The following is a 72089-nucleotide window of genomic DNA, read 5'->3' as shown; positions in this document are numbered from 1 at the left end:
GAGTGGAGAGGTTGGTTGGGGGTCACCGTGATTTAGACAGCTAGCCAGGCCATCGGTAGCAAGCTAGCATAGGATGGAGGTCTGTTGTTAGCCACCTCTTGCGTTCCGTCAGTAGATTAGTGGGGTTCCGAGTGGTAGAGGGGATTAATCCAAATCACACAACAACAACAAAAATAAAAACAATAGATATAGTTATAGAGGCCCAAGAAAAAAACATAATAATAATAAAAATAAATAAATTGTCCGATTGTCTATTCAGATAGCAGCCGGTAAGACAGCTAACGGTTAGCAGGCCGCAGATGGGCGTTCAGGTAACGTCGCGACGGAGGAGCCAGCCGGATAACTCCTTCGGGTAGATAACGTCGGCAGTCCAGTTGTGAAGGCCCGGTGGGGCTCCGCGTAGGCAGTAAAACGGGTCCGGATAGGTGACTGCAGCCCAGGAGTGATTGATGGAACTCAGGAGTGATTGACGGAGCTGGCTAGCTCCGGAATAATTGATGTTTGCTCCGGAATCCACGAAGGCCGATAGTCACACGGATAGCAGCTAGCTAGCTTTGAGATCCGGGTATGAATGTCCAGAGAGCAGTCGAAATCCAGGGACATGGAGAGAAAAATTGGTCCGGTATGTTCCGTTCCGAGCCGCGCTGCGCCAAACAGAACTGGCGATAGATTTTCGAGCTAAAGGATAGCTGATGACCACAAACCGTGGTTAGCTGAATACTAACGATTTGCCAGTAAAGAAGCTAACTAGCTTCTGAACTAGCTTCTGATTAGCTTCTGGATTAGCTTCTGGCTAGCTTCTGGCTAGTTTCAGGCTAGCTTCTTGGAGTTTCTGGCTAGCTTCTTGGAGGATTACAGATTTGAGGTAAATAATTCTTTTTTTAAATATAAATTGGTGAGGCGGGTTGCAGGAGAGTGTTTTGAAGATGAGTTGATGGAAAATAAAAATAAAATGTATGTGAAAAATGTTGTAAATATATATATATATACAGGACACGACAAGACGAGGACAAAAGACGTCTGAACTGCTATGCCACCTTGGTGGAGAGTGGTAGCTTGTTTGGATAATAAATTACTATCTAGACATTTTACGACTTTAGGTGTGTTCATAAAATCAATCTGGAGTGCCAGAGTGCGCTCAGAGAGTGCTTTGGAAGTTAGTATATTCAGAGCGTTGTCCAATTGTCCATTCAGAAATTCTGAGTATTTTGCTCTTGGAGTGTTAGAGCGCACAGTGGATGCTCTGGCCAAGGAGTAGGGTTGGTCCAAGCGCAGAACGTCAGTCAAGCACCCAAGCTAACTGTCTAACGTTGGCTAGCTTGCCAGCCACTTCCAGACACAAATGAGAAAACACCTCTCTCTGACCGTTTTACTCGCCCTAGCATAGCTGTTTAGATAGTTTTCATGTTATCCAGAGCCGTGTTGACTAACTGTGCTGCTGGCAACAATTTAATTACGCTTTTTTACCGATGTTTACTGACACCAGCCAAATTCAACGGGTGTTGAGCATTCGTAAATTCATCAGATGTTCTGAGCTCTCAAACACTCAGACAAGAGTCCTCTGAAATCGGAGTAGATAGCCAGAGCGAATTTACGAACGCACCCAGTGTCCACTGCTTGTGTACTTCATATTTTGGCATATGTAGTTCAACATCCGGGAACTTTTGGTATACTAACTAAACTCAGCAAAAAAAGAAACGGCCCTTTTACAGGACCCTGTCTTTCAAAGATAATTCGTATAAATCCAAATATCTTCACAGATATATATCTTCACACTGTTTCCCATGCTTGTTCAATGAACCATAAACAATTAATGAACACGCACCTGTGGAACGGTCGTTATGACACCAACAGCTTCCAGATTATAGGCAATTAAGGTCACAATTATGAAAACTTAGGACACTAAAGAGGCCTTTCTACTGACTCGAAAAACACAAAAAGAAAGATGCCCAGGGTCACTGCTCATCTGCGTGAACGTGCCTTAGGCGTGCTGCAAGGAGGCATGAGGACTGCAGATGTGGCCAGGGCAATACATTGCAATGTCCGTACTGTGAGACACCTAAAGACAGCGTTACAGGGAGACAGGATGGACAGCTGATCGTTCTCGCAGTGGCAGACCAGTCGCTGGACCAGATAGGACTGGCAAAAAGTGCTCTTCACTAACGAGTCACGGTTTTCGTCTCACCAGGGGCGATGGTCGGATTCACATTTATCATTGAAGGAATGAGCATTACACCAAGGCCTGTACTCTGGAGCTGGATCGATTTGGAGGTGGAGGGTCCATCATGGTCTGGGGCGGTGTGTCACAGCATCATCGGACTGAGCTTGTTGTCATTTCTGACAGGGAAGACATCCTCCCTTCCTGCAGGCTAGTCCTGACATGTAGGCTCATCCTGACATGACCCTCCAGCATGACAATGCCACCAGCCATACTGTTCATTCTGTGCATGATTTCCGGCAAGACAGGAATGTCAGTGTTCCGCCATGGCCAGCGAAGAGCCATTCTCCCAGAATGCAGGTGCCTTGGTGGAAGAGTGAGTGAGGTAACATCTCACAGCTAGAACTGGCATATCTGGTTCAGTCCATGAGGAGGAGATGTACTGCAGTATTTAATGCAGCTGGTGGCCACACCAGGTACTGACTGTTACTTTTGATTTTGACCCCCACTTTGTTCAGGGACACATTATTCCATTTCTGTTAGTCACATGTCTGTGGAACCTGTTCAGTTTATGTCTCAGTTGTTGAATCTTGTTATGTTCATAGAAATATTTACACCTGTTAAGTTTGCTGAAAATAAACGCAGTTGACAGTGAGAGGACGTTTCTTTTTTTGCTGAGTTTATATTCATACTATGACCAATAACCATATTACATACTCAAATTACATCACAAATAGTACGGTTAATCTGAGTATTTGAACACAGCTATTGTTTTTACCAGACATTCTGGGAGTGGGACAACTGGAAGCATCAGCATCGTGTAGTTTCACGCATTCCTCCTATTCCACTGAATGTTTCTGTCTCAGGTGCTGGAAGAGGTTAGTTGTGCTGCCACATTTCGTAGCAATTGTCTTTTGACACACTTTGCACTTGATATTGGTTTGTTGAACATCTGACCTCTCAACCCTGAACCACTTCCATATGACAGAACAAACATTGCTATCCTTTTTGGGAATGATTTCATTCAGCTGAGCTGGCTTCCTCATTATCCATTTGGGTAGAATGCCTGCCGCTACACTTCATGGGCGTGGTTACAACTTGGGAAAGGCAGTCCATGATTGTGATAAGTAGATCACTTTGTGCATGTGCTGTGACGCCATTGGGGCATAGTTCGGTTCACTATGGGCTGACAGAGAGCGAGGTGCCAACATTATAACGTAAACCCTCGTAAAAACAAAAAAACCTTGATTATTGCGATACAGTACTAGATGAGTGTACCTAATAACTTAAATATACACTCCCGGGACAGTTTATGCAATTTCCTTATTTGAGATATATTGGTTTAATATTGTCTGTGGGGTTTATTTAGTGGGTAGATAACAGTACAAAGTCATTTTGATATTGTTTGGAATGATTTTACCCCATTTTCTTATAACAGGAAATCTGGATGGCAGACATGACAGGCATCCCAGACTGCTGCTAATCTTTACAATGTTCCCGAAGGTATGTTTTTGCTGTATTTTATTAGGATCCCCATTAGCTGTTGCGAAAGCAGCAGCTACTCTTCCTAGGGTCCACACAAAACATGAAACATTACATTATACAGAACATTAATAGACAATTAATAAACAAGAACAGCTCAAGGACAGAACTACATATCAATACATCAATACACAAATTACCTAGGTCAAAAAGGGGAGAGGCGTTGTACTGTGAGGTGTTGCTTTCTGTTTTTTGAAAACAGGATTGCTGTTCATTTGAGCAATATGAGATGGAAGGGAGTTCTATATAATACTGTATGCTTTCTTTAATTTGTTCTGGATTTGGGGACAGTGAAAAGACCCCTGGTGGCATGTCTAGTGGGGTAAGTGTATCAGAGCTGTGTCTAAGTTAACTATGCAAACCATTTGGAATTTTCAACACGTTTCTTAAGTACTCGGTATCTGGTATTAGTGTACCAAGTTGATACTTGTATCATGAAATGGAACAATTAATTCAACTATCCGCTGGCCTACTTTGAGACTGCTTAATCCTGCTTAATTGTAATTGAATACTGTATCTAAAATACCAGTGACTTCAATTTAGTATTTTAATTAGTTGTTAATTTATTTACTTACTTATGTATGTTATTGAGTTGCACATTTTTTACATCACCATTACAATTTAGCCTTCAATGTATGCTATCAATTTGTTATCTCATGAAACCACACTGATCCTTTGTTTAAGGTAAACAATATATGCTTTTGCTCATTGGTGTGGGGAGGTGTGCCCCTTTTCGTACAATGACGGCATTTCTGGGCAATTTTTCAGTTAATTTTTCCATGAAGGTGGATGGCGTATGGCACCACGTACTCTGGCAGCAGCAAGAACAGGTTCTCTACAAGAAGAACACACACGAGCACACACACACACAAATCATGAGGACCATGCCACACAGCGCTATGGCACACTGCTGACTACAGTGTGGGGCAGGCAATCAACAATTACGATGTTTGATCCATCCCTAGGGTCAAGAGTTATTCCTGATAACATAACGAGTCCAGGAAAACCCATAGGCCCTAGTTAGAGCCATTTAAAGAAATTGTTAGAATTTGTTGTTGTATACAATGCTTCCGGAAAGTATTCAGACCCCTTGACTTTTTCCAAATTTTGCTACATTACAGCCTTAGTCCCCCCCCCTCATCATTCTACACACATTACTCCATAACGACAAAGCAAAAGCTTTTTTAGAATCTTTTCAAATGTATATAAAAAATGGAAATATCACATTTACATTAATATTCAGACCCTTTACTCAGTACTTTGTTGAAGCCCCTTTGTCAGCGTTTACAGCCTTGAGTCTTCTTGGTATAACGTTACACACTTGGCACACCTGTATTTGGGGAGTTTCTCCCTTTCCTTTCTGCAGATCCACTCAGGCTTTGTCAGGTTGGATGGCGAGGTCAGGTTGGATATATTCAGTCTCTCCAGAGATGTTCGGGTTCAAGTCCGGGCTCTGGCTGGGCAACTCAAGGACATTAAGAGACTTGTTCTGAAGCCACTCCTGCATTGTCCTATTGTAAGGTGAACCTTCACCCCAGTCTGAGGTCCTGAGCGCTCTGGAGCAGGTTTTCATCAAGGATCTCTCTGTACTATGCTCTGTTCATCTTTGCCTTGATCCTGACTAGTCTACCAGTCCCTGCCCCTGAAAAACATCCCCACAGCATTATGCTGCCACCATGCTTCACTGTAGGGATGGTGCCAGGTTTTCTCCAGATGTGACGCTTGGCATTCAAGCCAAAGAGCTCAATCTTGGTTTCATGAGACCAGAGAATCTTGTTTCTCATGGTCTGAGAGTCTTTAGATGCCTTTTGGCAAGCTTCGAGACGGTCGGTCATGTGTCTTTAACTGAGTAGTGGTTTCCGTCTGGAAGCTTTACCGAAAAGATCTGATAGGTGGAGTGCTGCAGAGATCATTGTCAATCTGGAAGGTCCTCTAGGTGTATTTTCACAATGGAACTCTAGAGCTCTGTCAGTGACCATTGGGTTCTTGGTCACCTCCCTGACCAAGGCCCTTCTCCCCCGATTGCTCAGTTTGGCCAGGCGGCCAGCTGTAGGAAGAGTCTTGGTGGTTCCAAACTTCTTCCATTTAAGAATGATGGAGGCCACTGTGATCCTGGGGACCTTCAATGCGGCAGACATTTTTTGGTACCCTTCCTCAGATCTGTGCCTCAACACAATCCTGTCTCGGAGCCCTACGGACATTACTTTCGACCTCATGGCTTGGTTTTTGCTCTGACATGCACTGTCAACTGTGGGACCTTATATAGACAAGTGTGTGCCTATCCAAATCATGTCCAATCAATTGAATTTACTACAGGTGGACTCCAATGAAGTTGTAGAAAGTCTCAAAGCAAAGGGTCTAAATACTTAGGTAAATCAGATATCTGTTTTGTGTGTAGATTGCTGAGGATTTTATTTATTTATCCCATTTTAGAATAAGGCTGTAACATGACAAAATGTGTAAAAAGTCAAGGGGTCTGAATACTTCCGGAAGGCACTAGGTATTAGCTTATTTTCAATTTACCTAGGCTGTTCTCGTTTCTTTTCAACAGCTTTTAAGTTTTATATAGCAATTACCAGAATCTCCTGGTGAGCATTTTTCGAGTATGTAACAATGATTGTGAAAATGTAATACGGTGCATTCATATTCCTACAAACAAATAATCTTATATTTAAAAACTGTGAACTGTCACTTTAAAACTCCAGGCCCTAAACTGCCATTTCTCCTGACCATGTCTTACCACTGATGGCGGCGTGCTGTTTCAGGTACTTCCTCCTGAGTTGATGTTTTTGACCAGTCACTGACGTGCATGCGCCCGCCGCTCCTTCATGGGGTCCTTGGCGCACAGAGCGAACACAGGCAGGTACTCCAGCGGCAGGGGCAGACGACATAGACCCCTATGGAGCTTCTGGGCAAAGGCCTGCCGCACCTGATAACGCTCGTCCTGAAGGAAGAAAAAGACACGAAAACAGGATCATGTTCAGTATGTGCAAAACAGGATGAAAATGGTCCAAAACAGTTTGACAGGAAGGTTTTAACTAAACTTTGAAAAGAAGCAATGGTTTTCTGTTGCAAAACCTTTTGCCACAGTATGCCCTAACGAACACAACCCAGATAAAGCATAATCAACTGGTCCAACTTAAAAGAGACAAGAGCTGCAAGCACGAAAATATACATTTATATTGTCAATTAAATTAAGAACTAGGTGTAACGATGTGTGCTGAGAGCCGGGAAGCAAGTTCAGGGAGCGAGGTTTTTAATGAAAAAAAACGCATCATAAAACACGAACAACACACAGACGTAAAACAGAAACAATGACACCTGGGAAAAGAACCAAGGGGAGTGACATATATAGGGCAGGTAATCAAGGAGGTGACGGAGTCCGTGTGTTAGGAATTTTATGAATAATGACTAAACAATAGCTACATTTAAATAGAACTATAACGAATTAAACTCTACCCTGTTTTACAATATCTGATTAATAATGTTAGTTCCTAAGAAAGAGGATATGTAGCATGGATAAGGGGTAATTGGAAATGATAACCATTGTGTAGGAAGGAATGTGTGTGTGTGTGTCTTAAGTAAGCAAAGAGGTTCATTAACCTATGTTTGAACCGACTCATTTATAACTCTGTGGCGATCAAATAAGACAGCGAGAGCCTCTCCAGGTTTTCCGTATCTGGAACTGTCTGCTAAGTAGTGATAAATCATGGTGAGACTTATAGTGGACTATATAGTTTGTGTCATGAGTGTGCGCTAGTAAGTTGGAATGAACTTTTGAACCTGCTTTGTCCTGGTCGAGAGGAGGAGATTCATTTTATAACCTATGACGTCATATTTGATATATAAACAGTTGTACAAGGTTCTATGCGCGCTCTGAGAATACATGCTATTGGATAATTTTGATAAGACTGTCTGTCTATTTTATGCAAATAAGGATCTTACAAATTCTTAGAAACAGACAGAGTGATTTTAATTGAATTGGTTAATGAACACATATAGGAATTGTAAGATTCCATTGACAATTTGGTCCTTCGAGCGGATTTCCAAAAATCTGTCCCTGTCGTCAGAAGAATTGACCCGTAAATTAAAGACCTGGCCCCTGGATTGGGTTTCAAAGAACAGGCTGATATAATATCTAAGGCCGACAGAGTGTTGTGGAATAATCAGAATTGGTTGGTAACATAGGTAAGATGTTTCATATTCATCATATGTTTGTAAGTTACTTCTCATCAGAATGGTATTTTTGTATAATACTGTGGCGAGGTTGCAGTTATCTGTTCTATGTCAAGACTAAGTTGCATGGGCCGCAGAGAGGGGAGAGGTCAAGGGGTCATCATGTGTAAATATATCTTTTGCTCCACTGTGTCTGTGCCAGTCACTCCCTACTTTTCCCATCGGGGAAAGGAGGATGGCAGTGTCTGGAATCATTCTATCCTCTCCGTGAGTTTGTCCAGGATTGGTTGTATTTAGAATTGGTTGTATCTAAATGACAATTTGATATATGCCTGTTGATATGGAGGGTTGGTTTATGGTTTCGGGGTTTGAGTAAGGAGACAAAGCTGAACGATTTATTATGTCTATGCTGTCTGACTATGTGTGTTCTTTGCTATTAAAGGATCGCAGTTGCAATGCAGAGGGGGCTCTCAGAGAATTCATTTATAGACACTGAATTGCCTGAGAGTCACAGGGTTGTGATAAAGCTCATATGATTAAAGATGGACTTTGATAACTAACTCTGACTTGTGTTGTGGTTTGCTCCCATGATTTGGTAAATAGAGGAAATTTCCACGACAAGAGACGGTGACGGAATTTCACGAACATTGCTTTTCCCAGTCTACAAGACGACGGTAAATAGTCTTTATTCTCGAATTTGGGGAGAATGATGTAAGTTATCTTTGATTTGATGTTCTAAAAATGTTATAATTTATCAATAATAGGAGCTTCGCTATTCCAAACAGATTTGGTGGGTTACCTGTATGACCAATATACAAGGGTTTGTGTGTGGCTGGTCCGAAATGACCTGAGGTAAGGTGCGCTACCATAAATAAAATATCTTAATAGATCCGGGCCTTGCAAGCCATGAGGGTTATTAGGGGTGGGATATAGTAAGTGTTGTTAGATAGGACCGTCGTTTTGTACAAATAGGACAGCCATTCATTCAAAAGACATACCTAAATAAAGTCCTAACCTAAGTAGTAAAACAGGTGAGGATATAAACTAGGCTTGGTGAGAAGGAAAGGTAATTCTATGCGAATGGGATAAACTGCACCTATTCAATACTGAAATAAATAATATCCAAAAAAGGAGGAGAGGGTGAACTTAATGTAGCGGAGTGAGATTGGATAACACAACCCGAGGTTAACTAGGGATGTATGGCCCCTGGGTAATAATTTATAGTTGTGCAAGTGAGATCTAATGTCCGATCGACAGCAATGCTATAGATAAAGTTTCCAGGGAAGAGAATCATATAAAATCCATACAAATAGATTGTAACTAGGTAACGGTAAACAGAACATACATAGATCATATAAATACATACACATTGATAGTGATAAATACCATAGCTACTACTAATGGAAAGGATTTATCAAACATGGGTAGTAAATCCTCAAAGGAGGTCCCAGGATTAACGGTAAGGATGTGAAGAAGCAGAATAAACAGGGGTTGTACACAGCTAGAGTCTGGCTTTCGGAAGCCAGGAAAAGAGTAGAAGGCGGAAAAAAAGGCAAAGAGAGCCAAGATACGCTGCCCTCCGCTACCGCAGCTGAAAAAGTTAGACAATTGGGCGGGGGTGAGAGTAAAATCTATATCCTTCTCTAGTATACCAAGCATACAGAGGTGATCCTGTTGATGAAATAGTAGTGGTGTTGAGGATACGGCTGCAGGAGCCTGCTGGAGCCGAGGGAGGGATCATAGAGGTAGAGGAAGGAAAAAAGTAGAGAAAAGTGGATAGGGTGAGTCAAAAGAAAAAGAGAGGGTGTTTCAATTGCAATAAGACAGGACATCTCTCCAAGGAGTGTAATGCTCCCTGCAAAAAATGTGACAGAGTAGGACATAATCACCGAGATTGTAATTTAACTAAGGGGAAGGTCAGGCGCGACAATCGGGAGAAAAAGAGAGAGTCAGAAACAACAAAAGCGAGATTAATGAGAATCCTCGCTGAGGAAAAGCTTGGACCTTTAATTTAGGGCTATTTTTGTTGTCTCGGTGCCGGAGTTACGAATACAGACAATTGTAAAGAGGGTTTATTTGCGGAGAGTCTTAATCATTCACATGTCTTTGGTGGTTCAGTGGTAGAATTCTCACCTGCCATGCGTAAGGCCCGGGTTCTGTTCCCAGCCAATGCTGGGACTAAATTTGGAGTTTTTGATTGTAATTCAACTATTTGTATGTTTTGCCTGAACAGATACGGTCGCTAGTGATTGTATAAGATATAAACTGAACGTTTTAATAGCTTGTTTGCTTTAAATTGATAGAAGGGGTAAATTGAACTTTTTAATGGATTGTTTGGGTTAAATTGAAAGACCAATCCATTCTAAATAAGAGTGGGGCGATGTCGTTGGAATACGCTGTCTTGCCTAAATAGCATACTCGAATAACGTATTGAGTCGAATTTAAATTACTGAATCATAGAAGAGACAGTTATGATAGAGTTGTGCCCATTGAAATGTTCTTATAAATTTAGCGAAGTACATGCTACGTTTAAATTTTGGAGTAGTGAAAGTTTGATTTTACGATAGAATTAAAGCAAAACTCAATCCAAATAGGGGATACATATTTGCCAAGAGGTAGGTTGAATTGTTTTGTGATAACGTAAAACTGCGTCATTACGTTGAATACACAATAATGTTACTCAAATTGATTTGACCGTTGTTCAGGTACACTCTTTTCTGTACGTCTGGCAGTACAATTTTGATTGAGAGATGTTGATTGATGTTGTAAGTTCTATTCAAGATCCAACATTTGTGATAAATTGGGTTTGGTTTATCGAACCCGTACTACTGCTGCTGCAGTTAGCCAACAATGATTTGCAATTCCTTTGAAAGTCGCTGCAGCTTGGGCACGGGTTGAGCGCCTGTTACTGACATCACTCACAATGCACTCTTGCCGCCAGGCAATGATGTTGTGACTGAGGGTGACAGAGAAAATTGTGTGTGTCATTTAGAGGGAAAATGTGTGCATTATAGCTTTGTCACTTTTCAGAAGTTGTTAAAAGTTCCAAATACATTTTTAAAAGTAGCTGAATATCGTCAGGGTAGTCTGAAAAGATGCTAAAACTAGCAACACAATTGCTCGGTGGCCATCATGGATTGGTGGTCGTGTTCACTGGGCTATATTTGGCTATAAGAGAGGGAGGTCTGAATAGTTGAATCGTAAAAAGTTGTGGTAGTTCCCGGTTATTGATTTTTGGTTTGATTGTTTAGGTAACACCAGTGAATTTGAACAAGAAGTTAACGTATTCTAAACATTATCTGTTCTCATTACGGGGAACAATGAAAGGTCCGCAAAGTGGATTGCAGGCTGAGTTTGTTTTATTTTAAAATGGGACAGTGCACATTTATTACAGTTGTGTGGGTCTAATGGCAGGGTGTTCCTATCAAGCATTTTGGGGGAGACTATTTGGAGAAAGACTGAATGAGTTACATGAAACATTGAGGAAATTTAAAACGAATGATTTGAGGGAGTACAATAGGATTATTATAATTATTAGGTTTTGTTTGTAGTAAACGTTTGGGTTTAAGGGGATTTACATGTTTCCCAGAGACAAGAAATCTTAAAGGGGTACACTCACATATGGAATGTTAGGAGTTTTATTTTCAGAGTTTTAATTGTGGCAGGACAAATTATGGGGAGCGGGGGAATAAACTCTAGTGAGGAAGAGGAAGAGGTTCAGGATTCTGTTTTTAAACATTGGCTAAACACGTCTTTCAAGCTGTCAGGCATTCCCTTGGCAGCAAGAGCCTCTTGGTGGATGCTGCAGTGTACCCAAGTGGTGTCGGGAGCAACTGCTTGCACGCGCGTTACCACTCCACTATGTCTCCCTGTCGTGGCTTTTGCGCCATCAGTACAGATACCAAAGTCCATTTGATGTCACAAAGCTGTCCAGTACTTAAGAAATATCTTCTACTGTTGTCCTGGTTTCCAGAAGAGGATGTCTTCCTTAATTGACCCCCCCATAAACGTTACGGACATATACCAGGAGCTGTGCCAAGCCTACCACGTCTGTTGAGTCATCCAGCTGTAACGCATAGAATTCACTGGCTTGTATGCGAAGCAATAATTGATTCAAAACATCTCCTGTCATGCCACTGATGCCTTGTGAAACAGTGTTGTTTGAGGAAGTTTTTTTGGACTTTTCCCAGCATTGTCCCAGCCAAATCCACGGCAGCAGGAAGAATGAAGTACTCTACAATAGTATGGGGCTTGCCTGTCCTAGCCACTCGGTAACTCGCCATATAAGACGCTTCGAGCACCTTCCTAGTAATGGTATCTGTTGCTTTGATACATGTCTTACTACTCAAAGTTTTTGCTCAAAAAACTCCTGTGGCTTATTTTTCAAATTGGCATGTTTTGTTTCTAAATGTCTGCGTAAGAGTGGAGGTCTCATCGAGATAGTACTTTTTGCACATATAACACACTGGCTGAGGAAAGGCACTACTCCCAATATAAGTGAACCCCAAATCAATGTAGTTCTCATCATATTTGCGCCTCTTCGATGGTCCTACGTCCCTGTCTGTTGTTCGGTGCTTTCCCGGGTAAGGGGGCAGTTGCTCTTCAGCTGCATCAGATTCACAACTGTCAGTGCCCATAATAGCTGGGCTAACAACAAATGTAAAATTACTGATGCTAGCATTGGATGTGCTCGGGAAGCAGAACGACTTGTGTTGTCATCAGGTGCAGGTGTAGCACTGCTGGTAGTTGTAATACTACCAGTAGAGCTGGTTTGTGTCTCGATCCAGCAAACGGAATGAGCAGCAGCTACGTTTGGCTACATAAGGACCGTTAGTGGAATTCCAGCAAGGGAGTAACGGTTAATGTGATTGGATGTTCATTATTTGACAGGCTACTTGTATTTGGCATTGTGTTGTTATTTCGCTGAACACTAGATTATTTTTGCCAGTGAGACTGGGGCTACTTAGGCGAGAAAAACTCACCCAAATGTATAGCCCCGTTGGAAAATATAAATGGACAGTTTGAAAATGTGAAGAAGTAAATTTAAACCCCCCAAAATGTAAGCGTTTTTTAATTTAAAAAAGTGGACCACATTTTTATTTGGCATACCCCCGACAGCATTGCACGTATCCCTGGGGGGAGTGGAGTTGCCCGATTTACTCTGGTTGTTCTTCACTCCGAGAAGCCACCGCACCAGCAAATTGATGCCCTGGATCTGCATGGACACATAGGCAGACAAAGAGAGACACGCAGACAGTAAGGTTTTGTTACGTGTTGAGGGATGGTTGTTCAACATAGTACAGTCTAGGTATGGCTTACTATATCTACAGTAAACCATACTATGAATCCTCATTAATCTACCCACAATACCCCATAATGACAAGGCAAAAAACAGGTTTAGAAATGTTTGCAAATATAAGAAAACAACTAAAAATACCTTATTTACATAAGTATTCAGATCCTTTGCTATGAGACTCGAAATTGAGTTCAGGTGCACCCTGTCTCCATTAATCATCCTTCATGTTTCTACAACCAAACTGGAGTCCACCTGTGGTAAATTCAGTTGATTGGACATGATTTGGAAAGGCACAGACCTGTCTATATAAGGTCCCACAGTTGACAATGCATGTCAGAGCAAAAAACAAGCCAAGACATCCTAGAGCTGGTCTGCCCGGCCAAACTGAGCAATCAGGGGAGAAGGGCCTTGGCCAGGGAGGTGACAAAGAACCCGATGGTCAGTCTGAATGAGCTCCAGAGTTCCTCTGTGGAGATGGCAGAACCACCCAGAAGGTCAACCATCTCTGTAGCACTCAACCAATCAGGTCTTTATGGTAGAGTGGCCAGACGGAAGCCACTACTCAGTAAAATACACATGACAGCCCGCTTGAAGTTTGCCAAATGGCATCTAAAAGGACTCAGACCATGAGAAACAAGATTCTCTGGTCTGATGAAACCAAGATTTAACTCTGTGGCCTCAATGTAAAGTGTGTCGTCTGGAGGAAACCTGGCACCATCCTTACGTTGAAGCATGGTGGTGGCAGCATCATGCTGTGGGGATGTTTTTCAGAGGCAGGGACTGGGAGACTATTCAGGATTGAGGCAAAGATGAACGGAGCAAAGGACAGAGATACTTGATGAAAACCTGTTCCAGAGCACTCAGGACCTCAAACTGGGGTGAAGGTTTACCTTTAAACAGACAACGACCCTAGGCACTGTCATGACGCTGCCCTGTTGGGTGAGGTTTATGACCCCCCCCCCCACACCATAAATACCTTTTCCCCTTTTCTCTTCACTATACAGAATGGACTCTTGGAAAGCCCTTTGTTAACACAGAGATGAACTGTAACATCAAAAGGTTGGGGAATGGAACAATATTTCCCTTTCTCAACCAGTTGAAAGTGTCCATTGGTACATAAAGAATATGATGTTAGATCAGTTGGTGTCTGGTACATTATATCTGATGATAGGATGACATAAATTGGACATTGGAATGTCTACACATTCTAGTGATCAGATTCACATGGAATTGTTGTGCAATTTAAATGTTTAAATATTAAACTATTTGTGAAAAGACTACATTTAATTTTAGCTTCTAAATGAGAGAATTGTTTCCATAAGTAAACTATGCTCACTCAGTGGCCACGCCCAAGTGAACAGACATTGGTTGAGAACTATGTAACACGCCCTTCTCTCCCACAGTACGGAAGTCAACCTCAGTTCCCGATGACATAAGGACTGGTGTCCATACATTTAAAAGGGCTCATTTCAACGTGGAGGTGACGTTCACCACGCTGGAAGGATGAATTTCGACTAGACCTGCTAGAATACAGCACGAGCTGAGTATGGCAACTTGGTATGAACTTTGAAATCTTATTCACTAAAGAAGAAGATACATCCTAGACGTTGAGTTATCAGCTGCAGCTGTAAACGTACGTGACCTAGGAAAGGACAGACAATCTCCTGAGAATGACAGGGAATTCAACGTATCCACTCTACAACACTATGACCAGATTGAAGACTCTAAGGACAATGGTGATCTCTGCTGGGTAAACCAGTCTTCCATCTTCGACCCATTTATCGAAGCACAGCTCAGTGTAAATTGTAAAAGTGTAAGTTGCATTTTCCTTTTCAGAATGGCCGGTTATTAGAATGCATAAGATTCTATATTTCATTTAGGTGACACCCAAAAGTGCTTCACGTGGTTACTTATGATAACCAGCCAATCACAATTGATTGGATATCGATATCTCATTCAATTGAACTAATAAGTCAAATTGCCAGACTTACAGTGCCTTGCGAAAGTATTCGGCCCCCTTGAACTTTGCAACCTTTTGCCACATTTCAGGCTTCAAACATAAAGATATAAAACTGTATTTTTTTGTGAAGAATCAACAACAAGTGGGACACAATCATGAAGTGGAACGACATTTATTGGATATTTAAAACTTTTTTAACAAATCAAAAACTGAAAAATTGGGCGTGCAAAATTATTCAGCCCCCTTAAGTTAATACTTTGTAGCGCCACCTTTTGCTGCAATTACAGCTGTAAGTCGCTTGGGGTATGTCTCTATCAGTTTTGCACATCGAGAGACTGAAATTTTTTCCCATTCCTCCTTGCAAAACAGCTCGAGCTCAGTGAGGTTGGATGGAGAGCATTTGTGAACAGCAGTTTTCAGTTCTTTCCACAGATTCTCGATTGGATTCAGGTCTGGACTTTGACTTGGCCATTCTAACACCTGGATATGTTTATTTTTGAACCATTCCATTGTAGATTTTGCTTTATGTTTTGGATCATTGTCTTGTTGGAAGACAAATCTCTGTCCCAGTCTCAGGTCTTTTGCAGACTCCATCAGGTTTTCTTCCAGAATGGTCCTGTATTTGGCTCCATCCATATTCCCATCAATTTTAACCATCTTCCCTGTCTGTGCTGAAGAAAAGCAGGCCCAAACCATGATGCTGCCACCACCATGTTTGACAGTGGGGATGGTGTGTTCACGGTGATGAGCTGTGTTGCTTTTACGCCAAACATAACGTTTTGCATTGTTGCCAAAAAGTTCAATTTTGGTTTCATCTGACCAGAGCACCTTCTTCCACATGTTTGGTGTGTCTCCCAGGTGGCTTGTGGCAAACTTTAAACAACACTTTTTATATCTTTAAGAAATGGCTTTCTTCTTGCCACTCTTCCATAAAGGCAAGATTTGTGCAATATACGACTGATTGTTGTCCTATGGACAGAGTCTCCCACCTCAGCTGTAGATCTCTGCAGTTCATCCAGAGTGATCATGGGCCACTTGGCTGCATCTCTGATCAGTCTTCTCCTTGTATGAGCTGAAAGTTTAGAGGGATGGCCAGGTCTTGGTAGATTTGCAGTGGTCTGATACTTCTTCCATTTCAACATTATCGCTTGCACAGTGCTCCTTGGGATGTTGAAAGCTTGGGAAATCTTTTTGTTTCCAAATTCGGATTTAAACTTCTTCAGAACAGTATCTCGGACCTGCCTGGTGTGTTCCTTGTTCTTCATGATGCTCTCTGCGCTTTTAACGGACCTCTGAGACTATCACAGTGCAGGTGCATTTATACGGAGACTTGATTACACACAGGTGGATTGTATTTATCATCATTAGTCATTTAGGTCAACATTGGATCATTCAGAGATCCTCACTGAACTTCTGGATAGTTTGCTGCACTGAAAGTAAAGGGGCTGAATAATTTTGCACGCCCAATTTTTCAGTTTTTGATTTGTTAAAAAAGTTTGAAATATCCAATAAATGTCGTTCCACTTCATGATTGTGTCATGATATCTTTATGTTTGAAGCCTGAAATGTGGCAAAAGGTCGCAAAGTTCAAGGGGGCCGGATACTTTCGCAAGGCACTGTACCTTTTCAGATCGATCTTTTAAATAATATCTAAATTGATTGGTTTTCTGCAATGAGACAATTTAAACTTTTCCACATTAACCTAGAGCAACAAGGCTCTCAGATTAATTAAAGTTTAATTCCCAAATAACCTATACAGGTTTGATGTATCATTTGTAGTAAAACGTCAAATGGATCTCCCTCCTGGTCCTCTTCCCCTGTCTTACCCACCAAGGGTAGAGACAGAGATGACCTCGCCTACTGAAATACTGGATTGGGCAAAGCCACCAGAAGACGACTCAAGCCAACCAACTACTGAACCTGACTGGTGTCAGAAAGAATCACCCTCTGCCTCAAGTGACACCTCTGAATGGGAACAGCTGTTAGACTCATTGCTGATAGAGTAAGGGCAGTGTCATAAACAGAGGCCCATATGCGCACTGTAAGAATAGTATTTCCTCATTGTTGCTAGAGTAATAGGCTCTGTCATAACCAGAGGCCCATATATGCACTGTAAGAAAAGTATTTCCTGTTGTAAGATATGTCATCACCCTTTCTGCTCTGAGGGAATGGGAGATGCAGCGGATCGGGTGCGGAGAATCAAAAGGTATATAAAGAGACATTTGCCATTACTTTGGCGCTGACTTCTTGAATTCTGAATTCATTTCGACAACCATTTGACTTTGGGTAATTGCCACCTGACTCAAATTACTTAAAGATTCTAACTTGTTGGATCTGAGAAGGGTCTCTCCGATATACCGTTTAACTATTGAACAGCTGTTCTCTCGCCTGTGGCCTTGGTGCTTGTATACTGATGCAAATTATATCCAGAGCCAGTCTTTGAAACTGCAACTCTCGATTGAGCTCAGTACCTCGCCCTAGTTGCATGGCACGGATGCTGCGGTAGTTCAACGGGACTGAGAGTCACTCTAGTCCTTAAGTTGATCTCCTGTTAATACCTACGGTTATCTGAATTGACCCTGTCGCCCACGGCCTTGGTGCTTGTATACTGATGCAAATTACACCCAGAGACAGTCTTTGAAACTGAACCTCTCGGTTGAGCTCAGTACCTCGCCCTAGTTGTGTGGCACAGACTCTTCGATATTCCAGTAGGGCAGGGAATCACCAGCGGGTTCTCTCATCCAGTCCAAACTTGAATCTCTCAATTTAGTAAAGCACCGACTTCAAGTCAACCTCTCAGCCAGTAGAAGGGAGTCGCTACTAACTAAATTCAAAAAGAACTCTGACTGATTGAAACTCTGCTCCTGATCTCGTGGGTCTCCTCGTCATCTCTCAAAGGTAATTAAATAACTATTATAAGTATTTAATATAGAGATAAGTGTTATCATTGTACCAGGCATTTTATAGAGCATTTAAGGCATTTGCATGTTTTTGATTAACGCTGTGTGTGACCCAGTAACAAATTGTGTATTTTGAAGTGTGTTTGATTGTAAAAGACAAAAAACAAAGTGTTTTCAAAAATAAACGGTAGTCTTATTTTGTCTCGAGTAAAAGGTTCTCTCAAAGACAGTTAACGGCACGGGAGATAACAACTCTGACACTCCCCGCTACCGGGACACTGGAAACGGGGATCAATGCTCTATGACAGAATGAGTTACCATTAAAAGACAAGGAGGAAGGTGTGTCCAGTAGTGATTCATTTAATTGTCTTATCGATCTTTCTAATGTTTTATTTTCCAAGCGATACATAGCCGACGGGCAGAGTAGTGAGACTAAGTTGACTAAAGGTCTTCACACTTTAAACTAGATACATCACAGAGGGGAAATACTCAACCACAGGGAAATCATATAGAGACTGGTAGGACTAGTGCTTAATAACAACTCAAGGACCAATTAGTGGTGAAGCAAAGAGTCTAGAGGATAAAGGTGGGGTTCACACATCCCAGCTAGAGCTAGACCGTTGAGAGTGACAAGGCAAAAGACCTCTCTACGCGGACAACGTATCGATACAGAAAGAGAGGCAGGGCTACGCGAGCGGTCCTGGTTATACCGAGATAACCTGAAGTATCTATAGTGCCCTGTCCAATCCAGGGAACGGGACGCTAACCACCTCTAGCACCCCGCTGCCGGCCAAGGGGCGGGGCTGAAGGTTTCGTATCGCGACAATTAACATTGATTAAATCTGTCAAATTTGCAAATGCAAAGTTCATTCAGGACTACCCAGTACTGAATGAAGTCCTGCCTCCAGCGGGAATCCCATGTGGCTTCGGCCTTAGGGACATGTGAACCTGGTGATGAATGTACCCTAACATTTAAACTACTGTTTACACTTATGATAATCCAGACAATCTCAATTGATTGGATATCATCGTCTCATTCAATTTAATTGGTTACATTTTAAACGTTCCCATATTAACCTATATGAACCAACTTCTCAGTTTTATTAAAGTTTAATTGCCAGATAGCCTAACCAGGTATGATTAATCATTATCATTGATTAATCAATTTGCTTTTGCTAAATTCATTCACATCCAACTCCCATATTACTGATAAAGTACTGATGGTTCATTAACATCTATAAATAGATTAAAATCATCTTTGCAGCTTCCAATGAATTCCCAACCCAAATTTGGAAAAAAAGCTTAATTTTTCCTCTAAATATTATTGTGCAAGCTATCAGAGGTGGTCACCACTCCTCCTCTAATTAGTGAACCTCCTCCCATAAAAGGATTGATATGACATCATCAGCGATACCGACCCTAACTATGCCATTAGCGGAAAAACAGCAGAAATTGCGAAACGCTCTCCACTTTAGCCCTTATGTATTGCCATCAAAGATTGGCATCGGTCCAATACCACAGTGCACAGCTGAAGCATGTGCAAGACATGACTGACATGACAGGTGGAGAGAACCGAGCAACTATTGACAAAAGCAGGAAATTAAAACATTCTGCTAGCCAAGGAACTGTGTTTGAAATCTAAACAATTAAAAATAAATGGCAAATACTTATGATGATGAACGAGCACAAACTCTTCAACAAAATCGTTGTCTCCAGGAAGAACTCGATTTAGCCAAAACTAAATACGATGTAGTCCACTCCAAACTAAATAAATCTGTCGAGTTATCTACAAACAGGAGCACGCAATTTGATAACATGCATGCAGTTTGGTTGAACGTTAATCAAAGTAACAATGTTCTACTCCAAATGCTGCAGACCAAAGACGATCAGATAATGAACACAATGACTAAGTTGGACGACAAATCAGCAGAACTCATTGTAGTCGCTGACCAAATTAATGATGAGAGAACTCAGGTGATGAAGATGGAAATATTGATTTCTAAGCATGCGGAGTAAATCTCATCACTGAATCTCTCGCTCTGTACTCAGGAGCTCTATCTGCAAACAATGACAGATAAGTTTGAGACCGAAAGGAGCAAGTGCGACACTCATGTGTCCAAAATCAGTACTCTAAGCGCTCAAGTGGACTCTGCAATGGAGCAGAATACCACCCTTAGGTACAATCTGGTGGAATTCCAGAACGGTCACGAGCTACAGCGCGACTACCCAACCAAGCAACTGGAGTCCGGTACTCAAAGAAGTGGAGATGATAGGAGGTTTCAGACTTGGCCTCCCTCATGTGTCCCTCAGTCTTCTCTTGGCCATTCGTAACTGAGTAATATGGTGCCTCTTCGCCAACACAGCCAAAGCTTTGTTTCTCCTCTTGGCGCCAATTTCCTCACAGGATGAAGCCAACCCTCCCCTCTCCGCCAGCAGTCACGGAACGCCTTGACAAACTCGTCAAGAATTTCCCCACTTTAGACCCCATTCCAGGTCAGCCAAACGATACTGAGACGTTCCTAGCTGACATAGAGGACGCATTGGATGGGTTCCTGAATGCTACGGGTTCTGACAGGCTTTATCTTGTTGAAGCAAATGTCAAATAGACTTGACGAGGTTCATTCGTCTAAAACAGCACCACGTGCTAAACGACTACGCTAAACTTGCCACAGCTTTGAAATTAGAATTCAGTGGTTCTGTGACTCGCAAACACGATAGATCACTGGCTAACAATGTCAAACATGCTCAGATCATAGGCTTCGTTCAGTTTACTTTGGCCTACTCACTGAAACAGGAATGGAAGAGCTGTTACCATTCAAACAAATGTTTCTGTCGAACATGTATCCCACTTTCATTACCTTCTTGGGCCCTACAGCCCACGTTGGCTTGCCTATCTTATAACTCAGGGAGCTTGCAAGCACAGCAATTGAAGCATCAAAAGCTCGCAACGCTAAGAGCCCTGACCACTCGGCTTGAAGTTTGACCAGGAGCACTCACTCCAGTTAGGAGGGTGCATTATCAGGTATTGGAGCATTGAGAGATGAAACCAATAACCACAATAACCATCGAAATAACTGTAAAGTACATCGCCATCGAAATGACTACCACTACAATCGACCTGTTCTCTACGTTCCTGCACCCAACCCACGCAAAGTGTCAGAGCACAAGGGTAACAAAGGGTTAAAGGATGATCAAAACGTAGACCAATGTTCTCTAGAAGTTCCACTATATGAAGAACTAAAGCGAGAAAAATTTGAGAAAGGGGTAAAAGATAGGACTAGACGGGGAATTGCCGGATACCAGGTCTGCAGGAATTAACACCCTTACAAGGACATTCAAAATCTAATTTCTCCCGCTCTCACTCAAGACCCTATCCAGGGCCTGCTTGATCAAGAAACAAGCCCACAGACTTTGCCTATAGACTCTGATACAAAGATTGCGAAGAAAAAGGTCAAAAGCTTTGTTAAAACTTCTTGTGACTCCCCATCCCGGGTCCGGAGCGTAATCATCGCCTGACACTAATTAGCAAAATGCAACGGACATAAATCGTCCGAGAAAATCTTCCTATTCATGAAAATCAGAAGTGAAATATATTGGAACACAGCTTAGCCTTTTGTTAATCACCCTGTCATCTCAGATTTTCAAAATATGCTTTACAGCCAAAGCTAGACAAGCATTTGTGTAAGTTTATCAAAGACTAGCATAGCATTATGCCTTGCTAGCAGCAGGCAATCTTGTCACGAAAATCAGAAAAGCAATCAAATGAAATAGTTTAACCTTGATGAACTTCGGATGTTTTCACTCACGAGACTCCCAGGTAGATAGCCAAAGTTCATTTTTCCCAAAATATTATTTTTGTAGGCGAAATAGCTCCGTTTGTTCTGCACGTTTGGCTGAGAAATTGCCCGGAAATTGCAGTCACGAAAACGGCGAAAAATATTCCAAATTAGTTCCATAATATCGACAAAAACATGGCAAACGTTGTTTATAATCAATCATCAAGGTGTTTTTCTATATTATCTATCTATCTACTCACTGTTCCTAAGCAGTCATTGAAAATAAGAATTTGTTCTTAACTGACTTGCCTAGTTAAATAAAGGTATTTTTATATATATTTTTTATATATATATATATATATCCGTCGGGACAATTAGTAGCCATCATGTGACCACTTACGCAATGTAGCCGCCTACGGCTATTCTTCAACATAAATGCGTAAAACTATGTCACAATGCTGTAGACACCTTGGGGAATACGTAGAAAGCGTAAGCTGGTTGATAGGGCATTCACAGCTCAATGGGGACTCATCGGAACGCAGCGTTTTCAAAATATGGGGCACTTCCGGATTGGATTTGTCTCAGGCTTTCGCCTGCAACATCAGTTCTGTTATACTCACAGACAATATCTTTACAGTTTTGGAAACGTTAGAGTGTGTTCTACCCAAAGCTGTCAATTATATGCATATTCTAGCATCTTGTCCTGACAAAATATCCCGTTTAAAACGGGAACTTTTTTTCCCCAAAAATGAAAATACTGCCCCTTGAGTCGCAACAGGTTAAAGCCAAGCCCACTCAATATCCAAAAAGTCGATCTGCTTTCACCTTGAACCGAAATGGCACATCACGTCATTGCGAACGAGCACTCCACTTTGTGGGAAATATGTCCACTAAACGCGAATCTGAATGGCTATACCTGGAAACAGTCCTGGAGGACGTTAACATCCCACCTGACCAACATCCAGTGAAAGTGCAGGGCGCCGAATTCAAACAGAAATCTCATAATTAAAATTCCTCAAACATACATGTATATACACCATATTAAAGATAAACTTGTTGTTCATCCCACCACGGTGTCTGATTTCAAAAAGGCTTTACGACGAAAGCATACCATGCGATTATGTTAGGGTCAGTACCTAGTCACAAAAAACAGCCATTTTTCCAGCCAAAGAGAGGAGTCACAAAAAAGCAGAAATATAAATTAATCACTAACCTTTGATGATCTTCATCAGATGGCACTCATAGGACTTCATGTTACACAATACATGCATGTTTTGTTCGATAAAGTTCATATTTACATACAAAAATCTCTGTTTACATTGGCGCATTGTTACGTTTTAACTCCAAAACATCCGGTGACAGTGCAGAGAGCTACGTCAATTTACAGAAATACTCATTATAAATGTTGATGAAAATACAACTGTTATGCAAGGAATTAAAGATATGCTTCTCCTTAATGCAACTGCTGTGTCAGAATTCAAAAAAGCTTTACGGAAAAAGCACACCATGGAATAATCTGAGTACAGCGCTCAGAGACCAAAACAAGCAATACAGATACCCGCCATGTTATGGAGTCAACAAAAGTCAGAATTAGCATTATAAATATTCACTTACCTTTGATGATCTTCATCAGAATGCACTCCCAGGAATCCCAGTTCCACAATAAATGTTAGTTTTATTCGAAAAAGTCAATTTATGTCCAAATACCTCCTTTTTGTTTGTGGATTTAGTACAGTAATCGAAATGCGCAGGCACTAGGTCCAGACAAAGTAAAAAAAGTTATATTACAGTTTGTAGAAACATGTCAAACGATGTATATAATCAATCGTTAGGATGCTGTTATCATAAATCATCAATAATGTTTCAACCGGAGAATTCCTTTGTCTTTAGAAATGAAAGGGAACGGAGCTGTCTCTCACGGGGGTGCGCGCCTGACTGAGCACATGTCCTTCTGGCAGACCCATGACTCAATCAACTCTCATTCTCTCCCACTTCACAGTAGAAGCCTGAAACAAGGTTCTAAAGACTGCTGACACCTAGTGGAAGCCGTAGGAAGTGCAATATGACCCCACAGACACTGTATATTGGATAGGCTAAGACTTGAAAACCTACAAACCTCAGATTTCCCACTTCCTGGTTGGATTTTTTCCTCAGGTTTTTGCCTGCCATACGAGTTCTGTTATACTCACAGACATCATTCAAACAGTTTTAGAAACTTCAGTGTTTTCTATCCAAATAATATGCATATTCTAGCATCTGGGCCTGAGTAGCAGGCAGTTTAAAAATGAAAATACTGTGAAAATACTGCCCCCTACCCCAAAGAAGTTAACTTGTCATGCACTAATTGATTCGGGCGCGACAATATCGCTCATCTCTCAAACATTGTTCGATGATCTCAAAAGGGCTTTGAAGCCAACTAAACGTTGGTTAAAAGTGGAACGATGCGACACTACACTTCGAGGTTTCACTCAGACTACCTCGCCTCTCACATTGAGAGTCATGCTGAAACTACACTTCCAGGACGTATTGCTTTTTCATTCTGTGTATGTTACCAGCCTCGAATCTGAATCCCTGCTACTTGGAGCAGACTTTATGGATCGGTTACACCCACTGACATTTATGGTCACAGGCCACATTGCCTTTTCCACTGACCACATTGTCTTCCCCCAACGCTAGGTGCAGCGCAGTCATCCATGAGGGGTATGTGTTGAAAGTATCCCTTGGGAAAAAGACGTTTAGAAACCTCTTGGTGCAGAATCCGATCGAAGGAGATATTACGAGATGTCAATACATTCCATCAGCAAACCTGATTGACCATTATTTTCATGATTTCGAGACAGCAGTCTCTGTGAATGAGCATCCTCCCTCCTCCTTGGAGTCGTGCAATATATTAGAATAATTCTGGTAAAAGAAGTGTAGGTACAAAAACACAAGTTTGCAACCACTGTTTTAATTTGTACAATGGGCTCAGGCAGCTAAGTGGTTGCAAGGCTGTTTAGCTCCACTCAGTTGTAAAGAGGAATAACTTTTCAGGTATATCTGATTAAACCAATGCAGTGCTGCGAACATTCAAATAAAACCCAGTCATGAAATATAACAGGCTAATATAAATTGCACGTATTGGACATTTTCTAGTACATATGTGACACCTTAGAGTAAAATCAGTGCACTCTGTGTGTCTAGGGCATTAGACATGCACCTGTCTTGGGAGTGGGCATGTCTGTTTATTTTTGTACCATTGCTATGGCTCTAATGTTTCTATGCCCTAAAATGAAACCAAAATAAAATTTGTGCAAGGCAAAAAGATAATGGTGGCTAAATGCCAGAGGGGATGAATCATTAACATAAAGAGGAGTTATTATGTGTGTGACGTAAGGATGAAACCTGTGTGTGCCAAGGTTGGAAAGGGAGTTACTTCATGAACCAGCTCGGCTCAGGCTCCGGTATTTGAGAAATATTATTGACTGAATATTTCCACGACACATGTCATCTCATAAGAAAAGACAGCGCATTGACACAGATTTACATGAATGTCTCACTTCGGATTTCCAACTTTATCATACTTACTGGCTAAAATGACAACCTTTTGAAATATTTCAATGTACTACAACATGGGTAAACTCTGGCCATCGTCTTTCAGATCAAAAAAGTGTATTTCTGCTGGTGTGGGCGTATAAATCACCATATAAACAGCCTCTCAACATAGATTGATCGTGGTTATAGCCAAAGAAAGCCAATGATCTGGAGTTAATTTTGATTGGTCCAGTGTGGAAACGCCTCCAAATGTTACCACATTCAAACGCCGAAATTGATAGTGACAGTCAGTCTAAACTTGCATGGTCACAAAAAAAACAAACGTTCTTATTTCATCATCACTGTAAGGTTATAATATTGTAGAGAATAATGTAATGAATAATTGTATGTGATTTATGACATGGGGCAAAGAAAACTAGGTTGACATTAATTTAGTAGCACACTCTTAAATTGACCAGTTTTCCTCTGCATTCTAGCGAGTGAATGCCCTTTGATGTACTGTATATAATTTGTACAATGCATATTCTCTAAATACATGGGCATGGCATCTTACATGACATTAGTACAGGTATCTTTTAATGCAGACAATCATGGACAGAATTGCTTTTCTAACTCTATGGGATCAAATTTACAACTGGTGTAAGTGAGGCTCATTAAAGTTGATCTGTTCTGGTTCCAATAGTGTGCGGCCCCAAGCAGACTGGGGTCGTAGGGGTAGGCTTCCTCCAGGGAAAAGTAGTCATCTGTACTCAGCCCACTGGAACCTGTCGACAGCAGTTCCCTAGAGTAACACACATGCAATGGCTCAAAACAAATGCTTTAAAAAAAAGAGAAATACATTCAAACATGAGTAGTCTCTATGATTAATTATATGATATGCTATTTTATCAAATCGATAACCTAACGTTTAATTGATTAGGTGATTGAATTAAACCATGCAACAAGTAAACCATTAATAACCTGGGGCACCACTGAAGCATTAATTTATATAGAGCGGTTATCTCCTGAATCCACTCTTGAAGATCTTTTATATCAATATTAATCGTCACCTCGATCAGTCTCATTCTGATTGTCGTAAGTACTCGGTTATCTGCACGAACCCTAGCTAACAAGTTGAATCAGCAATACACAAATTGGCTTAATTATTTATTTACTAAATAAATCACACACACGATAGATTATACATTGATTACTAATCATGTCATGACAAGCACCTAGTGGGGTAACCTGATATGACAGCTGGTTACATAAAGGAAGGGGGTTGGGTTTGAATGAAAGAGCGGGAAGACTGAGGGACAAAGGGATTGGGTCTATCGGACATTGAGAAGCTATGCTACCATAAATACAGAATCTTATACATTCTAATAACCGCCCATTCGGAAAAGGAAAATGCAAGATGTACATTTACACTGAGCTGCGCTTCCGTAGTTAGAAGACTGGTTTACCCAGCAGAGATCACCGTTGTCCTTTGAAGAATATTTCTGGTCGTAGCGTTGTAGAGCGGATACGTTGAAGTACCCTGTCATTCCTCTGAGATTTTCTGTCCTTTCCTAGGCCACATACGTTTACAGCTGCAGCTGATAACTCGACATCTTGGACGTATTACTTATTTCGTGAAAAATTGTTCAAAGTTCATACCAAGCTGCCATAATCAGCTCGTGCTGAATTCTGGCTGGTCTAGACGAAATTCACCATTCCAGCGTGGTCATCATCACCTCCACGTTGAAATTAGCCCTTTTAAAACGTGCGGACACCAGTCCTCAGGTCATCGTGAACTAAGTTTGGCTTCCGTCAACGGGCTTTTGTACTGGGGAGAGAAGGGCGTGTTTCATAGTTCTCAAGCAATGTCTGTTCACTTGGGTGTGGCCACTGAATGGACCTACATTTTACAATGAAACATTTTCTTTTTTAGGAGGCTAAAATTACATTCAATCTTTTCACAAATAGTTTCATATTTAAACATTGAAATTGCACAACAATTCCATGTGAATCTAACTTTCCAAGATACAATTTATGTCGTCCTATCATCATAAACCGCACTCAAAAGGGCAACGTAGTTTTTGCTGTCATTTTGATGCTTGACAAATAGAGAATCACAATTTCAACAGTTTTATAACTTGATTATTGAACGGTCTATATACTTTTTCTAAAACCTTTGTTTACCTGACAATGTTTCCCTGATAAAAACACACCTGGACAGTGTTGATTTCCCAGATCCCGGGGCTCCCCTCATCAGAACCAGAGAAGGATCATAGTCATATGTTCTATCTTCTGGTGGTTGGTGCTGATCCTCTGTCAAACCTCTGCTGCCATTGAGAAGAACCTTGCTGGTCATTACCCTGCTGTTCATACTCATCACTCCAACCATAGCCCCCTCTCTCTTTTAGAGTGCTGTGGGGGAAAACCATGGTCATCCAAGTCTGGAGAGTTCCTGTACCCATCAGGGACAGGGAACTTGTGGAAATGTAGGACCTACTGGGAGCCCTCTCTTTGGGGGTGTTACTGGTGGTCAGCGGGAGGCGGTGGCGGGAGGCAGGGGTTTGGAGGTGGTGGCGGGATGTGGTGTGGAAGTCTGTGGAACCTGGGGTATGGCTGAGTGTGGAAAGGTGGGGGAGGTTGCCAGTGATTGTGATCTGAGTTAGGACCATAGCTGGTCCCCCAAGGCATCAGTCTCCTGGGCTGGAATAGCTCGTTGTCCTACCAGTGTGGGCAAGGCTCGTTATTACAGTAGGTTGGTTATGGTAAAAGAAATTGTAAACCTCCACAAGTCTGGTTCATCCTTGGGAGAAATTCCCAAAAGCCTGAAGGTAGCACGTTCATCTGTACAAACAATAGTATGCTATTGGGACCACGCAGCCATTATACCGCTCAGGAAGGACGTACTTTGTTGCGAAAAGTGCAAATCAATCCCAGAACAACAACAAAAGACCTTGTGAAGATGCTGGAGGAAACAGGTACAAAAGTATCTATAACCACAGTAAAACGAGTCCTATATCGACATAACCTGAAAGGCCGCTCAGCAAGGAAGAAGCCACTGCTTCAAAATCGGCATAAAAAAAAGCCAGACTACGGTTTGAAACTGCACATGGGGAAAAAAATATCGTACTTTTTGGAGAAACATCCTCTGGTCTGATAAAACAAAAATAGAACTGTTTGGCCATAATGATCATCGTTATGTTTGGGGGGAAAAGGGGGAGGCTTGCAAGCAGAAGAACACCATTCCAACTGTGAAGCACAGGGGTGGCAGCATCATGTTGTGGAGGTGCTTTGCTGAAGGAGGGACTGATGCACTTCACAAAATAGATCATGAGGAAAATTGTGGATATTGAAGCAACATCAGTCAGGAAATTAAAGCTTGGTCGCAAATGGGTCTTTCAAATGGACAATGATCCCAAGCATACTTCCAAAGTTGTGGCAAAATGGCTTAAGGACAACAAAGTCAAGGTATTGGAGTGGTCATCACAAAGCCCTGAATCCTATAGAAAATGTGTTGGCAGAACTGAAAAAGCCTGTGCGAGCAAGGAGGCCTACAATCCTGACTCAGTTACACCAGCTGTCAGGAGGAATGGGCCAAAATTCACCCAACATATTGTGGGAAGCTTGTGGAAGGCTACCCAAAACATTTGACCCAAGTTAAACAACTTAAAGGCAATGCTGCCTAATACTAATTGAGTGTATGTAAACTTCTGACCCACTGGGAATGTGATGAAAGAAAGAAAAGCTGAAATAAATCACTCTATACCATTATTTCACATTCTTAAAATAAATGGTGATCCTAACTGACAGAGAATTTTTACTAGGATTAAATGTCAGGAATTGTGAAAAACTGAGTTTAAATGTATTTGGCTAAGGTGTACGTAAACTTCCGACTTCACCTGTACAGGTCCAATGAAGGCAGCGCTGCTGGTAACCAGCTTTTTGATAACTGGCTCTGCCCTTTATGCCAGGACCTGTCTGTTGCAGAGGCTCCATTTGTCTCCACTTTTAAACACTCCAGCCATTCTCCATTTTGTCCAGTGAGAGAAGTTTCAGACTTGTCTCACGGAAATGCCATCGAGAAGTTGGGGTAAATCCTTTGAATCAGCATGCTACGAAGGAAAGAAATCCCTCTACTACATATTGTAGTTCATGGGTTTGATACTTGAATACTTGCCAAGCAAGTTAGCTTGTTAGTTAAAGCTGAAATCAGTGCCAGAAAGTTAAGATATTTTTTAAAGAAACATTATTTCTGCACTTCATTGACAAGCATCAAGCTTTAACAATAGCTAGTTTCAAAGAATGGCTGAGGTTAGTTAACTATACAAAACATATTTATATTAGTTAAAGCAATTCAAAATATACAATCTAGATTAAACTAAGAGCATACAGCTACAACAGAGTATAGCTACAAACATTAGCAAGCTAGCCAATATTAAAGCAAGTCTTGCAAAGTTACTGCGTTGCAAGATTTTGATAATTGATAAAATAGCCATAGGCAGCTGCCAGAATTGTGTTAATATATTAGCTACTTACCATAAAGTGATGAAGTATTACATGTTACATTTTCATGATTTTAAATTAGCTAGGTAACATTATTTTAATGGATCATAAAGATCGACTGTTTGTGAAAAAAATGGAGGCAGGTTCGCAGCAACATCGCCACCTGTTGTTGCTGTTTAAGTGTTTGACCACACCAGTAAAATCCTGTTCATAAATTACACAAAATACTCATATTACCAATACATTAGAACATTTATTGTGAACATGCAGATGTGAGCACAAACGGTCATAAACACAAGGACGTAAATGTTAGAGTATTTTTTCATTTATATTATACAGTTCGTGACGGTTCTTCTAATGCCATTTCACTAAACTATTTCAGGAGTTCTCCAAGACAACCCCTTTTCTGTCCGATGCATTTTGTTGGGCTCCTTGTTGGCATCAATACCTTGGCCCAAAAAGGCAAGATGGACCAAATCCTAACTTGATTCAGCCTGATGTTACAAACAACTCCATATGATAATTTTCCAACATTTGCTAGTGTTAACATTCACCTGGCACCAATCATGTCATGGTTAGCCTCTAAAATCCCCCCCTCCCATAGCTTACAAAAGGCACTACATCTTTCCAGGTGGATTCCCAACACACAAATTCAAAATGTGGGCTCGGAGAAGCTGACCAGCTTTGTGCTGATGTTTTCTGAAACCTTTAAAATAACAGTCCAATATATTCTCTGTCACGTGTCTCTCTCTATGCCATCGTGTAAGGCCTGAGTGTCAATCATGACCAGCTCTTCATCCTCCACCCACTCATCCTCTAGGGGCAGGTGGACATGCTGTGGAGCGGGGGCCAGAGGTGTCTTTAGGATCCGGTGGGTCTCAGCCCTGCGAGGGGTGTTGAAGGTCTTGTTGACGCACGGCGAGGGTAATGTCATGGTGCCCAAGGGGCAGAGTGGAGGGGGAGAGGGGATGCGACACAGGTAGTCCAGGCCCCTCTTTCTTTTCAAGCTCTTGGGGTCTTTGTTGTCCCCCCCGGAGAAGCAGGCGGGTGGAGGGGGGACGACGCTGTTCAGAGGGGTGAAGGGGCCAACGCTTCGAACTGACTGCTGGGGTGTCATCTGGAAGACAACACACACTAAAGGTTCGTACAGAGAGTGGCAAGTCAAATTTCAAGGACTTAAGTACTTTTTCAAGCACTAATATTTATTTAAGGACCATCAATTTGTAATAGTTAGTACTATGCAATTGTTTCTCGTTGCTGCCAGTAGATCGACAACCTCATGGAAAAAAATTCTAACGATTCATCACTACCTTACAAGTTCACCTCAATAATATGTTGTTTCACTACATATACATGAGTGTTAAGTCAGTACTGAAGATTTTGGGAGATGCCTACTGATGAACACACATTTCATATTTACATTACTCCCGAGAGGCGCAGCGGTCTTAGACACTACATCTCAGTGCTAGAGGCGTCACTACAGACCATGGTTCGATTCCAGGCTGTATCACAACCAGCCGTGATTGAGTCCCATTACAGCTGAATTACTTTTTGAATCTCCTACTTAATATCTACGAAAAAGCACCTAGCTTCCGAGTGGCAGCTTTAGTGTCGCCGGCGGGAGAAGGGTGGGTGGGCTGTGTGAGGAAAACGGCATGTGATCAGTCACCAGAACCCGCTTGATATATGAATGAGGCGATTGGCAAAAAATCTCAGGAGGTTGTTTTTGAGAAAGTCACAATTTGTCTTCCCCCCCTCCCTTCATGTGACTCTTCAGGGCCAATTCACCCATGCTCACAAAACAAAAATATGAGACACAACATGTGAAGTGTTGGTCCCATGTTTCATGAGCTGAAATGAAAGATCCCAGACATATCCATAAAAGGCAGGATTGAATCTACCCAGCATTTTAGCTATCGATGTGACATTTGGCGGCACCTAATCAGTCAGTTCTGTACCTTCCTGGCTGAGTGGCAGTGTGGGTAGAATGAGCGAGCTCATCTGGCAACGACAGCACGAAACACGAGGAAATAATACTCTGTAGTCTGCCCGGAAATTAATTCGCAAGACCAATACATTTTTAATAAAAAAATAAAAAATCATTGTCTGTTCTCTCATTTGAATTCAAGTACTTTTCAATTACCAACTTGAGAAAATGTCTGATTTTCAGACTGCCAAATTCCAGTACTTCAAGCACCTTCTGCGAACCCTGACACACATTCTTTGTTAATTGAATGTACAATGTATAGATGTGACTTGATGTGTAGTGGTGAATAACATTGATACAGACTTGTGTTGTGTACATAGGAATGTACATTATTATTTATTTTATTATCAACTGTCATTCCAGCTTGACCAGAATAGTTGTCTGATTGGGAAACCAACAAAAACTCACAGTAGTCCTTGAATCTGGTTTGGCATCTGCTTTCCATGGCAGCGGAGGAAGACACTGGACAGACACCTGGACTAAGTTAGATAACCTCTCCTCTGCAGTGCTGAAGAAGTGTTCCTGGCCCTGCTCAAACAACACACAATAAATTCAAACATCAGTTTGTTGCAAATATCCTCAAATCAGTGGAAGTGAGGAAGACAAATCTTGACCTCACAGGAATAACGTGTCCAATTTCCCTGTATAATAGCTTTTCTGTCTATCACACTTCAGGTTTGATTGTGATGTTTCGAAACCTTCAAATGCCCTCAATCCCTAGCTACCTGGACAAGGGTCCTGAGTTGAGCAGCAGCCTCCTGTAGATGTGGCTCCTTAGGGTTGGTGGAAAACGAGACTAGATCTCCAGCGTATAAGCCAGGGATGGCGCTGCGGATGGGGGTGGGGGAGGAGGGATGGGCTCTGAGCTGAAGGTTACTGAGGGCCACCAGAGCCAGAGGCTTGACCACCTCCTCCAAGCCCTGCTGGACCAGACTGCTGCAGCAGCGCACCTTGACAAAGTCCAGCCAGCCATCCACTAGATACACCACTGGAGAGGGACCTGCAGGCAACAGCATGTCAACAGAGTTGGTCAAATCCATCTGTTCACTCTTGTTCTTGATATACCATTGCCATATATGGTTATGCATTTGTCCAAGACCTGTCCAAGACCTGTGATCACATTTTGAAGTAAGTATTTAGACAAAATATCTTTGAAAATACAAGTAGTTGAACATTGGAATGTATTTGGAAAAAAACATGTGGAAAGTATTGGATGTATTTACATCTAATTATATTCGAACATCTAAAAAAATTGCTCACACAAAAGTACTTAAATGGCAAGTGCAGTCAAAAATGTGATTTTCCTGTGTTTTACATATTTCCATACTACAAGGTTGGAATAATAATAATAAATGACTATGCCTTTTTAGAATAAGAGCGGTTTGAAAAGACCGCCTGAAATTTTAGCCTGTCTTGGTGGGATGGAGTTTTGGCCGGACTGCTGACATCACCTAGCATTAAATTAGTTAATAGACCAATAAGTAAGACAGTTCCAAACATCTCTGCCAATAACAACTAGTTTTCAGTTTTCCCACTTGGAAATATTGATCTTCGGTCTATATTGATTTTCACAAAGTTCTTGGTTGTGTCATATTTGAACCGATTTGCCACTACAGACTGTGCTCTGGTCAGATGAAACCAAAATTGAACTTTTTGGCAACAATGCAAAACGTTATGTTTGGCGTAAAAGCAACACAGCTCATCACCCTGAACACACCATCCCCACTGTCAAACATGGTGGTGGCAGCATCATGGTTTGGGCCTGCTTTTCTTCAGCACGGACAGGGAAGATGGTTAAAATTGATGGGAAGATGGATGGAGCCAAATACAGGACCATTCTGGAAGAAAACCTGATGAGTCTGCAAAAGACCTGAGACTGGGACGGAGATTTGTCTTCCAACAAGACAATGATCCAAAACATAAAGCAAAATCTACAATGGAATGGTTCAAAAATAAACATATCCAGGTGTTAGAATGGCCAAGTCAAAGTCCAGACCTGAATCCAATCGAGAATCTGTGGAAAGAACTGAAAACTGCTGTTCACAAATGCTCTCCATCCAACCTCACTGAGCTCGAGCTGTTTTGCAAGGAGGAATGGGAAAAAATTTCAGTCTCGATGTGCAAAACTGATAGAGACATACCCCAAGCGACTTCCAGCTGTAATCGCAGCAAAAGGTGGCGCTACAAAGTATTAACTTAAGGAGGCTGAATAATTTTGCACGCCCAATTGTTCGGTTTTTGATTTGTTAAAAAAGTTTGAAATATCCAATAAATGTTGTTCCACTTCATGATTGTGTCCCACTTGTTGATTCTTCACAAAAAAATACAGTTTTATATCTTTATGTTTGAAGCCTGAAATGTGGCAAAAGGTCAAAGTTCAAGGGGGCCGAATACTTTCGCAAGGCACTGTATATACACACACACACACAAATATATATACACACACACAAATACACACACGTGTATATACACTGCTCAAAAAAATAAAGGGAACACTTAAACAACACAATGTAACTCCAAGTCACCTGTTGTCTATTCCATTTGTAGACTGTCTCATGCTACCACTAGAGTGAAAGCACCGCCAGCTTTCAAAAGTGACCAAAACATCAGCCAGGAAGCATAGGAACTGAGAAGTGGACTGTGGTCACCACCTGCAGAACCACTCCTTTATTGGGGGTGTCTTGCTAATTGCCTATAATTTCCACCTGTTGTCTATTCCATTTGCACAACAGCATGTGAAATGTATTGTCAATCAGTGTTGCTTCCTAAATGGACAGTTTGATTTCACAGAAGTGTGATTGACTTGGAGTTACATTGTGTTGTTTAAGTGTTCCCTTTATTTTATTTTTTTTTATAAGAGCTGCATTTGGATCTTTAAATATGCATGTATTTAAATCCAGGTCTGATTTGTCCGACTGTTATATTTTGTCTGCCTGTCACTTTATAAGCCCTTTGGGGGATGAATCAAATAAATTGAACTGAATAACCCAGTTGAGAACTGAACTCTTTACAGACCAAACAGGATCCTGTCCATCAGGCACCAAAAATAAGAAAACTGACTTAAACAGGGAGGGACATTTAGAGACGCTAATTTGTCACAAAACATTTCAGTTGTGTGCCCTGATGAACAACCCACCTTGTCTGTCTGTGATGGAGATGACGTAGCCTACCAGATCCACCTCTCCACAGAGTGGCTTTAAGTCCCGGTTCAGGAGAACGCGAAAGCCGACCGCCTCTCGGGCTTGGAAAATCTCAGACAACCACCCTGCAGAAGCCTGGGTGACGGAGAAAATGACACGAGACAACCAATTCCAAATCAATCCCCAAAACCCTTGCCACTAGGCACTTGTGAGGATCATATCAGTGTAATAGTGTCTTCAGAAAGTATTCACACCCCTCAACTTTTTCCACATTTTGTTGTGTTACAGACAGAATTCAAAATAGATACATTTTGATTTTTTGGTCCCTGGCCTACACACACACACACACACACACACACACACACACACACACAAACACACACACACACACCAAAGTGGAATTATGTTTTTTTTGTTGTTGTTTACAAATGAAAAGCTGAAATGAGTAAACATTTGCTTTTCAAGTCACATAAGTTGCATGGACTCACTGTAAGCAATAATGGTGTTTAACATGATTTTTGAATGACTGTTAGTACCCCCCACACAGAGTGAATTTTAAAACACATTCAACCACAGAGACCGGGGAGGTTTTCCAATACATCAAAGGGTACCTAATTGGTAAAAAAAAGCACAAAAAAAAGCACAAAAAAAAAAAGCATTGAATGTCCCTTTGAGCATGGTGAAGTTCTTAATTACACTTTGGATGGTGCATCAATACACCCAGTCACTACAAAGATAGGCATCCTTCCTAACTCCGTTGTCGGAAGAAACCGCTCAGGGATTTCACCATGAGACCAACTGACTTTAAAACAATTAGAATTTAATGGCTGTGAGGGGGAAAATTAGGATGGATCAACAATAGTTTCTACACAATACTAACCTAATTGACAGAGCGAAAAGGAAGCCTGTATAGAATAAAAATAATCAAAAATCTGCATTCTGTTTCCTTTGCCACATTTTTTGCTGCATTACTTTAGTGCCTTGTTGAAATTCACTTTTTGTCCTGAATGTGTTATGTTTGGGGCAAATCCAATACAACACATTAGTAAGTAACACTCTCCATATTTTCACTCATAGTGGTTGCTGCATCATGTTAAGGGGTATGCTAGTAATTGTTAAGGACTGAGTAGTTTTTCCAGGATAAAAAAAATCCTAGAGAAAAACCTGGTTCAGCCTGCTTTCCACAAGACACTGGGAGATGAATTCACCTTTCAGCAGAACATTAACCTAAAACTCAAGGCAATATCTACACAGGAGTTGCTTACCAAGAAGACTGTGAATGTTTGTGAGTGGCCGAGTAAAATTTGCAAGACTTCTACAATGTGTTTTGACTTAAATCTATGGCAGTGGAACTGCTTTTATGCACAAATATTGATATAACCATATTGTATTTATGCAAGAAAATCTGTAGCAAATTGGATTTAAAAATTTTAACGGACAGTTTATTACACTTACCGGCCAGTTTATTACATACACCACCCCGTTCACCGCAGTGAGTCACGTGGCCGTGGCTTCCTATATAAAGCAGGCGGACAGGCATCCAGTTACTGTTTGATTGATTGTTAGATAAGGGCGTCCTCCTAGGCTTTTCACGCACGACTGTCTCGGGTTTACAGATAATGGTGCAACGAACAAAAAAACATCCAGTCAGTGGCAGTCCTGTGTTCAAAAACAGCTTGTTGATGAGAGGTCGAAGGAGAATGGCAAGAATGGCAAGAATCGTGCAAGTTAACAGGCGGGCCCCAATACAACCACGGTGTGCAGAAGGGCATATTGGGCTATTGCAGAAGATTACCACACTGGGTTCCACTCCTACCAGCTAAAAACACGAAGCGGCTCCAGTGGGCACACGATCACCAACACTGGACAATTGAGGTGTGGAAAAACGTTGCCTGGTCCGACGAGTCCCAGTTCCTGTTGCATCATAGCAACAGCAGAGTCAGGATTTCGCTAAAGCAGCACGAGTCCATGGACCCATCCTGCCTGGTACAGGCTGGTGGTTTACTGGTGTGGGGAATGTTTTCCTGGCAGGAATCCATGACAAAGAATTCAGGCTGTTCTGGAGGCCCGACCCAATACTAGATGGGTGTACCTTATAAAATGGTCGGTGAGTGTATACACAAGTGCCTAGGGTATAGTTTAGGGTTGATTTGAGATTGGGAAATAATTTTAGAATTTACATTTGTATTCGCACACTGTCGTTTAAGTTCAGTGTTACCTGTAAATTCTGGAACTGGGTTTTCTTGGTGGCGGTGAGCTGAATGGAGGTATTACCGGCTCGTTTCTTGCCCTCCGACGTAGATAGTTGGTAGGCCCTGTATCGACAGCCTTCCTTCAGCAAGGACTGCAGATCCATGGAGGGGCGCCAGATATTCAACAGGTACACTGCTGGAAGGAGTGTGTTGGTTAGGTGAGGAACCAAGAATTAAACAAGGACGACGCTGGTCTACGACCCCTTCGGGGTCCAGGGTTAAATCCCTGTGTTGACCTTATAACTTTCTCTTTTCCCATATCTCTATCCCTTTTACTTTCTCCTTGGTCTGAATAAAGTTTGAAAAAAAGGCTCCACTACAACCCTGATTGTGCTATATACAAAAGATCCATTCACACCATTGCTGCCCGGCTTGGCCCTGGAGTCAGCAATGCTGAGCTTCCAGATGGGGGTCACGTCTCGGTTGTGACAGCTCCTGCCCTCGCCCTCCTGGGTGCTTTCCAGAGCCTGGCGAAACCGCTCCTGCAGTGCCTCTTGCCTCCTCTCACCAACACAACGCCTATAGCTGTTCAACGCCTCCCGTTGCTGCTCACTCAGACGGCCCTAGTACAAAACAATATGAAAGTCAGTAGGTCTACTTAGGACTCAAAAATATAAATTGGGAATTAAAATAATTTAACTGTACACTTGGCATTTTTCCCTGTATAAATAAATGTATGAAATTATTATGTTTTGCTCAACTGTTATGAGGATATATTGACACAAAGAGACCTAAAAGAGTCATGTTTTGTCAACATCAAACACCAGAATCATGGATGGTTGTCTGTCATAATTTGTTTTGTTTTTTACACTTGTTTCGGACATCCATCTAACCAAATCAGTTTGATCAACATTGGTGGGATTGAAATAAAGCATCATATAAAAGTGACTATACATAACTGATTTGATATGGTCAGTCATGTATCCTTAACCATAACTAAGACTCCTTCCTAGCAAGGGCTATGCCCCAAATGGCACCCTAATTGTATATTTAGCGCACCACTTTTGATCCGGTCCCATTAGGCTGATGCTTTATTTAAACCCACCAATGTTGATCAAATGGATTTGGACAGGGTGATTATGGTCACCTCCAAATAAACTGGGTCATTCTCCACCGCGTCGTACAGCTCCTCCCCGTCCAGCAGTGTCTCAATGTCTCGACCACGCAGGGTCCGTCTCCGGCCTCTGGGTTTACCGCAAACTGTTGGGTGATGTTCAGTAGGCGGAAAAGGTTTTGTAACTGAGTGAAACGGGGAGGCGGGACCTGAACTTACACAGATGTACATCGCAAAATGTTTTGCTAGTGTGCCCTGCTGAAAATGACTGGAAGATTGGTAGGAAGTAGTAGTAGTTTATGTTATTGGTAGCAGTCAGACTAAATTCTATAAGAATTTGCAATACATAATACATGCAGGAACATGAAAATAATATTGTAAATATATTTGAGATATAGGAACCTGAACAAGTCTATGGACTAAATTAAACTAGAAAATGTAACTGTTAATATGATTGACAGATCTCATCTAACCTCAACAATCCCTGTCAGTAATAAGACAGTAATAGGGGCACCCTATTCCTTATGGACCCTGATCAAAAGTAGTGCACTGTATAGGGAATAGGTTGCCATTTGAAATGGAACCAGGATTTCCTACCATCCTCCTCCTTCTCAAACTGGGCCTGGATCTTGGCGAACAGTATCTCCATGGCTCTGTGTTTGGCGTTGCCATGACGCCGTGCCTCCCTCTCCTCTGCACGGCCTGTGCGGAACACAAACCCTCCATCCGACTTCTTCTCCATCCACTGGAGGGACACACACAACCTCTCTGAATAAACCTCTCATCAAGGGCCAGGAGTGTTACCTGGGCCTAAGTTATACATATGTAACACGCCCTCTCAGAGTACATCACTCACAGCTAGGGGTCCAGAGTTTCTCCTTGTTCAGGTTACGTGATCTGGGAAAAATTCCTGGCCCTAGCAATGCCTTCTTAGGTGATTCATTAAGTGGATGATGTGTGCCTAGCTCTGGTTCAGGTTGTTAGTGCATGTTCCTCCACTAAATGGTAAACGCACACTAACACAATGGACCAGAGCTAATGTGTACAGTGAAACACACCTGGGTAGGGTAGCTCCTCAGCACCACAATGTCCACACAGCCCACGGGGCCTCCGTTGCTGTAGAGGGAGGAGAGGGGGAGGAGGAATGGACTAGGGTTGCTGTAGAACCCTAGCCTGGTGTACCAACGCGCCGCTCTGGTGCCGTTGGCCCCAATCTGAAACCACATACATCAGGGTCGTGTTCATTAGGCACAAAACAGAAGAAATAAGTCCAAAATGGAGTGTAATGCGGAGGTACCATCGGAACTTATCCAATAAAAGACACTTCCAATCAGTTAAATTCATTATCTTACAGCTTCCCCCTGTAGCCTATCAACTGCTTTTGTCCCTGGAGCTTGGTAAGAGCAATTGCATTCAAAATCGCTGCTGAAACAAAAATGTTTCACTTAGGTTATGCCCAATCACAAACTAATCCAAAAGGAGTGTGTAAGGGACAATACTGTTAATGGAAATACAGGCTAAGGGAGGGTGGGTACAACCCAACTTGTTGCTATACCATTGGGGTCCCTAGTGTGCATACACCGACAGCAGTGGCAAAATGTTTTGTTACAGAGCTCTCCTACTCGAACCGAGCCCGACATTATATATCGGTTTACGGCCATGTAGGGCTCAGATATCACTAAATTGATCCCTAACATTTTAAAGCGGACACATTTGCTCGCGCTCTGCTGCTGTCTTATTTGACAAAGATAATGACATGGTGTCAGAAGTGCTTCAACCTCGTCAAATACAGTATAAAACAGGACAGATTATTTCACAGAAAAGAATAACGGTCCTTGAGTTGTCCGATTTTAGTGACGAAAAGTAGCTAACTGCTCTTTCATGTCTCGTCATTGAGCAGAGCAGCACCAGTAGAGCCGGTGCTATGGATACTTCGAGCATCCATGAGGAGAGCGAGCTGTGTTCAGAGAGCGAGTGACAGAGAGGAACAGCTAATGGATTTACTAATGGAGGAAGTTATTTTTGATTTTGGGCAAGGCCTTAAATTTGGCAGAAGCAATCGGGCATGGGTAGGGCTTAAAAATCATGCCTATGCAGGACTCGTGTGCCCTACTGAAAATGACCCGGGAAGATCCGTAGTACTAGCTGTTATTGGTAGTAGGGATGTGACAGTTCTGGAATTTTGGATGAATTATTTGTCGGTCACAGTTAATAATTGCTATTTGAACAATATATATATATATACATATATACATATACATACATATATATATATATATATATATATATATATATATATATATATATATATACACATATATATATACACACATATATATATACACACACATATATATATACACACACATATATATATACACACACATATATATACACACACATATATATACACACACATATATATACACACACATATATATACACACACATATATATACACACACATATATATACACACACATATATATATATGTATACATACACACAAAATTATCAACAAAGCCTGGTTTACACACATTTTCTACTCTCCTCCGCTCCTGGCTGCTGCAGGGAGAGGTGCATTGCCTAGGCAACCGAAGACTTGTTTGCTACAACACCTTGCTAAAACAAGGAGCAACAAAGATTTATCACGATCAATAATCGTCGGTTACACGATTAAAGAATTACCGTGCCAGCCCTACTGGTAGCACAGTCAGACTGAATTCTAAAGGAATTTACAGTACATTTACATGCAGTAATATGTAGTTGGAATATATCATTCTGAATACTGAGTGTCTTCTAAGCCCATATCGGCTATATTGTCTTCTTACATTTGAGTTCATTGCGGGGCGCAATGGAAAACAGCGTTTCTTATTAGACAAGTGCAAGCAGTTCCTCCCAGTTACAGTCTCTTTTCTTCTGGTTGGTGCCTAATGAACACAACCCAGTTCTTACCTTCAACATGAGGGAGTCGGGAGCCTCTAGTGGGGAGCAGGCATCCTGAGATCCCACCAACTCGGCCCCGTGGACCAGCACCTTTCCCCCAATCGCCAGGCGGCCCCGGTGGAGCATGGTGGTCAGTGGGACGTCCAGCTGGGCCTTGATGGCGTACCAGCCATCCGTCAGCCAGATCAAGCCTACAGGGGACGACTTCGCTTTAGACCCTGCGGCGCTCCCTGGTGGGGTTTTGGTCTTGGTCTCACTCCAGCTCTGCCTATGTGATGCACATAGGGTTCTCTTTCAGTTGGCTTACTAAATGCAACACACTCATGGGGAAGCAAACTCCATACCGGTTTGTTGCATTTCCTTCTCGACCTTCATAGAACCGAGGTTATAAACAATAATAACATAACAATTTCTACAGAACTATATGACATGAAGTCAATTTTGAATAAGTCAATCGACTTATTTTGGCAAACTTCACATTGAACAAAGTCATTTATTTTTCTACTCCGTTTCACCTTGTTGGGTTATGGCCTTTGGTGACAACACCACATACACAAAGCACCAGGGTCTTGACTGCCGTGTCGTCTCTCTCCATGATCTTCCTTAGAGCTGACCTCTTGCTGTTGTCCACCTCCAAGTCGTACCTGACACACACACACATTCAATGGTTCACAGCACAAATCACAGCACACTTATTTGTGTGTGGCACACACACAAATAAGTGTTACATTTAGTTCGCACAATAATTTGTTTTGTCTGCAGTTTATGTATGCAAGTTTCTCTTCAACCTCACTGCACTGTACACATTGTTATGGGTTCACCATATAAAAACAGAAATTGAAATATCCTGGTCACATAAAAGGCTGAATAGGCATGTACATTACACATACACACTCTTTATCCAAAATCATTTAATGTTCTTATGCAGTAGGAGGTTACTTGCTGGTAGCTCTGGTCCAGGGCGTGAGTGCGCATTCCCCTACTATCGTCCTGTACCGATGTGCCACATTGATACAGGTCGTTAGTGAAGGAAAGTGCACCAACGACCTGCACCAGAGCTAACTTTTTGGTTGCTGCTGTACCTGTATTTCAGTTGTAGGAGCACCTGTTCTGGTGTGAGACAGAGGCTGCCCATCACCTCTGGGAATGCCCTCTCCATGCAGGCCCGTTTCCACACCACCCAGCGGTAGTGGTTGAACACCCAGTCCTCACTGATCAGCTTGGGGTCCACGCCAGGGCTGTCACACAATGCTCTGAAGTAGAGGGGGAGCTTATGTTCAATTTAATTCATTATTTAAAAATGTATACATTTTTATCAAGTTCACCATTGAAGTATTGCGATGTAGTGTTAACTGCAGCATCAGTGATGTAACCTATAAACCAAACATTTATTCAAGTTGATTAACTAGTTATTTAAGTACAAATTTATTTAAATTTTTTTCTAAAAACTATTTCGATATAGCGGTAGATGGCGCATCAGTATACCTGTTATATACATGCATTAATCCAAATTAATAATAAATATGTTCAAGGGAATACATAGCAAAGGTGAAAATTAACAACTTCATCAGTTGGAACGAATGCTACCTGTACCAAACAATCAATAAAACCGTACCTGTGGAACTCATGTTTCCCTGCAGTTCCATCGTTGCGAGGAATGAGCCAGCCCCCGTCGGCCAGCTGAATGCACCCCTCTACAAACGCCTCGCGTCTGAAGTAGTGTCGGCAAACAAAGCGGAACGCCTCAGCACTCTCACTGCTGATATCCCAAACATGCCGGTGCACTCCATAGCCATACAGCTGAGTAATATCCACAATGAGGATTAGACATCAGTCATTACCCCCCCCCCCAAAAAAACACACTTATCAAGTTCAACAGACAAGCCCCCAGCCCCTCACCATTGTTCATATTCTAAATCAGACTTCAAAAGCCCTGTTCCACCTCTACCAATCCAGTGTGTTTATCGGTCTGTTTTTACAGTATCAGTCTGTGTGTGTGTCTTCCAACACCTGTTTGTCAGTCTGTGTTCCACTACCTGTTTGTCTGTGTGTTTCAGTATGTTTGTATGTGTAGGTTACAATATCTGTTTGTGTGTGTTACAGTGGCAAGAAAAAGTATGTGAACCTTATGAATTACCTGGACTTCTGCATCAATTGGTCATACAATTTAATCTGATCTTCATCACAACAATAGACAAACAGTCTGCTTAAACTAATAACAAACAGTTATATGTGTTTATGTCTTTATTGAACACAATGTGTAAACATTCACAGTGCTGGGTGGAAAAAGTATGTGAACCCTTGGATTTAATAACTGGTTGACCCTCCTTTTGCAGTAATAACCTCAACCAAATGTTTTCTGTAATTGCGGATCAGACCTACACAACAGTCAGGAGGAATTTTGGACCATTCCTCTTTACAAAACTGTTTCAGTTCAGCAACATTCTTCTGATGTCTGGTGTGAACTGCTCTCGAGGTCATGCCCCAGCATCTCAATTGGGTTGAGGTCAGGACTCAGACTGGGCCACTCCAGAAGGCATATTTTCTTCTGTTGAAGCCATTCTGTTGTTGATTTACTTCTGTGTTTTGGGTCGTTGTCCTGTTGAGTCACCCAACATCTGTTGAGCTTCAACTGGAGGACAGATAGCCCAACATTCTCCTGCAAAATGTCTTGGTCAACAGAAAAATGAATTCCAAAGTTTATGATAGCAAGCTGTCCAGGCCCTGAGGCAGCAAAGCAGCTCCAAACCATGTTGCTCACTTCACTATACTTTACAGTTGGGATGAGATTTTGATGTTGGTGTGCTGTACCTTTTATTCTCCACACAGTGTTGTGTGTTCCTTCCAAACAAACTCAAATGTAGTTTCATCTGTTCACATAACATTTTGCCAGTAGCGCTGTGGAACATAAAGATGATCTTTTGCGAACTTCAGACATGTAGCAATGTTTTTTTTTGGACAGCAGTGGCTTCTTACGTGGTGTCCTCCCATGAACACCATTCTTGTTTAGTGTTTTTTACGTATCGTAGACTCGTCAAAAGAGATGTTAGCATGTTCCAGAGATTTCTGTAAGTCTTTAGCTGACACTTCTTAATCTCATTGAGCATTCTGCGCAGTGCTCTTGCAGTCATCTTTGCAGGACGGCCACTCCTATGGAGAGTAGCAAGAGTGCTAGACAATTCGTCTTACCGTGGACTGATGAACATCAAGGCTTTTAGAGATACTTTTGTAACCCTTACCAGCTTTATGCAAGTCCAAAATTCTTAACCTTGGGTCTTCTGATATCGGTTTTGTCGAGGCATGGTTCACATCAGGTAATGCTTTCTGTGAATAGCAAACTAAAATGTTTTGAGTTTTTTTTAATAGGGCAGGGCAGCTCTAACCAACATCTCCAATCTCGTCTCAATGATTGGACTCCAGGTTAGCGGACTCCTGACTCCAATTAGCTTTTGGAGAAGTCATTAGCCTGAGGGTTCACATACTTTCCCCAACCTCCACTGTGAATGTTTAAATTATGTATTCAATAAAGACAAGAAACAAATAAAATAATGTGTGTTATTAGTTTAAGAAGACTGTTTGTCTGTTGTGACTTAGATGAAGATCAGATCACAATGTTATGACCAATTTACGCAGAAATCCAGATCATTCCAAAGGGTTCACATACAGTGGCAAAAAAAGTATGTTTGTGTGTGTTAGTTATAGTACCTGTTTGTGTGTGTGTTGTACAGGGTGCCAACCTCCAACGGCCTCCCTGAGGGTCAGCCTGGCCACCCCAGATGTCTTGGCCAGGTACAGGCTGCCAGGGAGAGGTCTAATGGTCTGCCGCTTCTTCTTCCTGATCCTCATGTCCTGCATGTCTCGGGCAAGCTGCAAGCACTCTGCATACACATTACTTTTTCACATTAAGTCGACTCCTGATAAGTGCACATCGGTTACAATTTATCAGTCCCGATTCAAATGCCTTCTTGTTAATTACTTCCGGATAAATACATGTTCTGATTCAGTACACACATTTAGTCCCAAGCCAGTGAATTGATCAGCATAATTTATTTCACGTGTTGTCACACCATGTTGAAACTAATAATATTGTTTACAATATCCCAAAGATGATAAAAAGGCAAGATAAATTATTATATTTGTACCATAAACAACGTCTAGAAGGGTACCGGTGGCATCAGGGGCTAGCTGACCTGCAATAGACTCCTCTGCAGTGGCATCCTCTCCTCCTAGGGTGACAGGAAGGCAATGGCCACAATCATCACCTCGGTCCGTTTTGTCAATATTTTGTGGGTCCTGTTCCTTAATGGACTCCTTTGCGTTATCACTACCAGTGTCAGTGATGGGGTTGTACTCAGGAAGTGGAACAGATGTGGTCTTGGTAGGCATTTCAGAGATGAAGGGAGAATGATTATCTTCTGAAGGCTTAAAGGAACCCTCCCTGGTTAAGCGGTTGTTTTTTAGAAACGGGGAAACAAACACACCAGGCGCTCTAGTCTTGTCCTGAAGACCACTGCTCCCCTGTGGCTCAAGCTTGACATTCTTCCGGAATGGGGGGACAAATACAGCGGTCTTGGAGCTAACTGGTTTACGGTCTTCGGCAGTTGGATCTGACGTTGTCTTCTGTGGCTCGGGCTTATTCAGCCTTGTGTCTACACATCTCGGATTAGCGCTGGAAAGAAACATAGGTGATGAGAATATGACACAGATTTCATGCTAGGTGAATGAATGAATGCATTTTATTTGATAAATAATTTCAAAATACATATGTTGTTTGAACTACGTGAAAACAACAAATACACACAGGTACTGTACTCTAGTTCAGAAATACCATTGTTTTAAATTGATTACCTACCGATATGGCCTCGTGACATTAGGTTGAAGAGCCACATTATATTTGAAGACTCTCCTGTCTTTAAATATACCTGAAACAATCAAATATGCATTGATGAACCATCTTGTCAATGTTCATTTTCATTGTACAGGGAATTGTGTTACTTGATAATTCGTTACTTAAAAAAAAGGTCAACTGTCTTACCATCTGAACTGCTTTTAGCTGGAGTGAGTTTTGACCGTCGAAAACAATCCACAGTTCTGTCGAATTTGGTCAAGAGTTTTCTTTTCAGAGGAGGCTGGTCTATTGAATATAATATCACATAAAGGACAATGCTGTAAATCATTTTCTTCAAAACAATATTAGATTGGTAAACACACAACCCTGTATATATATATACAAGTAAAAAGTTGTCTAACAATACTCCTCTAGGCTCCTCCCAATTACAATATCTGATCACATTTTTGTTATTTTAGATCTGATAGATAGTGTGTACACACACACAGTCCCAGTTAAAAGTTGACACACCTACGCATGCAAGGGTTTTTGGTTTATTTTTTACTATTTACTACATTGTAGAATAATAGATGACATCAAATCTATGAAATAACAAATATGAAATCATGTGGTAAACAAAAAAAGTGTTAAACAAATCCAAATATTTTAGATTCTTCAAAATAGCCACCCTTTGCCTTGATAGCATTGCACTCTTGGCATTCTCTCAAACAGCTTCACGAGGTAGTCACATGGAATGCATTTCAATTAACAGGTGTGCCTTGATAAAAGTACATTTGTGGAATTTGTTTTCTTAATGCATTTGAGCCAATCAGTTGGGTTGTGACAAGCTAGAGGTGGTATACATAAAATAGCCCTACTTGGTAAAAGACCAAGTCCATATTATGGCAAGAACAGCTCAAATAAGCAAACAAACGACAGTCCATCATTACTTTAAGACATGAAGGTCAGTCTATACGGAAAATTTCAAGAACTTTGAAAGTGCAGTCGCAAACACCCATCAACCACTATGATGACACTGGCTCTCATGAGGACCGCCACAGGAATGGAAGACCCAAACGCTGCTGCACAGGATAAGTTCAATAGAGTTACCAGCCTCCGAAATTGCAGCCCAAATAACAGAGACAACATCAACTGTTCAGAGGAGACTGCGTGGATCATGCCTTCATGGTCAAATCGCTGCAAAGAAACCACTAAAGGACACCAATAATAAGGAGAGACTTGCTTGGGCCAAGAAACACGAGCAATAGACAGACCAGTGGAAATCTATCCTTTGGTCAGAGGAGTCCAAATTTGAGATGTTTGGTTCCAATCACCGTGTCTTTGTGAGACGCAGAGTAGGTGAACCGATGATCTCCGCACGTGTGGTTCCCACCGTGAAGCATGGAGGTGGTGGTGTGATGGTGTTTTGCTGGTGACACGGGCAGTGATTTATTTAGAATTCAAGGAACACTTAATAAGCATGGCTACCACAGCATTCTGCAGTGATACACCATCCCATCTGGTTTGCGCTTAGTGGGACTATCATTTGTTTTTCAACAGGACAAGGACCCAACACACCTCCAGGCTGTGTAAGGGCTATTTGACCAAGAAAAAAGTGATGAAATACTGCATCAGATGACCTGATCTCCACAATCACCCAATTTCAAACCAATTGAGATGGTTTGGGATGAGTTGGACCGCAGAGTGAAGGACAAGCAGCTAACAAGAGCTCAGCACGTGGGAACTCTTTCAAGATTGTTGGAAAAGCATTCCAGGTGAAGCTGGTTGTGAGAATGCCAAGAGTGTGCAAAGCTGTCATCAAGGCAAGGGGTGGCTACTGTCGGGTTCACCTTGGGAACATGATAGGGGCTGTACCAAATGTTTGATCTATTATAATAATTGATTATGCTTATGTTGTATTAATAGAAGGGGAGGGGTTATAAGACCCCTCCCTCCTTACATTTATAGGGTCCTAGACTACAGATTTGATATATATTCATTATAAAAGGTTTAATATTGATCCAATCTTTTCTAATCTCTGTCACTTATTAAGAAACTGTCTGAGAAATGTGTGACTGAGACAGAACGCTGCAGGGGAGTTGTTAAGGTATAGGGGGCAGCATTTTCACTTTTGGATAAATAGCGTGCCCAATTTCAACTTCCTGCTACTCATGCCAGGAATATAAGATATGTATATTATTAGTAGATGTGGATAGAAAACAATCTGAAGCTTCTAAACCTGTTTGAATCATGTCTGTGAGTATAACAGAACTTATGTAGCAGGCAAAACCCCGAGGACTAACTGTTCAGATTTTTTTTGTTGCTGCATCTGACTGTTCCCTGAGCTGTCATTGCCATGGGATATTTCTTAGGAACCTGTTTTCAGTTCCTACCGCTTCCACTGGATGTCACCAGTCTTTGGAATTTGGTTGAGGTTATTCATTTGTGCAATGAAGAAGCACATCCAGCAACAACGTTACACTATCGAGAGTTGCGTAAGACGTAAAAAGGAGCATGGTTTGTTTACTTCCTGTATTGAAAACAGATTGCGCAGTCTAAAATTTGATCGATTATTAACGTTTAAAAATACCTAAAGTTGTATTACAAAAGTAGTTTGAAATATTTTGGCAAAGTTTATAGGCAACTTTTGAAATATTTTGTAGTGACGTTGCGTTTTTTGGAAGCTGTTTTTTTCCTGGATCAAACGCGTCAAATAAATGGACATTTGGATATATATGGACGGAATTAATCGAACAAAAGGTCCAATTGTGATGTTTATGGGACATAGCTTCTTATGCTTTCGCCGAAAAGCCTTTTTAAAATCTGACATGTTGGCTGGATTCACAACGAGTGTAGCTTTAATTGAGTATGTTACATGTGATTTTTATATCATTTTTTAAATTTGCCGCGCAGCACTCTCCCAGTTTTTTTTTTAAAAAGTGGGACGCAACCGTCCCCTATACCATAAGAAGTTAAGAGATAAGAGACTAGTCAGACATTCCACTATAAATCAACTTGGGGAGTGGACATTTACTGCGGAGCTTTTAGAGAACACTAAAACTTGTTTATATAGCTGTGTAGGCATGGTTTTGGTCTCATGAGTAGAAGGTAATGACGTAGGCAGTGACATCACTAAGATATATGACTGTAGGAATAATAAAACAACTCGGACCCCTTTCTATTTTGCAGAACTTACTCTGAAACATGCATGCTATGTTCCTGCTGTCAACTTCTGTCTGCAATTGCATTAATAAAGGTTTTAGAATGATTTAATTAAAGATAGTCTGAATGCTAATTTCACAAATGAGCCAATGATTAACAAGGAACAAGGAACGAACCCTACTTTTAAGTATCTAAAATATATTTTGATTTAATTAACACTTTTTTTGGTTACTACATGATTCCATGTGGTATTTCATAGTTTTGATGTCGTCACTATTATTCTACAATGTAATTTAAAAAATAAATAAACTAACCCTTGAATGAGTAAGTGTTTCCAAACTTTTGACTGGTACTGTATATCTTACCTGTCATCCCTAAATCCTCTGCCGACCTTTTCCCAATTCCACTTCTCATCTCAAAACCCCCCTTGCAGGACATGGGGTTAGCTTGGATTGGTGTTCCAGGACAATGATCGGTCAAGTCTTCATCCTCTAAAAGAGCCTTGGTACAATCCATGGCCTCCTGGGCAAAGTACCTCCTCTGGGTCACAGAGCAGCCACTGAATCCAAGGGATTCAAAATTTAACAAGGAAGACGCCGCTTGACATTCTACAGATGAAGAATTACATTCCATTCCAACAATGGTCTGGATCACTTCCTCAAGTCGAACTGCTTTGACCGGCACACGCTGAACATTAATATGGGGAGAAGGGACCTTCAGTGGCCTATTTTCTTCAGATCTTTTGTGAGGGTCAGTATCCCTGGCAAGGGTATCATCACACGCTTCTTGAAGTGCCTTCTCTGAAACAGACAGTCCTTTACCACTGGCTGTGCTAAAACCAAAATGGCTTCCGACTGGATTACTGCCAACTGAATATTTTACATTACCAGTCTCACCCAGAACGTACACAGACTTCACATGCTGAAGAACCTTTTCTGAAATAAACACCCCTTTCCCACTGGCTGCACTACCATGAGAGATTTCATGCGTTTCCTTTGTTGGAATCTTTTCCAGATGCACATTGTGGCCATTCTCAGGTTGTGGATTTTCAATTACATCACATTCGTTCAGAATAGACTTTGCTTTCTGGAGTGCTCCATCGGACATATGCACAGTCTTCCCCCCGGCAGTGCTGAAATCACAGCTCTTTTCATCCCCGTTGAGGTCAGAATAATTTGATTTGTTCCTTGCTCCTTTTTTGACACCTGTACCATCTTCAGTGAGTAACAAAAATCTACCATCTGAAAACCAAGCCTCCTCAATGGCATTTGAGTCTGTGCAGTTATCAAGGTTTTCATTCAGAATGCTCTTCGCCTTCAAAATACCTTTTTCAGATACATGCACATTCTCTCCACCAGCTGTCATGAAGGCACAATAGCTTTTCCCTGGATTGTTCATCAGACCATCAGCAGACTTTACGTCTGTATTCCCTTGCTTTGTTTCAGCACTGATTAAGCTGTCCATATTGAAATCACAGTTGTTGAAAAGAGCCTGTGCTTGCCTATGGGCCTTAGGTGATACGGTAACTTCTTTGACACCAGCAGTCTTAAATCCACTGTGCTTCTGTGTTGGGTTATGAAGATCTACTCTGATCTTTTTCTTTGATTTAGAAAGTTCCTCTCCATCTACATGACATTCACTCAAAAGAGCCTGTGCTTTCAATAGCGCCCCTTCTGACACAGACACTCTTTTACCACTGGCAGTGCTGAACCCACATCCATTTTTCAAAGGATCTTTAGCATGGGTTTGAGAATTTTCTGGTTCAAGCATTTTGCTCTTTGCCCCTAGAACATCATGTGACATGCCACTATCAAATGGAGTTTTTGCTGTAAAAGGGATCCTTGCTGATATGGAGGCTGCTTTAATACTGGGTTTCTTAAAATCACAGTCACTTTTCTGCTGAATATTCTGACTTGGTATCTTTGCATTCAAGCTGGGGATTTTCCCTGGCTTAGAATTTTCCAATTCATCACAGTCATTCAGGAGAGTCAGTAGAGATTTTGCAGAAACATCAAGTCTCTTCCCTCGAGCAGTGCTGAAGCCACAATTGTTTCTCTCAAAATTATTACTGCCAGTCTTGTTGAGCAAAACACTTGTTTTGCTCAGCTTTTCTGATGCACAACCTGAACTTTCCATAGCGTCACAGTCTTTGAAGACTGCATTGGTTTTTTGAAGGGCCTTTGCCGAGATGGTCACTCCTTTACCACGGGCTGTCTGGAAACCACCATCCCCATGTGTGTGAGAATGTGTAAAGTCCACTTTAATCTTGTCAATGTTTTCATCATGTGGTTCCTTCAGATCTACTTTCTTTTCAGGGCCATGAAAATGTGTCACATTTGAATCAACATGTGTGTCAACTTCGCCTCTATATTGAACAGGTGAAATTTCAACTTGTTCCGTATTTTTTACTGCACACTTGGGTACACAGTTTTTTTCCTCAAAATCTGCAAACAAGGCCCTTGCTTTGCTCAGACACTTCTCTGAAACTATCATAGCATTTCCGCCAGCAGTTTTAAAACCCACATCCAACTTGGGGAGATTTTTGCGTTCACACTCCATTCCACTGGTGTTCGTATCCATATCGAGTAGATGGTTCTTGTTTGTGGATTTTGTCAACAAACCAAAGGAATGCTCAGCTATGTTTTCAGAGCTATAACTGGGAATGTAAAGTACTCTTCTGTGGATAACATGTTCTTTGGATTTCTCTCTTGAATTGCTGGATGATGCCCCACTAGATTTAATTTTGGTGGTTGTTACTTGACAAATTTCCTTGCAATGAGAAATAGTTGTCTTTTTGTCAGGGGTGACCATCTTCACAGATTGCTTCTCAACATCAGAGTTGAAACTGTCATCGAAATCTATGCCTGTGAGAAAGTCGGGATCCAATTCTTTCTCAGATTGACGAGGGGGACTACCATCTGGAACATAGAAGTTCAGCTTTGCTGGTTTAAACTGTGTGAACTCAAATTGGCTGTCTGCAGCTTCTAAGAGACTGCACAATTCTGAAACATCAGCTCTCTGTGAGGCTGTCAATGGACCTTGGCTATTAACAGACCTCTGGTGTGTATAGAGTAGAGGTGGTAAATGAGATCCATCAACAAGCTCCAATCCACATGACATGTTACCTTCCTCAGGAAGGCTTATCTCAGGAATATTGACTGCAGGTATTTCATCCTCAATCTCCTTAAACAGATCCTCGTCTTTCTCCAGATTTGCTGAAAAAAAATGTATCTTCTTATTGGAGGCCATTTTGGAACCAGACCCAGGGTGTGAGGAAACCGAAACATTGATGCTCTGATGGGTCGGAACATGAACTTGACCATTCAATTTTACGCTGGTTTGCTTTGACCTTTTGGCAATGTTGAGTGGACTAATGAACTTCACTTCTGTGGACAGTCGGCTTCCTGTCACACATGACAACACAGGTTTCACTTCACTGGCAGCAGTAACAACATCAGTCATATTTTCCTCAATTAAGTCATCGAATGATGCTTTTGCTTTCTTTATTGCTTCTGGAGGCAAAGAGATAATCCAGTTGTTACCCGTTTTAAACCCTTGAGATGATTGATTTCCATAACTTTTTTCAGAGCTAGGGTGAACGTTGGATGATTCTGTTTGTGTGACATCAGAAAGGGTGGAGGGGGGGAAGCCGCTATCACACACTGTACTCTTCATTCTAGATGTGTTTGCAGAGTTGCTAAACTGAGAACCAGGAATATGCATTTCATCACTGATGCCAGAGTTAAAATGTTCAGGTTTCTGACCCCATTCTAGTCTATTCAACAGTTTTCTGTTCCTTAGTCTCATTGCTGAGAGACAAGCTGATGCAGAGAAGCCATTTTTAATAGCATCTGCTCTTTTGCTGCATGGTTGACTGTAGTCAATTACTTGGCTAAAATCTTGCGCAAATACCCTGCAAAGCTGTGACATATCAAGATCAGGGTCTTTGGTTGGTGCTTGTGAAACAATATTTTCTTCATTTGCACTTTTCTGAACTAGCGGCTTTTTCCCATCCAATGCAGTTTTGTTAAGATTATTAAACTCAGCTTCATCTGGTATGGTTTTACTTTGTTTCATGTTCTGATTTTCACCTAACATGATGGAAGAGAATAAAAGCATATGTATCAATTTATATAAATATATATCAGTGAAATCGTTTCATTGAATGAAAGAAATCAATACAATAAATGGAATGAGATTAAAAAACAGCATTACAATCTTACCTCTGGGAGCAGTTCCAGGTGATGCAGGTAACATCTGAGTAACATATTTCTCTTGCACTGACAGAAGTGGATTTTGGACACAGTAAACAAATGTCCTTGTTTTCCTGGGAAAGGTGTGTTCTAGAGAGCTTTCGACTACAGACCCTGTCAATTGAGATCCCTCTGGCTGGCTGGTGCATGGTAATGTTCTTCTGGAAAGAGCAGACTCCACCTGGACAGTGTGCTTAGAGGAACCACGATCCGGCTGCTGGCTTCCAGTGAAGTCACGGAATGTAGACCCCTCATCGTGAAATGAATCCATATCATAGTCTGAAAAGTTAGGTACATTTATTGGAGTCCACTGAGAAGTCGCCAAATCCCCAGACTTCATGTCAGTCCTGGACTCAAGAGGCTCAGATGTTTCCCTGGTGTGTTGGTATTCTCCTGCTCTCTCACTGGATACTTTGTCATGTTCCGTTGTAGAAGTAGGTACGTGTTCCTTAGTTGCGCCACTTTGCTTCCTTTTGATTCTCTCGTTGGTCTTCACCCGTTGTAAAGCCAAACTTTTGTTGCTGAAGAATATGGAGAGGACATCCTCGGCTCCATCTAGGACACCGGTCATTGTGCTGCAGATTTCTCCGTCCTCAATAGCATCTGGTAAAGTCTGTTTCCAATGGCTGCCACTGTCACCAGGTAACGTGTCTTGAAAGCCAGGGGAGATGTCAATCACACCAGGCAAGTGGGAATCCAGTCCTGTTGGTATATCAGAGAAATAGTCAGTACTTGTATCTGTTTCACAGTGTTATTGTGCAGAGTAACTTCTACAATATTTACTACTGTACAGTGCCTTGCGAAAGTATTCGGCCCCCTTGAACTTTGCGACCTTTTGCCACATTTCAGGCTTCAAACATAAAGATATAAAACTGTATTTTTTTGTGAAGAATCAACAACAAGTGGGACACAATCATGAAGTGGAACAACATTTATTGGATATTTCAAACTTTTTTAACAAATCAAAAACTGAAAAATTGGGCGTGCAAAATTATTCAGCCCCTTTACTTTCAGTGCAGCAAACTCTCTCCAGAAGTTCAGTGAGGATCTCTGAATGATCCAATGTTGACCTAAATGACTAATGATGATAAATACAATCCACCTGTGTGTAATCAAGTCTCCGTATAAATGCACCTGCACTGTGATAGTCTCAGAGGTCCGTTAAAAGCTCAGAGAGCATCATGAAGAACAAGGAACACACCAGGCAGGTCCGAGATACTGTTCTGAAGAAGTTTAAAGCCGGATTTGGATACAAAAAGATTTCCCAAGCTTTAAACATCCCAAGGAGCACTGTGCAAGCGATAATATTGAAATGGAAGGAGTATCAGACCACTGCAAATCTACCAAGACCTGGCCGTCCCTCTAAACTTTCAGCTCATACAAGGAGAAGACTGATCAGAGATGCAGCCAAGAGGCCCATGATCACTCTGGATGAACTGCAGAGATCTACAGCTGAGGTGGGAGACTCTGTCCATAGGACAACAATCAGTCGTATATTGCACAAATCTGGCCTTTATGGAAGAGTGGCAAGAAAGCCATTTCTTAAAGATATCCATAAAAAGTGTTGTTTAAAGTTTGCCACAAGCCACCTGGGAGACACACCAAACATGTGGAAGAAGGTGCTCTGGTCAGATGAAACCAAAATTGAACTTTTTGGCAACAATGCAAAACGTTATGTTTGGCGTAAAAGCAACACAGCTCATCACCGTGAACACACCATCCCCACTGTCAAACATGGTGGTGGCAGCATCATGGTTTGGGCCTGCTTTTCTTCAGCAGGGACAGGGAAGATGGTTAAAATTGATGGGAAGATGGATGGAGCCAAATACAGGACCATTCTGGAAGAACCTGATGGAGTCTGCAAAAGACCTGAGACTGGGACGGAGATTTGTCTTCCAACAAGACAATGATCCAAAACATAAAGCAAAATCTACAATGGAATGGTTCAAAAATAAACATATCCAGGTGTTAGAATGGCCAAGTCAAAGTCCAGACCTGAATCCAATCGAGAATCTGTGGAAAGAACTGAAAACTGCTGTTCACAAATGCTCTCCATCCAACCTCACTGAGCTCGAGCTGTTTTGCAAGGAGGAATGGGAAAAAATGTCAGTCTCTCGATGTGCAAAACTGATAGAGACATACCCCAAGCGACTTACAGCTGTAATCGCAGCAAAAGGTGGCGCTACAAAGTATTAACTTGAGGCTGAATAATTTTGCACGCCCAATTTTTCAGTTTTTGATTTGTTAAAAAAGTTTGAAATATCCAATAAATGTCATTCCACTTCATGATTGTGTCCCACTTGTTGTTGATTCTTCACAAAAAAATACAGTTTTATATCTTTATGTTTGAAGCCTGAAATGTGGCAAAAGGTCGCAAAGTTCAAGGGGGCCGAATACTTTCGCAAGGCACTGTAGTTACCATTCAACAAATACTCACCATTGTGTTGACAGAGAGGTCTATCATTCTGTTCTGGTGACAGCATTGTGCTTCTAGACTCCTTGGCCGAAGGGAAAAGCTTTCGCACAAACTATATGAGGGCAGACAAATCCTTCTCTACAAGTCTGATACACAAATGCCTTGAGCATGGGTACAGTATCCAAGTGTGAGCATGGGTACAGTATCCAAGTGTAATCAAGGGGACACCAACGTACTGGAGCAATATTGTACTATTTATCCAATTTAGTTTTTAAAATTAAAGCAAGTCAATCGCATTAGATATCTTTAGAAGAAGAAAAATCTGTTTATCCTTAACCTGCCATGAGTTTTTCTAGGATTGTATGGAATACTCACCATAACCTGCTCTTCGGTAGCAATTCTTACTGGGCACATAGGACTATGCTCCTCACTTTTAGCTGCAAGGGTGAGGACATGCCTTTTTAGACAACCAATGTAAAACTCCCATTATAATAAAACCCCAAATTCATACAGTATCATACTTACTCAAAATTATGGTGGGCGACATGACAGGTGTATTGAGAGAACTGGTCCAGGACATGTCAGGGTCTAACTGTGCACCAAGACTTTCAGATATACGTTTGGCAGAGTGTGCCTGCTGAAATAAAAAGATCTTAATAAAAAAAAAGTGTATTGGAACTTTTAAAACACTAGTTTGGTTTTAAAAAGATTTCCCCAAGAACAGCTGCACCTACCGTAGAGTGTTTCGGTGTGTCAAGCAGCCCTGTAAAAAGAAAGTTGTGCAAATTTTAAATCAAAACAATAAATACCAATATAATAAATATCAACATCGATCAACACTGAAAAGTCACCAGTCAGCTTACCAAAACTGTCTCCATGCAGCCTTGTTCTATAGGATTTACTGGGGGTCCCGCTGAAAATAGAACCACTGATGTCAACCATCACAAGAGCAGGTGTTCTGACATCACATTCTGAGCAGGTGGTCAGAATATCAGGATCCAGGCATTAGCAAAGCAAGGTATACTTTTAGGTGAGCACATTTATGAAAAGCCAACGTATCAGCACAAAAGAGACAGACATTCTCACCCGTCTATTGATTTTCCAAATAAGCATGGGCTTGTGTCCATTTTTTCAGTTGCAGAGGTTCCTGAGCAGCAAAATGGAAAATACCAGTGCACACATTCCGCAGCCACGTAATCAGGGATAACATAGAAAATCAGGAAAAAGGAGATAGGCCAACTGGTTAGAGGTAGGTCTAGCACTCGTTCACCAAAGAAGGGTTCTCAGTTAAAGAACTTATGACGGAGCAGGAATTTGTACAACTGTTCTGACGCTCTGTCCACACGTTAAAGATCCTCACTTGCGATACGGTTTTGGAAACTTTTGGAACTTCACTTTCATTTATTTTCATGAAAGAAATTGTAAAATTACGACACCTTTTTAACAAGATTCCCACAAAGGAATATTTCCATGTTAAAGCTTTACGGAAGCTTTACGGCGCCCATCAGTTCCAATTAGCTACAGTTGAATTGGAAAAGTTTACATACACTTAGGTTGGAGTCAATAAAACTCGTCTTTCAACCACTCCACAAATTTCTTGTTAACAAACTAGAGTTTTGGCAACTCGGTTAGGACATCTACTTTGTGCATGACAAGTAATTTTTCCAACAATTGTTTAGACAGATTATTTTACTGTATCACAATTACAGTGGGTCAGACGTTTACATACATTAAGTTGACTGTGCCTTTAAACAGCTTGGAAAATTCCAGAAAATGTCATGGCTTTATAGAAGCCTTTGATTTGAGTCAATTGGAAGTATACCTGTGGCTGTATTTCAAGGCCAACTTTCAAACTCAGTGTCTCTTTGCTTGACAGCATGGAATATTCCAAAAATAAATCAGCCAAGACCTCAGGGGAAAACATTTTTTGTAGACCTCCACAAGTCTGGCTCATCCTTAGTACTTTCAGGCGTTTGGAAATTGCTCCCACGTTCATCTGTACAAACAATAGTAAGCATGTATAAACAGCATGGGACCACACAGCCATCATACCGCTCAGGAAGGAGATGTGTTCTGTCTCCTAGAGATGAACGTACTTTGGTGCAAAAAGTGCAAATCAATCCCAGAACGACAGCAAAGGACCTGGTGAAGATGCTGGAGGAAACAGGTAAAAAAGTATCTATATCCACAGTCAAACGAGTCCTATATCGACATAACCTGAAAGGCCGCTCAGCAAGGAAGAAGCTACTGCTCCAAAACCACCATAAAAAAGCCAGACTACGGTTTGCAACTGCACATGGGGACAAAGATCGTACATTCTGGAGAAATGTCCTCTAGTCTGATGAAACAAAAATAGAACTGTTTGGCCATAATGACCATCGTTGTTTGGCGGAAAAAGGGGGAGGCTTGCAAGCCGAAGAACACCATCCCAACCGTGAAGCACGGGGGTGGCAGCATCATGTTGTGGGGGTGCTTGGCTGCAGGAGGGACTGGTGCACTTCACAAAATAGATGGCATCATGAGGCAGGAAATTGTGGATATATTGACGTAACATCTCAAGACATCAGTCAGGAAGTTAAAGCTTGGTCGCAAATGGGTCTTCCAAATGGACAATGACCCCAAGCATAGTTCCAACGTTGTGGCATAATGGCTTAAGGACAACAAAGTCAAGGTATTGGAGTGGCCATCACAAAGCTCTGACCTCAATCCTTTCGAAAATTTGTGGGCAGAACTGAAAAAGCGTGTGTGAGCAAGGAGGCCTACAAACCTGACTCAGTTACACCAGCTGTCAGGAGGAATGGGCCAAAATTCACCCAACATATTGTGGGAAGGCTACCCGAAACATTTGACCCAAGTTAAACAATTTAAAGGCAATGCTCCAAATACTAATTAAGTGTATGTAAACTTCAGACACACTGGGAATGTGATGAAAGAGATAAAAGCTGAAAGAAATCACTATTATTCTGACATTTCACATTCTTAAAATAAAGTGGTGATCCTAACTGACCTAAGACAGGGAATTTTTACTAGGATTAACTGTCAGGAATTGTGAAAAACTGAGTTTAAATGTATTTGGCTAATGTGTATGTAAACTTCCGACTTCAACTATGTAAACTGAGATCATGTGATGCTAAAATAAAGTCCACCTGTGTGCAATCTAAATAATTATGTGACTTCTGGAGGTAATTGGTTGCACCAGATCGTATTTAGGGGCTTCATAGCAAAAGGGTGATTACATATGCATGCATCACTTTTCCATTTTTAAATAAGTTATTTTAATTTCACTTCACCAATGTTTTCTGTGTGACCAACATCAAGATGTAAGTTGCATCTCAATAGATTTATTGCTTCTTTAAATCAGGACAACAGTTTTCAGCTGTGCTAACAATTGCAAAAGGGTTTTCTAATGATCAATTAGCCTTTTAAAATGATCAACTTGGATTAGCTAACACAACGTGCCATTGGAAGTGAGTGATGGTTGCTGATAATGGGCCTCTGTACACCTATTTAGATATTTCAAAAAAAATAACATTTAAAAAAGGTGTTTCTAGCTACAATAGTCATTTACAATTTTAACAATGTCTACACTGTATTTATGATCAATATGATGTTATTTTAAAATTGACAATTGTTATGCTTTTCTTTCAAATTAAAAAACAAGGACATTTCTAAGTGATCCCAAACTTTTGAACAGTAGTGTAGGTCCTTGGATGTGAAAGGAGTAGGCTTGCCAACAATCCTTAACAGTACATTTTGGGCTAGGGTAAGTCAATTATGAAATTTAGAATAGCTTATTTTAACAGTGCAAACAAATATTTCTCTACCTTGAGCAGGAAAAAACACTGCATCTTCTATCAATGTCTCAGGAGACTGTGGTCTTCTCTGCCTGAAAATCTTCAGGGTAGAGAACATCTCACCATCAAGGGGACATTTCCACAATGGTGTTTTGAAACTGACATCTTGTCCACAAGATATTGCAGTACTGGGATTATCTTTCTCTGTATCACCCCAATCCCGACTGGAAGCTTTAGCAGTGAGCTCTTCAAACCAGTTTGGGTTCAGAGGTCCCAACTCTTCATTGAGAGGATATGGAATAGAGAAGAGTCAGTATAAATTATATGACAATATCATTGCTAGCAGGTACATTAATATGATTATAATGAGAAAATTAGATGCAAAGTTAAAAACATGACTTGCTACCTTCCCATATTTGATCCTTGAAAGCATCAAACATGTTTCTCCTTATGTCCATGTCTTAGGTCATCTGTGGTATGCCTGAAACGAGTTGATTATTAAAGTTTACTTAGCTAGATAAGCAAATTGCTAGTCTATATGCAGCATTCACGACTGGCAAACCTACAGTGCAGTTGGAAACTATTCAGACCCTTTTATTTTACAGCCTTATTCTAAACTTTAATCAATCTAAACACACTACCCCATAATGCCAAAGCGAAAGTTTAGACATTAATAAAAACGAAGACCTTATTTACATACAGTACCAGTCAAAGGTTGACACACCTACTCATTCAAGGTATTTATTTTATTTAACACTTTGTAGAATAATAGTGAAAACATCAACTAACATATGGAATCATGTAATAACCAAAAGTGTTAAACACATCCAAATATTTTATTTTTGAGATTCTTCAAAGTAGCCACCCTTTGCCTTGATGACAGACTTGCACCCTTGGCATTCTCTCAAACAGCTTCATGAGGTAGTCACCTGGAATGCATCTCAATTAACAGGTGTGCCTTGATAAAATTACATTTGTGGAATTTGTTTCCGTCTTAATGCATTTGAACCAATCAGATGTGTTGTATCAAGGTAGAGGTGGAATACAGAAGATAGCCCTATTTGGTAAAAGACCAAGGCCATATTATGGCAAGAACAGCTCAAATAAGCAAAGAGAAACGACAGCATCATTACTTGAAGATATTAAGGTCAGTCAAGGCAGAACATTTCAAGAACTTTGAAATTTTCTTCAAGTGCAGTCGCAAAAACCATCAAGCGCTATGATCAAACTGGCTCTCATGAGGACCGCCACAGGACAGGAAGACCCAGAGTTACCTCTGCTATAGAGGATACGTTCAATAGTTACCAGCCTCAGAAATTGCAGCCTAAATAAATGCTTCAGAGCTCAAGTAACAGACACATCTCAACATCAACTGTTCAGAGGAGACTGTGTGGAACAGGCCTTCGCGGTAAAATTGATTCAAATAAACCACTACTAAAGGACAGCAATAAGAGACTTGCTAGGGTCAAGAAACACAAGCAATTAACATTAGACTGGTGGAAATCTGTGCTTTGGTCTGTTGAGTCCAAATTTGAGATTTTTGGTTCCAACCGCCGTGCCTGTGACGCAGGGTAGGTGAACGGATGATCTCCGCATGTGTGGTTCCCACTGCATGGAGGTGGTGGTGCTTTGCTGGTGACATTGTCAGTGATTTATTTTGAATTGAAGGGAAACTTAACCAGCATGGCTACCATAGCATTCTGCAGCAATATGTAATCCCATCTGGTTTGCACTTAGCGGGACTATCATTTGACTCCAGGCGGTGTAAGGGCTACTTGACCAAGAAGGAGAGTGATGGAGTGCTGCATGAGATGACCTGTTCTCCACAATCACCCCACCTCAACCCAATTGAGATGGTTTGGGATGAGTTGGACCGCAGAGTTTAGGAAAAGCAGCCAACAGGTGCTCAGTATATGTGGAAACTCCTTCAAGACAGTTGGAAAAGAATTCCAGGTGAAGCTGGTTGAGAGAATGCCAAGAGTGTGCAAAGCTGTCATCAAGGCAAAGGGTGGCTACTTTGAAGAATCTCAAATATAAAATATATTTTGATTTGTTTAACACTTTCTTGGTTACAACATGATTCCATATGTGTTTTTGATTGGTACTGTAAGTATTCAGACCCTGAATACTGACCGCGGTATACCCTCAAAATTGACCGCAGTTGCATCTTGTTTCCATTGATCATCCTTGAGATGGTAAATTCAATTGATTGTACATGATTTGGAAAAGCACACACCTGTCTAGATAAGGGCCAACAGTTGACAGTGTATTTCAGAGCAAAAACCAAGCCATGAGGTCGAAGGAATTGTCTATAGTTCTGAGACAGGATTGTGTCGAGGCACAGATCTGGGGAAGGGTATCAAAAAATGTCTGCAGCATTGAAGGTCCCCGAGAACACATTGACCTCCATCATTCTTAAAATGGAAGAAGTTTGTAACCACCAAGACTCTTCTCACAGCTGGCCGCCCGGCCAAACTGAGCAATCGGGGGAGAAGGGCCTTGGTCAGAGAGGTGAAGTACAGAGGTCTTAATGAAAACCTGCTCCAGAGCGCTCAGGACCTCAGACTGGGGCAAAGGTTCATCTTCCAACAGGACAATGACCCTAAGCACACAGCCAAGACAATGCAGAAGTGGCTTCAGGACAAGTCTCAATGTCCTTGGGTGGCCCAGCCAGAGCCCAGACTTGAACCCGTTCTAACATCTCTGGAGAGACCTGAAAATAGCTGAGCAGCGACACTCCCCATCCAATCTGACAGAGGATATGCAGAGCGGAATGGTAGAAACTCCCAAAATTCAGGTGTGCCAAGGTTGTAGTGTCATACCCAAGAAGAATCAAGGCTGTACTCACTGCCAGAAGGTGCTTCAACAAAGTACTGAGTAAAGCGTCTGAATACTTGTGTAGATGTGATCGGAGGGGGGGCAGACTATTTAATCCATTTTAGAATAAGGCTGTAACGTAAAATGTGGAATAAGTCAAGGGTTCTGAATACTTTCTGAATACCCTCTGTGGCAAGCCATCTGTTAGCACAGCCTGTTCTTATAGACGAGACGTGACAATAGTAAATGTAAATCCGGGACACTCAAATTAGTTTGATATGTAACCATACCAAATATAACCATACCAAATGTAACATAAGACAAATGGTTACTGGGTGGTTGGTCGGGGTGGGTAGGTGGGCATATAACAGTAACGTCTTGCAAGTTAGAATCTCACAGACAACTTTAGCATTTTATTAGCTACTTTTAAGATACTTTGCAACTACTTAGCATGTTAGCTAACCCTTATCTCTAGCTAACATCAGTTAACCATAGCCACCTAGCTAGAATTTGTGACATATGTTTTGCAAATGTACAACATATTGTACATTTTGCAAATTTGGAACATAATATGAATTGTGATTAAACATCCACAAAATAATACATACCATTTGAAATGTAACAGTTCATTTAGTATGATGTCCCGGATTTACGTACAGAATCATATGAAATGCTGAGACCAGGTTGGTTTGCTAGCTACCTCGCTACATGATGTTTACAAGGCAAGCTAGGCATTAGGTAACTGATAGATACTTTGAGAAATGCTAATATTACAACGTTCGGGTCTTTACGTGTCAAAAAATACATCAAATAACACTATTTGACTCGTCATATAAGCTTGTTGACTAATCAGGCCCTGAATACGTCACATAATTTAACACATTCATAAATGTTTTGCATAGTTGTTATACATTCATTACACCATCACTCGCATTTCAATTGTCACAATGATACGAATGCTATGATGCGGGTAAAGTTGTCTCTTGCTCCTGCGGCAAGAATGCAGACACACTTCCTAAACTCTGGACAGTGCTGGTCATTAAAAAAAGCTAGCTAGCTGATGGATGCAAACAATGTTCTTCCTCAAAAACATAGCAAAACCAGTCTGTTTCAGTAGCTATAGTTATCTAGCTGGGTGTCATCTAAAATACTCCTAATTTCTAAGAGTTCTTATTTGATTAATGGTGGTCCGACCCACCTATGTGAAGCTAGCCACAATAGTGGAATTTGCAGTTCACTTCTAAATAAGTCTCATTAAAAGTGATAAAACTGAATACAAATAGTGGTATCATGCCATAATGGAAAAGATCGTGCTAAACGAGGTTGGAATGTTATAGAAATTAAAACAAGACAATTTGTTAATTTGACAATCTGTTGAAATCACACTAGATGTACTAGACTTACAAATTCCATTGAGGGCATACTTATTTAACTGTACAGCCTTACCTATGGATTGTGGGTCAATGACATGGGTTATCAGTCTATTCAGTGACAACCAGAGAACATTAACGTTGTAGTTTTTATTGCGGGACTCTGAAACCACTGAATTGAGCCACATTTATTGTACCAGTCAACCTATGTGAATTGAACACTATTCCAGAGGAAAAACAATTCAATGTGGATGTTTTGGAATCTGATTACTCTGAGGGGGTAAGGCGGTACAGTGCAATATTAATGTCAATACTCTGACTGGGGAGGTAATTTCCCACAGTCACAGTCCTGCATTTTTTGTTGTACGTTTTACTTTTTATTTTATTTAACCTTTAATTTAATAAGAGCTATGATGCCAATATTTGCGTCAACTCTTCAGTTGTGTTATGTGGGTGTCAGCGAAGACTGATAACCCATTTCATTGCTCCACATTCCAACCTTGTTTAACATTGTTTTGTCTAAATTAGGCATGATTCCACCAATTGTAACCTTCTGCGTCACTTTCAAAAAGGGACTTATTTTGAAGGTGAAAAGCACATTCCACTATTGTGGCTAACAACACAATAACCCGGTCTGGTCAAGCCTCACTAGCCAAATTCAGCTAGCTGGCTGTTTATAACGTTAGCTTTGGGCAACAAGGTTAAGTAGCTGGCTAGCTAGTTATTTTCATGAACTGAAGTTCGATTTTAATAGAACAACAAGTGACTACCTAGCTAACACTTACTCACATGGATCCCTAAATCATTGCTAAGAAAATGTATAATGACTGCAGTTTCTACTGGTCATTGTTTTCAAGCTGGTTGCATTGGTGCAAGCTAGGTACCAAGCTAAAGCTAGCTACCCCAGAAGTTGCTAATAACATCATTATCAAATATACTTGCAAACATTGATCATGTTCGTTGGATCCTTATCTTATTTAAAAATGCTCACACAGACGTTATCCCATTCGGTCGAAGAAATAATTACTTATTACCAACACGGTATGGTAAACACGTTCGTGGATGGTGTACTTGTTTACAGGCGTATTTTTGTATAGCTTTGACAGTGGTGGCGCTTGGCCTGCACGTGCAAATTCAGTACACACAGCCTTCTATAATAGAATTGTGTTATTTGACGTGTCAAATTAAAAGCTTATTTGACGTGCATATATTTTTTGACGTGTATATTGTTTGACACGCAAATACCCAAACGGCGTTCCATAGCCGGAAGCCATTCGTTAAATAAAAATGTAATTTCAACTTACTCTGCCAATTGTCCGTAAGGTTGGTCCTTATGATGGGGGGAAGTTGAGAAAAAGCATATAATAGAACATTAATTAAACTTTCCAAACATGGGTCAGTTGTAGACCCACTTCCTCTCCGCATACCTCATGTCAAAATAACAGTCCTGCAAATGCGCCATAAACGGCACAAAAAAGCAAGACATTGTGGAGGACTTTGACTTGATGTAAGCAGTAAGGAACTGACCTCCCGGAAGAACTGCAAGACCGACGGTATATGTTCCATATTCCCCTTGCATAATGATCAACTATATACACAATCTACATAGTAAATTGAAATTGAACTGTATTTCACTGCTGGCTTCCGGCACTTTTCAGGGGGTCAAACAACTAGTTCGTAAGTTAAATACTAGCGTTGCTAAAACGCACCTAGCTTAGTAGCTAACTAATAAAGTTGTCACAAGGAGTTGTTACCACTAACTGTTTGTCCATATTTAGCTAGAGAGCTAACGTTAGTAAGCTGAAAAGTTAACGATATGAAGATTATGTAACGTTACCAAAGACATCTAACGTTAACTAGCTAGATAGCTAACAACAAACCAACACTGATTAAAAAAAGTGATGACAGCTAGCAAGCTACGCTAGGTGCAAGAGATTAAAAACAAAAAAAAATTACATAACAAATGTCTTGTTCTCCTTCTCACAGCAGGGGTAAACATGAGAGTGCACTGTAGCTAGCAGTCCTTACACAGAAAACAGACCGATAGCTATGACTTCCTTTGACTGCTTAATAAGGTAACGTAAAATGTTTGTCAGACTGTATCAGTCAGAACCTTCTTTTTCTATGGTGCAATGGGCGGTCCGCAAACATACGTGCATGCCGACACCTACTCTGCTGGAGTGTGTGGGTCAATTACGATTTACAACATTAGCGCCACATTTCTAAATCCTCCTACCTACTCAGTACTTCTGAGAAAATAAAAAAGAGCCCTACTCTTCAAATAGGCCCATCTTCAAAATCTCGTCCAACCTCAGTGACCCTACACTTCAATCTTTCAGTCACTTCAAAATACTTACAACACATTAACAAACATGTTTTATAACTAAACCAAGATAGACCACAGCCTGTCGTTTCCAATGGTAACAAATGAGTCCTTGTGGGCAGAACAGTCAAGGAGGTGGGCAAAGGCAAGCACGAACGGGCCAATAAGATCTCGCTAGTTAGTGCTTGGATTTTATTGGCCCGTTCTAGCAGACATCTGCATATTTCCGTTAGGGAACACCTAGTCTGTGAAATACGCATGTTCAATAGTTCAATTCGCCTTTGCACTCCTAAATAACGCATTTAAAATAAACATATATACTTTGGCATAAGCTAAAGTCTACAAATTTAATTTTGTCAACTATGTTCATAACATATTCTAGTTTTGTGAACAGAAAACTATTGATATCCAATGTTTAATCTATGACATTTGCAGAATGTAGGCCAAAATCCGTCTTCTCCAACTGCTGGCTGCTGGGCCTCCTTTCACTACCATATTTGGTGGAAACACCAAGCGGATGCTACATATTTATACATCCAGTGAAATATCTGTCTCGTTGTTCTATCTGTGCCATTCACATGCTTGCCAACCAGAACTAATGATGAGCTTTTGTACAATGTCCTAGGCGCAGTCTAGCAGATGCCACCTCTTCCTTCCGAATCTAACCTTTGAATTTTGGTCCACTGACCTTTCTTGGAGGGCATATAAATGCCGGCCCTTGGGCTCAGAGTCTTGTCTCTCCTGCCACACGTCTATCAAAAAGGCTCTTATCTCACATTTGGCCTCACCTCTAGTCAGAAACATGCTGCTTCTTCTTCTTCAAGATTTTATTGGCGGACTACATCCAGAAAGATGTATTGCCACCACCAACTGAGTGGGCTAAAAACTGAGATACAGTGGGGCAAAAAAGTATTTAGTCAGCCACCAATTGTGCAAGTTTTCCCACTTAAAAAGATGAGAGAGACCTGTAATTTTCATCATAGGTACACTTCAACTATGACAGACAAAAATGAGAAAAAAAATCCAGAAAATCACATTGTAGGATTTTTTATGAATTAATTTGCAAATTATGGTGGAAAATAAGTATAGCTGGCTGACTAAATACTTTTTTGCCCCACTGTACTTGAATGAAAAAAATATAGTCAGAACATTTAACCACTGTCTTTGACTTAAATCAAATCAAATCAAATCAAATCAAATTTTATTTGTCACATACACATGGTTAGCAGATGTTAATGCGAGTGTAGCGAAATGCTTGTGCTTCTAGTTCCGACAATGCAGTAATAACGAGCAAGTAATCTAACTAACAATTCCAAAAAAAACTACGGTCATACACAGTGTAAGGGGATAAAGAATATGTACATAAGGATATATGAATGAGTGATGGTACAGAGCAGCATAGGCAAGATACAGTAGATGATATCGAGTACAGTATATACATATGAGATAAGTATGTAAACCAAGTGGCATAGTTAAAGTGGCTAGTGATACATGTATTACATAAGGATGCAGTCGATGATATAGAGTACAGTATCAACGTATGCATATGAGATGAACAATGTAGGGTAAGTAACATTATATAAGGTAGCATTGTTTAAAGTGGCTAGTGATATATTTACATCATTTCCCATCGATTCCCATGATTAAAGTGGCTGGAGTAGAGTCAGTGTCATTGACAGTGTGTTGGCAGTAGCCACTCAATGTTAGTGGTGGCTGTTTAACAGTCTGATGGCCTTGAGATAGAAGCTGTTTTTCAGTCTCTCGGTCCCAGCTTTGATGCACCTGTACTGACCTCGCCTTCTGGATGGCAGCGGGGTGAACAGGCAGTGGCTCGGGTGGTTGATGTCCTTGATGATCTTTATGGCCTTCCTGTAGCATCGGGTGGTGTAGGTGTCCTGGAGGGCAGGTAGTTTGCCCCCGGTGATGCGTTGTGCAGACCTCACTACCCTCTGGAGAGCCTTACGGTTGAGGGCGGTGCAGTTGCCATACCAGGCGGTGATACAGCCCGCCAGGATGCTCTCGATTGTGCATCTGTAGAAGTTTGTGAGTGCTTTTGGTGACAAGCCGAATTTCTTCAGCCTCCTGAGGTTGAAGAGGCGCTGCTGCGCCTTCCTCACGAATGCTGTCTGTGTGAGTGGACCAATTCAGTTTGTCTGTGATGTGTATGCCGAGGAACTTAAAACTTGCTACCCTCTCCACTACTGTTCCATCGATGTGGATGGGGGTGTTCCCTCTGCTGTTTCCTGAAGTCCACAATCATCTCCTTAGTTTTGTTGACGTTGAGTGTGAGGTTATTTTCCTGACACCACACTCCGAGGGCCCTCACCTCCTCCCTGTAGGCCGTCTCGTCGTTGTTGGTAATCAAGCCTACCACTGTTGTGTCGTCCGCAAACTTGATGATTGAGTTGGAGGCGTGCATGGCCACGCAGTCGTGGGTGAACAGGGAGTACAGGAGAGGGCTCAGAACGCACCCTTGTGGGGCCCCAGTGTTGAGGATCAGCGGGGAGGAGATGTTGTTGCCTACCCTCACCACCTGGGGGCGGCCCGTCAGGAAGTCCAGTACCCAGTTGCACAGGGCGGGGTCGAGACCCAGGGTCTCGAGCTTGATGACGAGCTTGGAGGGTTCTATGGTGTTGAATGCCGAGCTGTAGTCGATGAACAGCATTCTCACATAGGTATTCCTCTTGTCCAGATGGGTTAGGGCAGTGTGCAGTGTGGTTGAGATTGCATCGTCTGTGGACCTATTTGGGCGGTAAGCAAATTGGAGTGGGTCAAGGGTGTCAGGTAGGGTGGAGGTGATATGGTCCTTGACTAGTCTCTCAAAGCACTTCATGATGACGGATGTGAGTGCTACGGGCGGTAGTCGTTTAGCTCAGTTACCTTAGCTTTCTTGGGAACAGGAACAATGGTGGCCCTCTTGAAGCATGTGGGAACAGCAGACTGGTATAGGGATTGATTGAATATGTCCGTAAACACACCGGCCAGCTGGTCTGCGCATGCTCTGAGGGCGCGGCTGGGGATGCCGTCTGGGCCTGCAGCCTTGCGAGGGTTAACACGTTTAAATGTCTTACTCACTTCGGCTGCAGTGAAGGAGAGACCGCATGTTTCCGTTGCAGGCCGTGTCAGTGGCACTGTATTGTCCTCAAAGCGGGCAAAAAGTTATTTAGTCTGCCTGGGAGCAAGACATCCTGGTCCGTGACTGGGCTGGGTTTCTTCCTGTAGTCCGTGATTGACTGTAGACCCTGCCACATACCTCTTGTGTCTGAGCCGTTGAATTGAGATTCTACTTTGTCTCTGTACTGGCGCTTAGCTTGTTTGATAGCCTTGCGGAGGGAATAGCTGCACTGTTTGTGTTCAGCCATGTTACCAGACACCTTGCCCTGATTAAAAGCAGTGGTTCGTGCCTTCAGTTTCACACGAATGCTGCCATCAATCCACGGTTTCTGGTTAGGGAATGTTTTAATCGTTGCTATGGGAACGACATCTTCAACGCACGTTCTAATGAACTCGCACACCGTATCAGCGTATTCGTCAATGTTGTTGTCTGACGCAATACGAAACATCTCCCAGTCCACGTGATGGAAGCAGTCTTGGAGTGTGGAGTCAGCTTGGTCGGACCAGCGTTGGACAGACCTCAGCATGGGAGCTTCTTGTTTTAGTTTCTGTCTGTAGGCAGGGATCAACAAAATGGAGTCGTGGTCAGCTTTTCCGAAAGGGGGCGGGGCAGGGCCTTATATGCGTCGCGGAAGTTAGAGTAACAATGATCCAGGGTCTTTCCACCCCTGGTTGCGCAATCGATATGCTGATAAAATTTAGGGAGTCTTGTTTTCAGATTAGCCTTGTTAAAATCCCCAGCTACAATGAATGCAGCCTCCGGATAAATCGTTTCCAGTTTGCAGAGAGTTAAATAAAGTTCGTTCAGAGCCATCGATGTGTCTGCTTGGGGGATATATACGGCTGTGATTATAATCGAAGAGAATTCTCTTGGTAGATAATGCGGTCTACATTTGATTGTGAGGAATTCTAAATCAGGTGAACAGAAGGATTTGAGTTCCTGTATGTTTCTTTCATCACACCATGTCACGTTGGCCATAAGACATACGCCCCCGCCCCTCTTCTTACCAGAAAGATGTTTGTTTCTGTCGGCGCGATGCGTGGAGAAACCCGCTGGCTGCACCGCTTCGGATTGCGTCTCTCCAGTTAGCCATGTTTCCGTGAAGCAGAGAACGTTACAGTCTCTGATGTCCCTCTGGAATGCTACCCTTGCTCGGATTTCATCAACCTTGTTGTCAAGAGACTGGACATTGGCAAGAAGAATGCTAGGGAGTGGTGCACGATGTGCCCGTCTCCGGAGTCTGACCAGAAGACCGCTTCGTTTCCCTCTTTTTCTGAGTCGTTTTTTTTTTTTGGTCGCTGCATGTGATCCACTCGGTTACACTGGTTGTAAGGCAGAACACAGGATCCGCGTCGCGAAAAACATATTCTTGGTCGTACTGATGGTGAGTTGACGCTGATCTTATATTCAGTAGTTCTTGTCGGCTGTATGTAAAGAAACCTAAGATGACCTGGGGTACTAGTGTAAGAAATAACACGTAAAAAAACAAAAAACTGCATAGTTTCCTAGGAACGCGAAGCGAGGCGGCCATCTCTGTCGGCGCCGGAAGTAAGAGTTAACTTACTTAACTTAACTTCGCCCACTGTCGTCCGGGTGTGGCCGGGGTAGGCCGTCATTATAAATAACAATGTGTTCGTAACCGACATGCCTAGTTAAATAGTTAATTTTCTTGAAATCCAAAGGCAAAACCTAGATTTGAGCAAGTGTCAAAAGCAGTTTAACATGTTTTTACTCCAACCTTGTGAAAGTAACAAACTGACACATTTTCATTTTCATCAAAACAACTTTATATCGAAGGAATGCAGTTGAGTTGATTTGACGGCCTTTACGTATGCAGTTCGGCGCGTGATGACCATTATATGCTGACCACACCGCTCGCGTTCCAAATAAATGTACACATACATGTTATTCAATCATTGCACCCACAATGCTCACGAGCGCCAACGAGTGTCTGCGTTTCCAAGCACTAAAATAGAAGTCAGTTCTATTTGTGACGCTGAACGCGGTGCAAGTCCTGCCTGTCCCATCTCCTAGTTTAAAGAAGCATATACCCACATGCCATCTCCTCATTGGTTTTACCCACGTGAGTGATTGAAAGATGAACTGAGGTCGGTTGGTCGGCTGTGGTAATATACCTTATTATGAAAGTTAAGATGCCAATCGCCATATAAAGTCCAAAGAAGGAAAAGCCTGAAAGGAGGAGAGATGACTAGAAACGATTTGGTTGACCGTTTTATGTGTGGATTAATTGTCAGACCTTGTGCATTTCAGGTAAAATAACAACTCAACGTTTACATCCCAGGACAAATTAGCTAGCAACTGCAAGCTAGCTAGCTGAATTGCCATGCATGTTTAATGCTTTTCGATCTGCCGTTAACCCCAAACAACAACTTCTTTTGCTGCTAATGAGACATGGTTCGATCCCACCTTGGGGCACAGCTTGTTTGGTAATTAAAATACTGAACAATCACAATACAGTAACTATTGTTCACTTATGTTTCATTATTCTAATATATATTATTTTTTGAATTGTCAGTTATTAATGATAATATTAATTAATTAATGAAACCTATTTTACCTCACTCTAGAGAGTTGTAGGTCTAGATATCTGACAATGTATTTACACATTTACAGACTGTGTGTGAGAGAGATAGGAGAGTGTGTGTGCATGTTGTATTTTATTTTTTCCTTGTCAGCCACCCATCTCTGCTTCATAAAAAACTAAATTCTTGAACTCCCTCCAGGTCATCTCTCTCCATTCCTTGGTCTTGGTTGCCTGATGAGTCACCCTGAATTTTAATCGCTACATAC

At 41.6% G+C, this 72089-nt stretch overlaps 1 protein-coding gene across 11 annotated transcripts; it reads right to left on the bottom strand.

Annotated features, from left to right (window-relative positions):
* Positions 1 to 30054: 30054 nt before the first annotated feature.
* brca2 (BRCA2 DNA repair associated) lies at positions 30055 to 66215 on the bottom strand. 11 transcript variants are annotated; one of them, XM_024376635.2, is made up of 29 exons: positions 65797 to 66003; positions 65145 to 65170; positions 60060 to 60134; positions 59684 to 59932; positions 56946 to 57006; positions 56723 to 56772; positions 56594 to 56622; positions 56385 to 56496; positions 56235 to 56296; positions 55881 to 55971; positions 53414 to 54145; positions 49556 to 53281; positions 46236 to 46334; positions 46053 to 46122; positions 45343 to 45869; positions 44906 to 45078; positions 42816 to 43000; positions 42283 to 42453; positions 41716 to 41844; positions 41210 to 41468; positions 39313 to 39468; positions 38852 to 38999; positions 38288 to 38439; positions 37559 to 37763; positions 37167 to 37336; positions 34945 to 35083; positions 32534 to 32808; positions 32217 to 32336; positions 30055 to 30938 (listed from the first exon to the last, which is right to left on the bottom strand). In XM_024376635.2, exons 3-29 carry the CDS (start codon positions 60109 to 60111, stop codon positions 30558 to 30560), a joined length of 8523 nt encoding a protein of 2840 aa, XP_024232403.1. In that variant the 5' UTR covers positions 60112 to 60134; positions 65145 to 65170; positions 65797 to 66003; the 3' UTR covers positions 30055 to 30557. The 11 variants fall into 11 exon arrangements, with proteins under 11 accessions (XP_024232403.1, XP_024232407.1, XP_024232400.1 ...); XM_024376639.2 differs by lacking the exon at positions 65797 to 66003 and adding an exon at positions 65368 to 65745 and having other exon boundaries at positions 37167 to 37333; XM_024376632.2 differs by lacking the exon at positions 65797 to 66003 and adding an exon at positions 65368 to 65744.
* Positions 66216 to 72089: the final 5874 nt, after the last annotated feature.

This window comes from Oncorhynchus tshawytscha, linkage group LG17, assembly GCF_018296145.1.
Source record: "Oncorhynchus tshawytscha isolate Ot180627B linkage group LG17, Otsh_v2.0, whole genome shotgun sequence".
Classification (NCBI taxonomy): domain Eukaryota; kingdom Metazoa; phylum Chordata; class Actinopteri; order Salmoniformes; family Salmonidae; genus Oncorhynchus; species Oncorhynchus tshawytscha.
The sequence above is the reverse complement of the archived record's forward strand: the minus strand, read 5'-3'. Positions and strand labels throughout refer to the sequence as shown.

What these genes read in the sequence shown, in the direction of transcription:
- brca2 (XM_024376637.2), bottom strand. Translation starts at nt 60,111, where the DNA reads ATGGACATAAGGAGAAACATGTTTGATGCTTTCAAGGATCAAATATGG. An exon ending in CTACCGAAGAGCAGGTTATG is followed by an intron (nt 55,972 to 56,234) that starts GTGAGTATTCCA and finishes GCCCTCATATAG; the next exon opens with TTTGTGCGAAAGCTTTTCCC. An exon ending in GGGAAACATGAGTTCCACAG is followed by an intron (nt 42,454 to 42,815) that starts GTACGGTTTTAT and finishes CCTCTACTTCAG; the next exon opens with AGCATTGTGTGACAGCCCTG.